Genomic DNA, 70,200 nt, shown 5'->3' on the forward strand with positions numbered 1-70,200 from the left:
TAAAGATGACCATTTTTGGAAATTAATGGAGACTGAAAAAATAATTATTATAAGAATATTTCTTTAAATTTGGAATGTCACAGGCTGTAAAAATATTTGTGCAATCTCATAAAATTATTATGACAACAATTATAGGTTTACGTCTTGTATAATTATTTTCCTTTGTTTTGAATGATTGCTATTGCTGAAATAAATTTCATTTTAAACACTGAAATAACAAGTCTAGTAATAAAAACAGTTAATTTAGCATATTGTTAATAAATTATTTTTCCTTGTGTATAATAAGTAAAAATATTCAGATACTATTTCTGTTACATTCGAACACATAATAAAGAATTAGGCTAATATTTAAATGTCATAAGTTTATAGCCAATGTTTTGGAAAGATACATACATCTTTGTTAATATTTGTAGATATAATATATGTGTATAAGTAATAATATATATTATATATATCGTTAGTGTACCTGTACATTTGTCTAAAATGTCTTTCTGTACTGCATTATATTGTTATGGGCCGGTGGCCAGTATCAAATAAACATTTTGTCATTGTCATTGTCATTGTCATTGTAAAATCTTCCTTTTTCTATAGGTAATTTATGATTCATACACCTGAATTTACATAGTGTAACAGCAAGATCATTTTGCAGAAGTTTGAAATATTTTTCAAATACATGTTCTTGTTTATACATTCTGTAATTCAAACCTTTACTTGAATTATTAACAATACTATTCCAGTTTTGTATAAATTGGTCGTTAAACCTGAAGTTAACAATCCTTTTAAATGAGCTAAAACGGCAAAGTTTTCTGTTCAAACCAATAATTGGACATACCCAGATTATTCAAATTATCTCGAACAAAGGAGATCCAACTAAATTTAATATTTAATCTTTCATGCAGAAAAAGTGATTTCTATAAATGATATTGCAAATTTTATCTTCCTTGGAATTCACAAGCTTACACTAATAATATAATACTCTACTTTTGATACGATTAGAAAGTGGTGTAATACCAAATTCGACATATAACATACAGTTAGATGTGCTCTGCTTCAGATTCAAAATATATTTAAGATATTTCAATTGAAATTTATCAATAATATCAATATTTTCAATTCCCCATACTTCCGAGCTATATAAAAGAATAGATGCGACCAAGGTGTCAAATAGTTGCAATTGCATATCAATAGGCAAGTGTAATTTTCTAGACTTTTCTAGACATGGCTTTGCGGGCTTGATCCGTCGAATAGGTTTCCCATAAATTTCCCATTAAAAGAAAAAATAACATCCAAATAAGAAAAATGGTCGACAATATCTAAAACGTTTTCTTCAAAACGAAAGACAGGAAGATTACGGATACCCCTCTTATTTTTCCAAAACATTACTACTTTAGTTTTCGAAGCATGGACTTTAAGGCCCCATAAATTACAATATTCTGACATAGCATTCAAAGCTGTCCGGAGTTCAAGAGCACTTTCTGCTAGAATAACTGTATCATCAGCATACAATAATAAAAATAGTCTGAGAAAGACCTCTAAATCATTATCACTTAACATCTGGTTAACATTTTCAGACAAAAGTTGCAAACCTGTGTATTTAGTGGACATAAAGTCATTCAAATCATTTAAAAATAATGAAAACAGTACAGGCGATAAATTTTCAACTTGTCTAACACCAGTCTGACTAGCAAAAAAAATCAGACAAAGTACAATTTGACTTTACACATGAAGGATTTTGAAACATTTTCCATCAACATTATGATTTAAAATTTTACGCCATAAAGCAGTTTAGGAAAAGCGCGTCCCTAGTGGACAGGTGCTCACAGGAAATGCTTTGTTGGCAGTGAATACAGAACTTCATTTGATTGCTGAATATTATCCATCACTCAAAAATAATGCAAGAAAGATTTCCAGTTGGTAGAAAAAATATTATTTTCTTTTAAAAGATCAAGCATTGACCAGAAAATGGGATTAAATGTCATTAATAAGCATAAAGCCAAAAGAACGCGGCAAACAGGTAATGGCGTCACCGTGACAGTGACACCGGCTTTCTATAAATTTTGCAACGTATGATATTCGCTGTTACAGGTATGATGACACTAAATTTTTGTTTCTTTTCAAGTGAATAGTTCTCGCGAATTATTTTAAGCAGTGAATAGTTTCTTTGTCGTTTAAGCTACGCTCACTCAGAGGCTTTGCCTTTTTCATATTATGTAACTGTGCAAAGATGAGACTCAAACAAATAAATAAATAGATATAAATGTTGTGCTCTTTATGGTCTGACTCCAGACGAGTTGAGTACATTGCTGTGCCCTATTTATGAGTCTGCTATTTTGTCAGTAATGTTAGAATTTATCTCATCCGGGAATTACTATATATACGTGTATCTATACTGTCTTATGAAAGATGTGGTAAGTTTGAGGATAGCATCCCGTAATTGCGTTTAAACAACCCGTTTTCCTTTATGTAGTAATTGACCATGCCACTATTTTCAACTTGTTTTTTTTTTTTTTTTGTCCGTTTCATCTGTTGCATTTTATATATGTTATGCATCTTGTCTTGTTAGGGATGTTACTTCTCTACTACCACACCCCTTTTCATGTCCCCCACCGTTATATGCCTAACCGTTCATGCCCCTATCCCTTTTCTCATGCCATTTTCCACTCTTCAATCTATTTCATTCCATCCTTTATATAATCAAAATGCACTTATTGATGAGTATTTAAAGTAACCCATCAACTTTGTCTTCTACCACAGTTTCTATTTGTGGTTGACCTACTTTCTGATGTGTGACTAAGGCTATGTTTGCTCTGCGAAATGCTTCCAAGGAGACTACTCTAACATTTTACATTTTGGCGGGTTTGTATCTATCAAGCAATTTACCGAATGAAAACAATGGATACTGTCGGTATCATCTGTGATAAGATTCATCCCCAGGTCATGTGTCTTAATACTTTAAAAGCTGACATTTCAATAAATCAATATCTCAAGCACCTATCTCTTTCAAATAAATATAATACAATTAATGTTGCAACTTTATCCTCACATCAACTGCTGTAGCATTCCAAACAAAAATCTTTCACTACTTTCACATTAAATTATTATTATTGTAGTATAAACAACATCTCTAGCATATATCCATTTCAAATACGAATAATACATATGTGCAGTGTTATCTCCCTGTAAATTTATCCTCAATCCCAGTATTGTGCCATTTCCAATGCAACCTGTCATTATTTTCACATTTAAGCATCTGTAGAGTATGTTTTTTATTGGTTAACCCAAGGCAAAGATGAGTTTCAGGATTATATAACCATCCATTCTGTAAAAAAAAAAGATCAAAGTAGAATCTACAACTAAAAAAATGAAAACATAGACTGCAATTTAATGATTATATTGTTTGGGTTACCGTTAAGCACGTTATGATCCGAATACAACATCCATTTCAATATTATTTGTAAAAATGCTGACGAAAAATGATTAATCCTTACATTGTGCCTTATGACGACGTGACCACTTGTTCAAGATTATGTTACTGTCTTAAATCATTCCTCTATGGTGGACAATGATTAAATACTACTATAGGTTGAGGCTCAATGTATGTTTGTTCCTTAAATGACATGCTTTATCAGAATATACTCTTTGTAATCGCTTTACTCACGTATGAAAATGCCTTTCGGGAATATTGAAGAACACACTTTATTTATTTGTAACAATTGCTAATCCCATGTCTTAATGCAAACCACTACAAGAGCTCTTATGGAATTTTACATTATTGGACAATATCATAAGAATAACACATTCTAAAGAAACCTCTTTTAATAGCTCTAGCAGCATTTTACATAATTATATTGGAAATGGTTATAGACATAATATATCTTAAAGTAACCCACTCAAAGAGCTCTTGCAGCGTGTCACGAATAGGGAAAACGGTCATAAACACGGTATATCTTAGAGTATCTACCCTAATAACTCTTACAGCATGTCACATATACGGACAACGGCCATAAACTACAACATGTCACTTATACTGACAATAGTTATAAACTGAAGTAGGTCGCGTTTACGAAAATTTGTTTGTTTGATTTTGGTTAAACACCGTTTTTCAACAGTATTTAAGTTATGTTACGACAGGCAGTTAACCAAGCCATTGTTCTTGTATTCTGTACGATTACAAACCTGTTCTCCTCAATCAGCTGCCAACTTCCCCACATGAATCAGATATGGAGGACGAGTGATGTCAGACACAATGTCTTCTATCAAAACGTCACGGAGAACAAACACCCCGCCAAGGGATTGACATTTATGATCGTTGAACTACAGCATGTCAAAAATGCGGACAATGGTCTTAAAAAACAGTGTGCCAAATATACGGACAACGATCATAAACTACAGCATGCCACAAAATACGGACAATGGTCATAAACTAGCGTGTCAAACATACGAGCAACAATAAGTTACAGCATGTCACGAATTATGGCCAATGTTCATAAGCTATAGTGTATTTCATATATGGACAGCGGTCATAAACTAAAGCAAGTCACAAAATAAGGACAATGGCCATAAACTACTGTGTCTCACATATACGAACAATGGTCATAAACTAAAGCAAGTCACAAAATAAGGACAATGGCCATAAACTACTGTGTCTCACGTATACGGACAACGGTCATAAACTAAAGCAAGTCACAAAATAAGGACAATGGCCATAAACTACTGTGTCTCACATATACGGACAACGGTCATAAACTACAGCAAGTCACAAAATAAGGACAGTGGCCATAAACTACTGTGTCTCACATATACGGACAACGGTCATAAACTAAAGCAAGTCACAAAATAAGGACAATGGCCATAAACTACTGTGTCTCACATATACGAACAGCGATCATAAATTAAAGCAAGCCACAAAATAAGGACAATGGCCATAACCTACTGTGTCTCACATATACGGACAACGACCATAAACTAAAGCAAGTCACAAAATAAGGACAGTGGCCATAAACTACTGTGTCTCACATATACGGACAACGGTCATAAACTAAAGTAAGTCACAAAATAAGGATAATGGCCATAAACTACTGTGTCTCACATATACGAACAACGATCATAAACTAAAGCAAGCCACAAAATAAGGACAATGGCCATAAACTACTGTGTCTCACATATACGGACAACGGTCATAAACTACAGCACGTCAAATAATACGGATACCGATCATTATGTACAAAATGTCACATATACGAGCAACGATAATTAAATTACAGCATGTCACATATACGGACAACATTCATAAACTTCAGCATGCCACATATATGGACAACCGTCATACAATTCAGTTTGTCACATAATACTGACAACAGTCATAAACTTCAGCATGTCACATATACGGAAAAAGGTCATTAATTAACTTCACCATGTACCAGATACGAACAACGATCATACACTACAGTGTATTACACATATTGATAACGATTTTTATCATAAGTGTCTTACAGTAATTCATATACTAGGGTAAAATCTATCACAGAAAAGTTATACCTTAGTATATACCCAGTGCTGCTTAGGTCCTCCACCATCACACCTCTCTAAAGTTGGTCTTGGATCATCTTTGATGTTCTCAGGATATTCAATACAGCCGATCTCCCTTTGCAGAGCATTAAGTTTTGACAGGTGCCAGAACTAAATAATGAAAACTTTGACTTTTTGTAGTATGCAAACTACGGACTAACAAGACTCTCCTATAATAAATGTAATGTACTAAAATGAACTAACTGATCAGCGAATGTCGGATGGAGATTATGAAGTAACGACTACATGTTAGAATACGGAATAACCTTATTGAGAATGTAAACGCTATCAGTGTGTTTTATTATTATGAAACGCGTTAAAACACCGGTTGAAAACGACACTAACAAATGTTTTATTCTAGGATGAAAGTTGAAACACATTTACCTGAGTTGTTTTATTACTACATCTCGACGCACCTATATGAGCCGATATAATGTTGATACCACTGTCTATACATACATCATACGCAGGGTTCCTGATCTTAAATTGTACATTACATTTGCATTTCATGAAATTTCAATATAATTAAGATAATTTTATGCGAATGTCCAATACTTATTTATTTAAACACTGATGATAACTTAATATATTATTATATAGTCAAATTGGGTGCAAAGAAAGACAGGAATTATAAATATATATTCTACTACCGTTAATACCAACACGTCAATCATTGTCTTGCCCCAACTGACATTACATTTAACTGCACAATAAAATCGTTTGTCTTGCAACTATATAATATCAGTACGACCTCGTTCTGGTTACAAAACCGTCCGTTTAACGAGTCATTAGCTCATTGTTGCCACGTTTAACTGAAATTCACATTATTTTGTAAATCGTGTTCGAAGTTATTACAATCATAGAATTAAACTAGCGTCATAAGTGCATACATTACCTCCCCTAGAAGCAGCGCTCGTCCTGGAACATAAAGCCCCGGATACACGTTATCTATATACCATTGGAACGACATACACTTTAATTGTCTCCGTAGTTCAGTTCTTTCCGAAATGTTCCCTACATCAATCTACAATAAAATTATAACTGTGACAAACTTAGGTAATATGTACTGGTAGAAAAACCCAGCAGCATTTGGGACTGATAGTAAATGGCAACCAAAATTCAAATGTACACTTCTGGTTCGAACTGCTGTGCAGACCATGCTCTGACACTTGGTTTGGACTAAGATTACTAGTTTCTGAAATTCAATGAAGCACAGAAACCGAGGGATGCCGATATGTTTTTATCAGGGTTTACGTCACACCGACACGATTGTAAGTTAAACGGCGAATTTAAAGCCATTTCATGGTGGAAAAAGATCCCAGGTGCTCCTCCGAGCATGAATTCAGTCACTCAGGTAGAGCCAGCAGCCATCCTCAATCCAACTGGATGGCTTCCTAACATGATTTTTTTACACCCGAAGCAAGGGTTCGAACGCACAGCCGTTATAGATAAGTGTTTCGAACTTAAATACTAGGCCATGGAGGCTCCAGTCATTTGTGTAGGTGGATTTGATTAGATATCTCGCTTTCTAGTAACATGCATGTTCAGGCGCTGCGTTATTAGATCATATTTTACCAGCAGTAAAACTTTCTCTGCAGTCGATTTGTCCGCGCGCTTTGCTCAATAGGGGGAGCAAATATCGTAAGTTAAACTTTTCCGTGACGATCAATAAAAGACACGGTGACTGAAATCATTCCTCTTCCACCTCTGATTCATGTTGGGAAGTTGGCAGTTACTTGCGGAGAACAGGTTAGTACTGGTAAGGTTAACTGTCCACCATAATATAACTGAAATACTGTTGAAAAACGGCACTGAACCCACAGCAAACAAACAAACGTAACGATGGCGTGGAGCGAATGCATGTACCAGTGCACAGTAACGATGGCGTGGAGCGAATGCATGTACCAGTGCACAGTAACGATGGCGTGGAGCGAATGCATGTACCAGTGCACAGTAGCGATGGCGTGGAGCGAATGCATGTACCAGTGCACAGTTACGATGGCGTGGAGCGAATGCATGTACCAGTGCACAGTAACGATGGCGTGGAGCGAATGCATGTACCAGTGCACAGTAACGATGGCGTGGAGCGAATGCATGTACCAGTGCACAGTACCAGTTCACATAGTCATTGTAAGTAAAGAAGAATTCAGTGGTTACATATATTTTACATTTAAGCGTAGGACTAACTCAAGATGCATCTTTTTTATCAGAACTATGACATGTTTTTATCATTTTCTATGCGCATAAGAATAATACAAAAATAATGATCCGAGACTTAATGCGGTATTTTACCTCTTCCATTCCCTTCTCTACATAAAATTTCTTAAAATTATCCATCCATACGCTGGCCGTTCTGAGATTGTTCCTTACTGAAGCCTTGTCAACTTCTGTTTTCATGGTAACCTCCAATGGATTTGTCTGTCTGAATAAATGAGCCACGTTTGAACAAGGGTGAATTTCAACCGAGCCTCCACACATCCATACCTACATACAAAATATATACATATATGGACAACCTTATACAATAGCAGCAAAACGGTGAAACATTTGTTCTTTTAGTTTTATGTCTATAAAATCTACAAGAAGCTCCTTTTGCAGCACAGAACGCCACCAGACAAAATTATAGCAGGCTCGTTCACGACAAGTAATATAGGTGCCCCAAAGCAGCGGCTTAAACGGAATTCTGTTATTATAGAACTGAATATGATCAAAGATACTAAATGAGCAGAAAATTTACCAACAACGACTTACTTGTTGTTTTTAAACATTTGTTGTTTGGTATATGAAAAGTGTATTTAAAACGGTTGTAATTTATTTCACAAGGGCATTTCATTGACACTGAGGAAATCAACGACTGTCACGGGTTTGTTTCCAGTTTCGTGCTGTTAAAGGCATAACACGCTAAATATCGCGCCGACTTAATTCTATACAAAATTAATTAACTCCTCTGGTCATCATTAACATTTATTTTTATACAGACTCAGTATAAAATAACAAATAACCAAACATTTTGAAGAATATGTATTGCAAGAAAATTCATTTCTGTCACACAAATACAATGAAAATTCTATATTTTAGTTCAGCAAGAAGTTCATGGAATGTATATGAACTTGTCTTAACCAGGATTTATCTTCTGAAATAATGTTCCTTCAATTTTCTAGAAGCTTTAGTGTTGAATATCTTAAACCTTTTTTCTTTTGAAAGACATGTATTCTGTAATTTTTTATTTCAATTTTGTAACTAACCGTACAGACGAAAATGTTACTTGTAAGGTCTCGCCAAGGAACGCGCATGAGTAAAATATTTGTTATAACAGCACGAGACTTCCTCGTTAAAACACCTCCACCAACAGAAAACGATAGCAACGGCAGTTTTATGATACAGTGTACTAAACTGCTTTCTTTACTCGGACATGAATCTTCAGAAGATCGTTTTTAGGGATGTGTTCTTCTGCACAGGTTTGGTTATCTTACCCTGAATGATAGTTCGAGATTTTCACCGCCCCATAGGTTCATGTCCTTATCATAAGCTCCTATTTTGTAGAAATAACTCTTGTATATTGAAAACATTCCACCTGAAAATACTGGGGACCTACAAAAGAATCACAGATATTGTTAAATTAGCGACATCGTTTAATCATCGACATGTCGTATTGTCGTGCGTCTTGTCCTGCGTCTTTCCGTGTTGTTGACCGTCGTATTGTATATCGTGCGTCGACCTAGAAGAGTAGACGGTCGACACACAACACGACTTGCGACAATACGACAAGATATCGCGACATTAATGCCGGGCGTCGTGTCACATTTTCGTTCATCGTGTTGCATGTCACATTGTATTGTCGAGTGTCGTGTTATATGTCATGTCGCGCGTCGTGAATAGACCTTAAACACGACGGGCGACACACGACACGAGGTAAACAGAATTGCGTAGACAAAGACTTCGACTAAAATTGTGATTTATAACTTACAGTCTAAAACTTCAATTAATAACCATCACAACAAACCAGGCAAAGCAAATAAGAGATCTCCTTGACCGAGTGGTTAATGTCGTTAACTTCTAATCACCTTCCCCTCACCGCTGTAATTCCGAAACTCTACAAGGGAACCTGTAATGAAGCCATCAAGCTGGCTGTACCCTTGTGACAAAGTATCATCTCTATCTTTCCTATAATGGCCAATGCTTCCCTTTCATTTTCATTCAGTCTCGTTTTAAATATACTTTACTTTTTATTATAATTGTAAAGTGGTACCTAGCTGTGTCTGTATCTGATGATCTCAGATGTTGATCATTATACTGGACCGGGATCCAATCAAATACTAAATCTGATAGCTGAAAAGTCCCGACATACACTTTATCTTGAATGGCTATCTGAAATATAAACAGCACATTGATTCTACGCATCTATGTCGTCGAATACAATTTGATTTCCTTTCTTTTCCAGATAATCCACTAAACTTTATGTCATAATGAAGAAGCATAACATCACAATACTTTTAATATTTTGTAAGTAGACATTTTGTACTAACTATCACTATATGGTTTCATATCACTGAAATGTTTAAAAGTACTGTAAATGATGCCTGTAGATGTAATCGTTTATATGAAATAAAGAAAGAAATTAATGAATATTATGCAACCTACTAACCTCGTTCTGAAACCCCTACTGTTTCATCCAAAAAATCCGTAAAAATATTTTTCATGAATATTCCGGTCATTGTTTGCATTGATCCAGAAGATATTCATAGAGAAATCCTATAAGTTATATATTATCAAATATAGTTGCCCATACCGATACATTCAAGTAATTGAACTGATTGGTGGAAAATATCTAAAATCGTTTCATTTCATATGGAACATGTGCAGGTAATTGTTTGAAAATACGTTACTTTTGTTCAATTAAAACTTACAGTAGAGATGGAAGCGCATATCAAATTTTAAAGGTGAAAAACAATCTAACGCTCGACATTAGAAAGAGATGTAAATTTAGAATAAGAGTGAAAACCTTATTTTTGAAAATGTGGAAATATTTTTTCTAAAATTAAGGTAAATCAGATCCAATGGTTCACTTTTTAACTTGATACTGATATACATAGAAAACATATAACTTCATATAAAAGGCTAAATTCTCACTGGATTTTTCCCAAATTTTATTTATCGTTCGAATCTTGTCACAGTCTTCATAAAGAAATACTGGATATCTGCATTGTGATATTTTCAATGTTATATCAAAACTTCTGTCCCTAAATATTTTATCAAAACAAAAAACTGACATTGATCCTATTGGATTTATCAAAAAAGATTAGCCATTGTATCTCATTTCACTTTTTTTCTTAAACAAGAAGAGAGAGAATAGTTTAAAGTAATAAATTCGCATAAAACAACTATCAAAAACTATATCGGAAGCAGTTTCAAATGGAACATAATTTATTTCCAAAAGCCTTAACTTTTTAGGGGGCCTCTCAAAATCAAACACGATTTAAAAAATAAAAACATCCTTATAGTTTCTAGGGGTACCCGAGTGGTAAAGATCGCCGACTTCAAGTCCCTTGCCCCGCACCGCTGTGTAGGGGTGCCGGAGTGGTAAAGATCGCCGACTTCAAGTCCCTTGCCCCGCACCGCTGTGGGTTCTAGGGGTACCCGCATGGTAAAGGTCGCCGACTTCAAGTCCGTTGCCCCGCACCGCTGTGAGTTTGAAACCTCTCCTGTGTGTAGAATACTTTCATGAGAGAAAGACATCCAGCTGACTTGCGAAAGATTGTTGGTTCTACCCAGGTGCCCGCCCCGTGCCTGAAATAAGTCTCGCAGGGTTACATAGGGTCTTCCTTCACCACGAAAATCTGAAAAGTCGCCATATGACCTGTAACTGTGAACCCAACAAATACAAACTTATTTAGTTTTTAATCTGCTGTTACCTTAAACGTTTTTCCTGATATTGTTTGAAGTTGCGGGCATACAACAGTATCTGATTTCTCCACTAATCGTTCAAGCAATGGTTCCAGCCATCCTGAAAATAAAGGCTATTTTATATAGGTACTAAATTATTATTAAAGTGCCGCAAACAGTTTTTTCATGTGTGCATGGGATCATGGAATAACAACAGCAGTCCTCATCAACAAGTTTCTATTTTTTTCTGCCTTGATGGTAATAGGACACGTCTGGCATTATGTTCTAGATTTCTTGAACGAAAGTTCAAATACATACTTAAAATCTGCAAACGGTGTCTCATCACTAACTACATCTAATATGAGAATAGGCGCTACCTGTCTTACGGGAACATCCACTACAGAATCAAAAATGTTAGCGTCACACAATAGACGGATAGACGTCTGAATCTCGGTTGTAAAGGCTGAACCACTAAATCTAGGTATTCTTTATATCATATAAAAGCCACTTACATGAAAACGTTTCTTCGGCATTTTCTAGCATACAAGATATTAAGAGACTATATTCTCGCAAAGAATTATATCGCAACTATAGAAAAAGACAAAAAAAGCTTTTATATAGGAAAGCTACCATTCGTTAAATATCCACACCCCCCCCCCCCCCCCCCTCCACCACACACACACACACACACACACACACACACACACACACTTAGAAGTTCCTACGCCTCCATTTTTATCTGCCATTCGCTGGGCTACATATGCTACATATGCATACTGAAACGCAGTAATATAAAAGAAAACACAATGCTTGTCGGAGAACAGGCACGAGGAAATGAAGAAAGATTAGGCGTATATTTATATTATGACTACTTGTGACTACAGAAGTGTAGGTTTACATTTGATTTGGTAGTGATCAGCCTAAAGAGTCAATCAATATTGTATGAGGCTCATGGCAAAGCAGGTAGAAACATCTGTAAATTCATTACACGCGAGTATATCACAGACATTTTACCAGTCTGTAACCACATGCCTGCGGAAACACGTGAAAATTTGTTTTGAAAGTTCACGTGAGTATCTAGAAACATGGAGTAATTACCTTTAAAACATTCAACGTGAGCATCTAGAAACGTCAGTACTGGCGCTGTCGCATTCCTGGTACCAATTAAGCGAGCTCTGATAAGTCCTTCATGTTTTATTGTTCTTAACAGACGAACTTTCCGAATCCTAGAAATAGCTAAAGCAAGGGGCTGCTTCATTTCATCTGTAAAAGGAAAAATCAAATGAACTCAGAGTGTCTTTATATGTTTTCATTTCGGCCAATCAAAAGCGTTGTACGGTTTGCTTTATTGTTTACAAAACAGACCTTTTAACTAAGTACTTTCAGCTCAACATGTTTGGTTTTTTTTTCTAGATTTTATTTAAATAAGAATGAATTTTACATCGTATATATGTTTTAATATTATATATTTTATTTTTTATCTTTTTTTTTTCAAGCGTTTATTTTTGTGTAGGAACACAGTCTTAGCCAAATCCAAAAAAATTCTGAGTAATCGTTGCATGGAAAGCTTGCCAACAGATGTGATATCTCACACTGGCATTTAAATATTTAACTATTACAAAAAAAACAAAAACAATCATCTTATCTTTTCAATTAAACAAAGTTATTTTTTTTAATTTACCTAACGTCGAAAAGTCGTCAACGAGAATTATTTCTTTGAGTAAGAAATCGGGAGTCCTTCTGATCACAGAAAATATTGTGCGCATTAATACAGACAGCGCCTCGTTGTGAAAAACAATGATGACACTGGTTTGGGGAAGATCCGTCGTTTCGGGGTTGACGTCATAGTTTATCTTCTTGCAACTGAAAACAAGCAAATGTTAAATGAACTATATGAGGAGGCCTAACAAACTGTATACTTCGAAGTGAATAACGATATAAACTTGTAAATGTGAATAACTCTAAGTCAGTTATTTTATGGACCTTAATTTCACTGCTTCTACCACGCGGCTTTTTGTGAGGACATAAATTCGTGGAAAATTTTTGATAGGCACAGTCTCAAAATCCATGAAAATTAATGAAGCAGGGATAAAATCTGCCGTGCCCTTTTACTTTACATGTGGTAACAAATAGCATTATGTGAAATCATTTAAATTCATGGGCAAAACATTTCGTGGTTTCCTCCATAAATGCCGTTTCTAGGGGGGCTCGAATTCTATAGCATTTAATGTATTGTGTTGCTACAAATCTGTATAACATGTTTAATGCAATAACTATATCAAATTGAATTGGACGGAATTCAATTGACTTCGTGTTTTTAAACCGTAAAGAGAACATATAATGGAATTTCATATGTTTGTTCCTATTTAATTTCGTGATTTGACCGAACCGGGAAATCAACCAAAAATAGTCGCCACGAATATTGATGATTTCACAATAATGTAAAGTAACTTGTTTTCAAGTAGGGAAATTGATTACTTACTTTTCGCTGCGGATATCAGGCAGTGTTCTGTTGAAGGGAATCATGTCACTTATATAGGCATTGAAACCATGGAGTATGTATAACTGCTGCATTTTATGTGTCTCTTGTGCGGACATTTTGTCATAATCAAGGACGACTCCTGCACCCATTTCTCCTGTAAATAGGAAGCGTGTAATGACAATTACTCAATTATGTATTCAGCGTACACGTTTCGGCACACCTCGGTTTTGTGCAGAAAATACGAGATGTACTCGGTGGGCTAGATTTACTTCGTAACAATGCCAGAATAGCAACGAGAGTACATAGTCACACGGAAATTGCCGACTGTTATTCCGGTTCACTACCTTAACCCTTACCCTGCTAAATTTCTATAATGAACTTGTCAATCTTTCAATTTGGACAGTACCATTAACTGTTAAAAGGGATGCTTACCAAAACGATACTGACTGAATAGCGAACAGTGCAGACCATGATCAGACTGCACGGATGTGCAGGCTGATCTTGGTCTGCACTGGTCGCAAACCACGATCAGACTGCACGGATGTGCAGGCTGATCTTGATCTGCACTAGTCGCAAAGGCATACTCACTTGCCGCCAGCAGTCTATAGGTGAAACAGTAGCATTCAGTAGGTGATATTTGTATTTGCATTTGTATGTTACAGTTAATTCTTTCGAAAACTGAGCACTGCATTATTTTAATCTGTGAAAACTAAACTAAAATTTTTGCAATGTGAAAGAAAATGCTCTACTTTGTCCATTTATCAAATGATTTTAAGACTGAGCTTCTTTCGACAAATGACGATTTCTAGCACATGTTACTGTGAAATTATTTATATTTGCTGAAGACTGATTTTCGTGAATCAGACCATGGAATGAACTCTCGATGAACAAATTGTAAGTGCCACATAGTTTTCAACAATTGTTTATTTTTATTTCGTTACAAATGGCATTCCTTTTAAAAAGGGGACAACTTTTTTTTATATATATTATCAAGTCGTACGGGACAAAACAGTAGAACATGTAATGGACAGGTAGAGTGTTGGTATTTGTTGTTTGTTTACCAATTATTTCTGTGTTTTGATGATATACTCTTAAACCTTAATCTACAAACGTAAGTTTCAATTTCTTAAAATTACCCAACATATTTAGTTTTGAAACTTCAAGATGGTATTATCCAAGCACTTTTTATTAAGATTACGCAGTTAGCTTACCAATACCAGAAGTGTTCGTGCGTTTTTCTCCATCATTTTCATTTATTCTTTGTATTCGAATAGTGTCTTTTGCATGAATTTTCCCATTTAACATATTTTGTTTATCATTCTGTTTTAACGAATCATTTATTCCGTATCTAAGCTCCAACTTTTCTCTTTCTTTTTCCTTCAAACCAGTCACAAATCGTTGTTTAGGACCGTCTGGTTTAAGTGTCTTTCCTAACATATTGATTTCTAAATGTTTAACTGGAAATATATCTTTTTCTTGCTTCATTTGATTCGACTTAGCTACATTATCAGTTTCGTTGGCTCGATCATAATTCTTGATTTCTTCTTCGTTTGCTGGGTCGATCCCATCGTCTTCCGACTGTTTATGTACCACTTTACCATTGTTTTGTCCAAATTTATTAAATATTGCAAATGGTTGACCTCCATGGTTAATGTGTTCATTGCCTTTTCTAACATTTAACAATTTATTCTTTGCAGGTGATTTTGTAATTGTTTCAACCTTTGGAAATTTCTGTATTTTCTGTACTATGTCATCCACTCCATTGTCATTTTGTACAAATGCTTTATTGAGACCATTATAACCGTTGGATTTTTTGTTAGCATTCTTGGGCTGTAAGCCAATTTTAGTAGGACCTTGTATGGCAATATTTTCTTGAGGATTTTTATGAAAGAAATCATTCGATTTCTGATTAGATTCATCGTACTTGTCTATTGATATCTCATTGTTTTCAATATCATCACCGTTTCCGTCTTCAGATTCAACATTGTCATCTTCTCCGTCGTCTAAAACATACGCATGCGCATTATAGACATCGTTGAAATTTCTATACTTAGCTGCTCTGTCAGTTTCGACTTCTTCCGAATCTTCGATCATATTTTTGTTACCACGTACTGTATCCCTTTCAGCAGGTTCGACAACTTCCTCTTCAAGGATTTCATCATTGTTCATTACCAGATTTTTTTTCGCCTTTCTTACAGATAACGCATCTTGTAGTTTGGAATCTTCATCGTTAATTTTCTGTAAATTAGCATTATTCTTATTTTGCCAACGATTCCATTTGAGAATATCATTGTCTTCTACAGAAACAGAAATATTCAAATATTTGTCACCTGCACCAGCATTTGCACCAAAATTCTTATTCTTATTTTCATTATATTTTTCGTTACTCTTTACAGAAATATTTGAACGAAGTATTAATTTATCACCTTTTTTAACTTCATCAATTATCCTTCTCGTGTCATTCTTTTGCAAATGCCTATTGTTGATTGCAGTAGCTTCTTCTTCCTCTTCTTCTTCCTCCTCTTTACTTTCTTCTATTTCTTCTTCTTCTTCTTCTTTTTCTTCTTCTTCTTCAGTTTGATCTTTCTCTTGTTTGTTGTTCTCTTTTAAAGAATTATTTCGCAACATCATATTTTTAAGTTCCAGTGAGTCTTTCGCAAGAATTGGTATTTCCCCTTGTTTGATATTCCTATGTGAAGGATCCTTGTTTTGGTTATTTTCCCATTTCAAATCACTGCGGTATTTTTGTTCTTGAACGGTTCTACCAGTGTCACCGTCTTTGGTGTCCTGTCTAAACGGTGTATACATGTTTTCCTCAGCTCTTTTATCTTCCGTTCCGTTCTTTATCACAAGAAATGTTATACTTATCCATGTACACATACATACTGCGGTAACAATAAAGAACATTTGTCTTGACAATCGGAAATGCACCATTTTATTACAAATCAAAATATCACACAATTTATTTGAGCTTCTTCTTCTAAATGTTTTGAAATAATTTCTACGAACGGTATGATATTTTCCTGTTACTAGGAAAGTAAAACTATTTCTCATGTTTCTTGTCGCCCGGTAAAGATTTCACCTGGTCAAGATTAGGACCAAACATAGTTTATATTTTTGTACAAAAATACAATATACCATTATCCTAGTTTTCTCCAAAATTTTGAAAAAAAAAAAGATTGTATTGCTCTATTATATTAATTGCAACATTATAATGCATTAACGATTTTTCACAAACTTCTATTATGGTTGGTTGGCCTTATTTTGAACAGATGCTGCTGTGCTAATCCGCAAAACGGTTTATCCCTACTAAACATTGAATATATTGAACAGCTGTGTTAATTAAGTTTATCTGCATTGCAGTTGGGTGTTATAGGGTTTAGATAACAGCTTGTTTTCCTTTTATGGGCCCTTTTAAACGTTATCGAATAAAACAGTAATAGTCGCTGTCCAGTTGAATCCTAAAATACTTTGATATAATGGGATTGTTGATCAGGAAACTGGTATAGTGTCGCGTAAGTCGATCTACATATTTTCGTCGACGGGATCTCGCAATGAAATATTTCACGAAATGTTAGGTTTGCTCTTACAAGAACAAAAGTCTCTTTATTATTAATGTTGAAGGATATTTCTTAGCATTTTGAGTCTTGAATATTGCTATTTTTTAACTTAAAACATATAAACTTGTACATATATGTATCATATCTGTTTCTGATCATAATGTAACGTGTTTAACTTTAGTCCTATACCTATAAAGAAAACGTACGACTGCAAAGGAGGCAGCATGCTATTGATCTTCTAATGTTTCATTTACGAATTTTCGAATGTGTTTCTGAATCGACTTTGGCCATGTGGTTAATGTCACTGACTTCAGTCATTTGCGCCTTCGAAAATATGTTGTGTATATTACTTTCATTTCTTTAAGTATCAAGATGTCCATTTGCGGTAGGGCAGTGATTTTCACGAAAGTGCACGTCCGTTCCTGAGATAGTGTAGGGTCTACAAAAGTCGCTAACCTGATTTGTGATTGAGTGACTTGCAATAAAGCAATAAAAATGATCAAATATCTGGCTTTAGGGAATCCTTTGATGATATAAAAGCATTATAAATAGGACCCTCGATCAAAATACACAAGGGGCACACACGTTATTGCCATTATGAATCTTGTTCCCTATTCGCAAGTTACAACATAATAATAGTTTTATCATTTACTCCATACTACAACTTGCCGGTCATTTTGTTGTTTTGTACTTCTCACGTTCAAGTTTAATGTCTGAGGCTGACACCTCTTACTGTAGGCCTACCCTGAATGTGATCAGCATTGTGACTGAATTTTCTATTGTGTGTTTTAATTCTGTAACACATATACGATGTATCATTTAAGTATACTTGAATTTATATTGAATTTATACCATTTGTTAACCCATTATCATATAAGAAAAAAAATGTGAGAGTTATAAAGGTCTGACTTATAAGGGAGTTCATCGGTTCTAAGACAAAGGTGAATGTACCAAGTAATATAGCAAAAAATAGATGCAGAAAACTATGAAAATAAGCGCAGAACATACCAGACCTAATAGGAAATTGTAGGTTCTAGTACTTCGCACTAATGAGAAACGAGGCAAAGATGCTCTCAGAGATCTCTATGACATGAGATGATATATCAACAAAATTATTCTTCCTAGATTAAGTAAATGCGAAATGAAACATAACACCAAGATCAAAATAAAATCTGATGTAAGTCAAGAAAGTCTTCAGCAAACAAACGCACAAAAATATTAAAATATTAAAAAAATTGTTTCAATGTAATATATGAACAAACGGACCGGTGCGAGGGAATGGTTATAGCAAACTATGCTACAATAATAATATAATCCATCCAAGCGATTGACTGAGCTAACCAGCAAACTGAAAACAGGGGGGATTTACATGTCTGTTTCAACATAACCCATGTGTTAAAGGTTTGTAGCAAAGTGATCCACAAATTATAAAAATATGTACGGACCTACACGTACATATAACAAATGCAACTTTCGACTGATCACTAATAATCGTATGGCCGATAAGTTGAACAACCCTGTTTATATAAGACACAGTCAATCCATGAACCAGGTGAATGGCCGACCACATGGTACAAGGCCCCTCTAACGGTTAAAGAGCGCGCCGCCCAATAACACCAATAATAAGAGATGACCAACCGAGCGCGAGGTTTGCAGATACGAGAAGGTCACTAGACAAGTGAGCTTTTATTTGATACTGGCCGTAGTATACAAGAATAAATTTTTGTGGATCACTAAATGTTGCTCACAACACGGACAAAAATTAAAATGAAATTAGAATTGACTTGAGCCAAACATTTTAATAAAGAAGACTTCTTTACTGTACCCCGAATAAAGATTACAATTTGTAAGCGCCATTTAAGTCACGACAATAAAATAATTCTAAATTGATGAAATCAGATCAATGCAAATAATGTATGTTTACTAATAAAATCAAGTTTATATACGCATACACGCCTTATTTCTTTCCTTTACTATATAACCAACACCAAACAAACAACTTAAACTGGTTTCAAATATGATGGTTAACTACTGTTCATATAACAATCAATATCCCAATGACACAATGCATCAATAGAACGCCTTCGAAATATATATAGACAGAAATATCATAATTCTTTCCAAATATGCATGTACTTAAGCAATCAACATGCCGAAAGAAACATAAAAATATACCGGACTATTTATGAACAATGCAGTAAGACAGAATACAAATGGACAATTCATATGTAAATTGACAAATACTTGTCATGCTATCTTAATCTTTACGCATTATTATTATTATAATTATTATTTTTTGTTTTAATTTCATCTAAAAACTACCCAGAAAGACAGGTTAATCGTATGCTGCGAGCCGGCTGCCCCAAACCCTAACTCTTTTCTATTTTTTAGATATTTTATATAAGAGAGGGGGAGGTAAGGAGAATCCGAGGCTCTGACCAGCGAAAAGGCTCTTTCCACCCCTTGCTTTCCGAGTATTTACTATCATCAATGTTTCTAGTAGATAAAATTAATGTGCCAAACAGAACAAAAACAACACGAAAAACTGGGTAATGTTCATGAGCTGTCATTGAATTATAAATCGATGTACAAAACGATGTCCTACAAAAATATTTCAATTATGTTTGTTTGGTTTTTTTACAGAATAAATGACATTAAGACCATATTTCTGCAAATACAATGCCAGAATTTGGCGAACCTGTATGCTATCGCTTTGTGTAGTAAACCCGCTCTAATTCATGATATCTTCGTGCTTAAATTCAAACCAAATTTAACAAAAAAACAACAAACAAAGTACCCAAAAAGAAAAAGATAGTAACATTCGGAATGTTTATAAATGAATACATGCAGTTAAAAATCAAGCTGTTTTCATTCAACCGTATTGTTCCATGATGATTAAATGTACCAACAGAAGCATACTAGCAAAATTGAGTTTATACACACACACTGTAAAGAGTTTGTTCTCTAATATACCATAGATTACAGAAGCGGCGTGACATGTTTGGTTCAGCAGTACATTTTGTGGCAGGGTTCAGCAGTATGATTCAACATTGTGACCCTGAAACAGATTAAACTTGACGGCAGAAATATGTTAAAAAACAACAAAGTTACTGTAATGGGAAGGGTGGGAGGGAATTTTTGTAAACGATCTGTCCTCTACGATTTCCGATAAAGAATGTACTTGTCACTGCACTAAATTTGTCCATGAAAATCCCGTGGGATTAAAACTTGTCAGACTAGTATTTGAACTGATACGACTATAAATATAATACAGGTGCGGATTAGCAGTGAGGCGTTATGTTAGACAAGACGATACCCACCAAAATTAAAACAATTTAATTCATAATAGAACATAAATTTACTTTTACTTTACTTTATATATATATATATATATATATATATATATATATATATATATATATATATATATATAGTCAAACCCGGCTGCAGAACCTCCCTTGGGGACTGAAAAATGCCGGTATTTGTGAAAACATATATTTTCTCAAGACAGGTGACGTGTGACAATAGTAAGCAGGTTATATTTTTTGGAGGCTGTCTACAGTACGGGTCTGACTGCATAAGGGAGTTCATCGGTTCTAAGACAAAGGTGAATGTACCAAGTAATATAGCAAAAACAAAACAAAATTATGTGGGATAAGGCCGTGACTTATTGTAAATTTTCAAATGAAAATTATGGCATATTGTAAATATATAGCATGGTATATATGAAAATGATGAGAAAATATGAAAGACAAAGCTCCAGCTAAAATGCCTGGAAGCAACATAGCAGCGCGAAGATGCAGAAAACTATGAAAATAAGCGCAGAACATACCAGACCTAATAGGAAATTGTAGGTTCTAGTACTTCGCACTAATGAAAACGAGGCAAAGATGCTCTCACCGATCTTATGATATAAGATGATAAACTATAGATTTCAACGAATGTAATGCATTTTAGATTTTAGTACTATAAGATTTACAATATGCCATACCGTGTATTGAGGGCCACTCAAACATTTTATGAAAATAAAATTCGCCAAAACGAGGTATGCAGTGAATACACGTTTACTCAATAGGTACAGCAGGTCATTGACAAACAGTTAAAGTCTAGAGCTAGAAATTACCTTTTGCTATGTACCTTAAACTCGCTGCATATTTTACATATTGTATATCTTTAAATGTTACAATGTCATTCAGGTACATGTACATATTATCCAATAGTTCGATTACTATAAGCCAGGGTCATCATGAAACCTTTTGCTGAGGTTTCAGTCAAAATGTATTATCTATTTATTTTGAACGAACATCAGACGAACGGACGGACGGGCGGACGAATAGGAAACCAACAGCCATAAGACTTTCAATTAGAAGAGTCTTACTGCCACTGACTTGTTACGTCATAAACAGAATATGCTTGAACAGTTTCCTGTGACGTCTTCTTTGCATTCATATTATTGAAATTATTATTCATATCATTATTCTTATTATAATTATTATTATTATTATTATTAACATTATTCTCATAATTGATTCAATTCTGTTTTACACCTATTTTCGATATTTCTTGATTATTTTGGTTTTCCATATCAATGCATTTTTATAACTTATTCTTTTACATGCAGACAGTTAAGTAATGCCTGCAACGGACCTAGATAAATCGGATCTAATAAATTAACCAGGTACAGCAGTTACCTTTCAACACAAGGTGCCCCAATAGCTGCCGATCCCGACCATGCCACGCCGCTCCTATAGCTAAACTGTTAAAAGACATTAGAATAGCCGGTTGACGACATTAGTTTTCTGCAGCCCCTTATACCAGAGATTGACCGTGTTAATGCTGGTGTTACAGTTGCTGACGTAATGGATTATCCGCATCAAAGAGTACAGGCTAGTACTGCGTCTATAAATAATGTGTATGCATTTCATTAGCGTGTAACAAAATTGATAACCCAAATCCATATTTTAGTCATTTAGAAATACATTTAAAGCTGAATATTGTTCAAATATAACAATAATCTGTATTAATTTATATAAGTCCTTGTATATGATAATCTTCTGCAGAACGGAACCATGCAAAGTATTAGCAGATTCGGTTCGATTAACTTGGTTCATGGGAAATCACTCGTGGCACTCCCAAGTATAGTGTGGCTTATTCCATTTAGCTCAGAATGTTTGTGTTTTTATTTCTATAGAAGCGTTCTCCATATGTTTCGTTGTTTTGCTAGATTTTATTCTTATGTGAAATACTCTCAGAAACAGTAACCAGACTTAAGTATGAAAAGCACATCTTACCTTACTTCGAACATGTCCGCATTATATTGTTTAACAGTTCTGAAAGAGCTTTGTAATTTCATTACAATGAATTAATAATATATCTATAAATCCGTGAATTATTGATTTAAACATGACGCTTTCGTGCTTTAAGAAATATTTCTACGACTTAGAATTGAGACAGTGTGTTATTAATTTTCATAAGCAACACTTACCATTTACTGTTATACATTACAACAGTTGAGATCTAGGTTACCCTGCTGATGTATAAAATGAAAATATATTTTACATTCCTTTCGATATCTAACAAACAGCAGCTAACCAATATGTTACATTATGAAAACATCCAATATACACATATCTTTCTTGTTAGCTGTTAATGTTTCATGCCATGGTACGAACCCAACTGGAACGCTCTCTTGCCAGTATAGCTAATCAAGTTAATATAGCTTATGCTCTAATTCGTTACTCTCAAACGAGCATAAATCATTTACACTCTTTGAACATACACTTTAAAAACAACATAACACAAGATTGAATTAGGCTAGAGGGATCGTTAGCAAACCGTCCCAATCAACCGTTTATTAACCCAACCAACAAAAAGATATACTGTCAGAATCCATACTGTCAAAATATTACACATCTTCTCGTTCACCAACAAAATTTTTAATGAAATTTCTAATTAATAAAATATCTTTATAAAAACATATTTGTAAATTTCTGAAAAAGCCAAAGTCAGGTGTGCTGCGAGCGGGATACCTAATCCTACTCCGTCGTGGGAGGGGGAGGTATTTAATGAAGGGGTCCAAGGCTCAAGACCAGCGGCTCCTTCCTTTTCCTGCCTGACATATATACCCAATTTTGAAGCAAAATAAAACGTTTTTGTAGTTTTGACGCAAAAAACATGACTGAAAATATAAGAGGAATTTTCCTGAAATATAAATTCAATTTTTACATTACGTATAATAACGTCTTTAGGCACAAAACAATGTACATGTATAATTGCATGTGAAAAACCAAACTTATTTCATGTGACGAAAAAAGAGTCCATAATATGTTTCACAATTGTTACACTTCCATTTAATCGCCTGCCGAACTGTAAATCTGAAATTAAAATTAAATACTGTGAGTCATGTGAAATGGTATGACAAAATAATTGTTGACATTTTTTATATAATAATATATAATTTAATTTTATTATATTTTTTTATTTTTTTTTATAACTAAAATTCACTTCAGACTGATTCAGTCAGTGATTGAATAAAACCAAATAACCAATATCTTGCTGATTGTACGATGAACACGTGTCTCCATTACTTTCCAGAGGACATATTCAAATGCCGTATAAACAGAAAGTTCAGCAATCAAAATTATAAGCGCAGACATCTAAAGAAAATATATAATGTATACTCATCTCAATTGTGAATTCTCAAAACAGTAGCGCTGCAGTTTTCCGTCGTAATCTTCTTTAAATTTTTGTAAACGATCTGTCCTCTACGGATTTCCGATAAAGAATGTACTTGTCACTGCACTAAATTTGCCCATGAAAATCCCGTGGAATTAAAACTTGTCAGACTAGTATTTGAACTGATACGACTATAAATATAAATACAGGTGCGGATTAGCAGTGAGGCGTTATGTTAGACAAGACGATACCCACCAAAATTAAAACAATTTATTTCATAAGAGAACATAAATTTACATATTTTCACAAATGGCACAGCCACGAGTGAAAATGTTAATTATGGTGTTCACGAGTGAAATATATTTTGATCTTACACTGAAACAAATACATTTTTTATTTATTTTATGCGCTTTTCAAAGTTTTAACCAAATTATATCGTTTGTCCGCACAACGTCATGTGCATGGCATCATGACGTCATAATGTCGCGACGTCATGATATCTTTGTAGAAAAACTGTAAATAGTTCTACGTTACCTGATTTTTTTTGTAAAATATTTATTAATGATATAACGTATATATTTATAATTCTGTTAGTATTTTTATACATCTAGTCTATATCTTTACTGAAGTATATTTTGCAAGAAAGTCTATTATTTATAGTTCATATTATTTCGCATTGAAGTGTAGAGCTAGATCCGTACCAGTGAAAAATAAAAATGATATTGAAACAGTGAAAATATCAATTTTATTTCACTGATGAATTTCAGTATTTCACTGAAGAGCATAAAATAAATAGAGGATATTACATGAGTGTCTTTTCATATTGGATTTATTAAACGAGTTGAATAAAATGATAAAATGCGAGGCTCTGCCGAGTATTTTATCAATTTTATTCAACGAGTTTAATAAATTCAATGTGGAAAGTCACAAATGTAATATTCTTTTTATCACATGTAAGCCTTTCTTGTCGAAACATCAAAAAATCGACTTTCTTTTACTATATAAACAAGACAATTTGACCGACGTCGCCTATACTATAAATGACGTCGACGTCAAAGCTTTATTACACTAGTGTATTATCATTTTTATTTAATGGCTTTATTACACTCCCGCGACGTCAAACATGTGATAAATTTGGATATCATGTCCATGGTCATGTCTTTTACTGTTTGTTTGTTTATTTGCGTTGGGTTTAACGCCGTTTTTTCAACAGTTACTGTATTTCCTTTACTGAGAGGTATAGCGGTAATGCGGTTTATTAAGGGGTAAATCTATATCCATCGTCTTGTGGTTTATTGAGGGGTATATACATGATAATGTAGTTTATTGAGAGGTATGTACATGATCATGTGGTTTATTGAGGGGTATATACAAGGTGATGTGGCTTATTAAAAAGAATTAGCATGGTCATGTGGTTTATTGAGAGGTATAAATATTGTGATGTGACTTATTGCCAGGTAATTGCACGGCGATTTAATTTATTGAGAGAGATATGTACATGCCTAATTCATTGACAGGTATATACAAGGATATGTGATCTTTTGAGCGGTATATATATATGAATATATGATCTATTGAGAAATATAGATATGGTAATGTTATCATTTAATTGGAGGTATACACATGGTCATGTGATGAATTGGGTGGTATATGCTTAAATATGAGATTTTGACAGTATATACACGGCAATGTGATCTATTGAAAGGTATACACATGGTCATGTGATTTATTATAAGCAAGACTCTACTAAAACTCTGCGGAGCGGTACAGCTCACCTGTACTCAGGCGAAACAAGAAATATCTTTAAAAATGATGGTCGGCGAATTGTAATAAGGAAAGAAGTTTATGAATTTTTCATCTAACATTCATCTTTCATCTAACATTTTGCAAAACTAAACACCGCACTTTAACAATTTAAATGGTTCTCTTTTAATTTTTCGCAAAGGTTTCGTAGGGTTGCAATTTTGTTTCGTTTATCCTTAGATTACAGCAGTAGTTTGATGAAGATTCATGAAGCAGTTCATGAGAAGAGGTCATTAAATGTGTTTATATTTTTAGCTAAATTGGTTCCTATCCCCATTTGTAACAAAATAGCAAGAGACCTTACGATATTGTTACACATCGAGTTTGATAAAAATCCATTACATTTTAGTGGTTAATGCGAAGAAAGGCATATCTACTTTTAGCTATAGTGGTCCCTAATAGGGCCCAAGTTCCTGTATAAATAAATTTGGAAGAGGACCTTATAATGATGCTCCAGACCAAGTATGACAAAGATCCACCAAGCTGTTCATGAGACGCTGTATAAAGACATTTCTAGTTTTAGCTCTAACAGCCCCTAAAAGGGGTTAAATGTCCCAGCTGAACAAAGTTGGCTGCGGGCCTCATAAAGATGCTACAAATCAAGTTTGATTAGAATACATGAGAAAAAATCAATTAAAGGATTTTTTTATTTATTACTTTTATTTATTTCTAAAATAGGCCAACTGATCCCGCTTTAACAAATGCATATTCGCTATTCATGAATCTTTGGACAATGACGTCACACCTATAAAAAAGTGAAGGTCAAGCAAAACATACAATTGTAATTATTTCAATATTTCTGTTTCATAAGCAAAGTTTGACCGTAGTCATATCACATAGATAAACTGTATGCAGCGTACCTTCATTTCAGTGTAATGAGATTCAGTCATTATATAGCATATATATAATAAATCAGATTTCAACTGAGTTCAATATTTGTATACCATACTAAAGAAAGATATTCATATATAATAAATCAGTTAAATAATTAATAACAAATATATCAAAGCAAACAAGTACTCATTTTAATATGCAATCTGAATAAGTCACAAAAGCAAGAAACCTTTTCATATACAGACGACAATTGTAACAAGGAAAATCTTTTAAAAAGCACTTCTCTACATAAAAGACTCTTATCACACCCTTATTCATGTGATACGCAGACCGTATTCAGCTCTTTCTTTAATTTGATATATGTTGGTATTTGAACAGGTTTTTATCATATTTATTAAACTTACTTATCATTTTGAGATATATCAATATTCTTGCTAAATATACTGAGCCAAAGTTAGCTTTAAAACTGTGAACAGCGTCGTTTAGGATAAACGCTTTGTCTACATTTCACTCAGCGTAGCACAATCAACAGAGTGAAAGAAATTGACACTCTCGTCCAATCAGGCAGAGTGTTGCATAAATCTTCCATTTTGATAAATTATCTATAATGCGTTATCAAGTAGTTTGATTTGCTAACTGAAGTCACGTGGCATAGGTAACGAAAACGAATTTAGACGGCGTCGCCGAAAAAGCTGCACAATAGTCAACAGTCGGCCCCAAACAGACGTACGAACGATAATGTCAGCTTCATTTCATGAGGTTGACGTGAACACATAATAATTATACAATTTACTTATTTATATAAAAAAAAAACACCCTTACATCGATATAGAAGTTGCGGACACATAGGTAGAGCTTTTCACTTCCTTTGAATACGCTGTCGGTCAGAGCATCCTGAATTAAAGCAAAATTTGTGCGATTACCTCCCTTAGTTTAATTATGACGTCAGTCAAAGTACACGATCTCATCTGACAATAGTCCCAGTCAGAATTATCTATTAGGATGAGCAAAAGAGGTAGTGAAGTGAATTCACTTGTAAGTTCAATATTCACCAAGACACTACATGTAGTGTCAGAGAACATGTTAGTACTTGCACGGAACTGGCCGCTGCATATACATGTATACGTTAAAATAAACACACAGCATAATGTTGAGACAGGGATGTAATCTAAGCCCAATCCTATGTATCTCTTTTTATAAATGAATTTACAACTTGTGTTTGCTGATGGTGTATCTCTAACCTCAGATACTGTTAACGGTTTACAGAGAGAACTTGATATACTATATACTTCTTTTAATTATGAAAGTGATCTTGACGTGTTAGATTTTAACAAATTAAGATAGCATTGGGTTGCATTTAGGACATCGTTAAATACATTAATGGGTGATGAATGACATCCAGAAAAACAACTGACACTGATCGAATCATCATTGAAACTGTCAATAAGCAACAAAACAACTTAGACTCTTTATGAGGGACAATAAGACCAGGTCTTAGTGCACATGGCTCCTCAGTGCCTCAACCGACACTCAAAAATAAAAGTAAACCACGTTTACAATTCACTGTGATCAGATGTGTGGAAATTTCATGGAATCCATTTATAACTGTGGAAGTACGTTGAGCAAACACTTCCTTGCGCAACGGATACAATATTCACAATTCGTCTCAGTTCAAAGTTAAGAGTTTTTCATCAAAGGTCAGCTTTTCTTTTTAATGTAAACTAAGAACTACATGTAAAGTCTCGATATGTTCTATACATTTTACTGTAATAGCTCCTTAATACCTCCTTGTAATTTCCAGTTATATGGTATTTTCATAACTTAGATGAATTGTATTTCTTTGTTAGTATTCGTTTTTTTTTCTTAACAATCTTGATATTGTAATTATTAAGCAAAGATAATTTTTTCTCTACATTTCATCACCAAACGCCCTCACTTCTTCGTTATGTAGGAGAAATTACTGTAGATTTGGTAAATTTCACAATGTTTATTTTCGCTCATGTATTTGAATCCCGATTTTTAAACAGAAGAAAATGGAATGTTAACCAGCACAACATCCAGTAATATATTATACGGAGATACTAGCCCTGCACATTTAACGCAAAATAAACTTTTGCAAAAAAATCAGTTAACTTTATTTACTATCAAATCCATTACCAGTATGGTATGTCAATAACTTCATTGACAAACTGGAAGGGCAACACATACTTTTTTAAAACTGAACTGCTAATGCCTATATACATAGAGACGTAAGATACATATTCAGTGCTAGAATGTTACCGTTTCCGTCGACGGGTGAGAATTCACAACTGCACTTCGGGCATGTGACACGTGACATTGTCCCCCTGAAATTTGTAATACTGGAAGTCTTTCCACACCTACAACATGTGAACTTCGCAACTTGCAATGCTTTAAGCGACTTCATCAGATCCTTAGCTACGTGAGAACCGTGCTTAGAATAATATTTTTTTTCTCGTTCGGACAAGTCATTTAACGTCCAGAAAACGTCAATAAAGTCAAGATCAAGAACCTCTGCATTTTCAATTCTAAAGAAACCCATATCTGCCCAGCAGTCTCCCCATGAATTCATTAAGCGAAGACATTCGCTGTTGTAGCTTGTCAATACAACTGCATGCCCTCCAGTCTCTGCATCAGGTGCCCGTCTTTTTATGTCAAGGTCACGTTGTTTTAAAATACCGTAACGGTTTTTCTTGAAAAAGGTTCCGAATGTTTCCCATTCTTCATCTGTGAGACGGAATCTTGCTACAACTGGGCGTTTTGCTGCTATAGCGTCCATTGCTCCGTCTGTATCAACTTGTTGACACTGCAAACGATAGAGTGGACAGACTTCTTTCAAGACACTGAACGTATTCGCTCCTTCCGTTCCATGACGGCGAATCAAATCTTTTCGTACAAATTCAAAATCGGGGTAACCGTCTTCTCGGCCTAAAATTCTGTGCATGGCTAAATGTAAAACTGCCGCCGACGCGTTTGCATAACAGGTTCCACCAACTTGTCTGTGGGCTTTGATGTTCGTGTTTTTATCATTGATGTAAATATCAAGCGAGACAGAAACAAGCAAATCTGAAAGTGCATCTTGGGAGCAAATTGCGTTTTTGGCTATGTTGCAAGCATCACTTAAATGGTTGGGGTCATTGACATGTAGAAATAATTTTGTCTCGTTGTTTGTTACATCAATCGCCCAGCCATACTTGAGGAAAATCGCTCTTGTTATCAAACTACTGGGGATGTTTGAGCTCAGGTTGAACAGAAACTTTGCACCATCCTCCCATTTTTGATCAGAACTGCTGTACAATCTTCTCGGTTCAACGTAAGAATAGTCCGAAACGTAGCATCCGAAAACTGTGACATTTGCAGTTCTAAACTGTGTCTGGATATCTTCCATATGCCCTTCGTCTGTTGGAAAACCGTCGGAGACGATACACAACACTTTCCGATGGTTTGGGAACGTATTCAGTGATCTCAAAAATACTCCTGATGTCTCATTCAGCGCGGAATATAAAGGAGTTCTACCATAAATGAAAGGCTCTATTATCTTTAGCAATAAATTCAGTCTGGCCTCCGTAAGACTACTTCTGCCGATGCATCCACGGAAAACATGAGCTGCATCTTTGACGCTGAATATTGACTGATCACCGAAGTCTTTCAAAAGAGCCTTCCCAATTACCGTTTGGATATCTTCTGGTGTCGCCCTACGAAATTTTGTCGCAACATCGGCAACTTTGCGCTGAAAAAAAGCACCAAAAGGAGCTGTGTCCCAGCTTCTACATGCTAAGGGTAAATCCTCACGTACAAATTTCCTTGTAAATGTTTTATCAGTTGTAAGTTTTCTCAAAATAAGCTGTGCTAAATATTCCGAAAATGAAATTTCTACAACACGTTTATCTGCCCATTTTCTTATCGAACGTGCTCCATTTGATTCAAGGACTTTAAATATATTATCTGTGGTTTCCCCTGTTGCAGGCGTGTTAACGTATTCCACATTAATTTCTCCGTTTTCATTCTGGCACTCACGAATTGTCCTGACAACATCGATTATCTCTGCATCATTTTTTGCACCGACACCGACGACAAATATTTGATTCGATTTTGAAACGTCGTATCTAATTAGATCGGAAGCAAATGACAAAAGAGAATAAGCCCATGTGTCAGTTTCTCCTTCAAAACCAACACCTGACTGCATGGTGCTAGATACATCAAGGAGAAGTCCAATGAGTGTAACCATGTTGCCAAAACCTGGAAATAAAAGATATTTGCGTGATGTTTGAATTTGGTCTGACAAAGTACAAACCAGGGTAGTAGTGGTTCAGCTGAATACATAGCAGCCGCCCATTTCGTTATTAACAGTTTCAAAACGCACTGGGCTAGCAATCTCGCCCACTCATATTACAGATGTGATGTCATCTCCTTAAAGTTAACTCGAAACTCAAAAAATATTCATAGAAACTTCTATCTTTCTTCGGTTTTTAACAATATTGTATTGATGTTATTTCTTATTATGCTACAAAAGTATACGTACCTTTCTTATCACGTGTATCTTATGTTCTAGCCGTTCGACTGAAAATCGATGGGTTTATTATAACGAACTATTTTAAGATTTACCTGTTTGTTATCGCACAAGAGGACTAAAACGCCCTATGCTACTCGCCTGAAAACCTGATTTTTCCTAAAAAATTATTAACTTTTTTCAAAGCCATGCAAGCTTGCTGCCTAAGGGTCTTTAATTTGTCAGCAGAACTAAATCTCGAATACATATTTCAGCGAATTAATGAAATATTGTCATTGAAAAATATCTGGTTATTTACGGAACTACCAGTTGGATGACGTTGGAGAATTAAATGATTAGAAAATTTGTTTGTTTAACATGGAAACAAGATCTTACAACTTTCGCTCACGTTTATCCCGCATGGGAAAACATTGCATATGCTGCTCACCTGGTGATCTTACACTTTAATAAAAGATGCCCTGTATATTAACTTTTGTTGAAGGACACCTAATTAAAACATGAATCATCGTATTACAGAGTTTTATGTTGAAGGTAACACGTTACTACCCTGTTGCCTCTTTTGGCGAAATCTTATAGAAATTCGACAAATGTAATTTAGTCATATCTTGAAAAAAGGCACGGCCAATGCAGTTGTGGGTGTCCTTTTTTATAGAATTTAGGTATTTCAGTGAAGGAGTGAGTTTCGGCGACACTTATCTAATTTTAATCCCTCGTTATTGTGACGAAACTTTTCAAAATTATCTATACTGCCATACGGAGAAGCTGGCCACGCACACCTCCTTCTTCAAAAGTGTCAAAATAAATCAGTAATAAAAATTAGAAATTAAGTGCCGCCGTAATAACGACAGACGCTCATACTGGCTCAGGTTAGCAAAACACCTTGTAAGTATTCTTCCTTGAGGTATTTAGTCTATGTTCAAACAATATAGATAAAGAAAATTTATTATTTTATTTGATGTCAGTATTATATAGATTAGACTGCAAACATCCCGTTGGAGTTATTGATTTTGAAAAATTAGATAAGAATTTGGGTAAGTATGTAGCTGTACAATCTTAATGATATGAAATACCGTACTTTATCAACTTTATCTTTTTCTTCTGTTACAACTCGAATAAAATCGTTTTCACACGTTACTGCATTGTATATGATCATTTATTTCCTGATATAATTTTTCTAAAGCATGCCTGGCGGGAGAGTGTGCGATGAAGTGGGGGATACGGTATACCCCTGCATTAGGCTATACTTTCATTTAAGGGTATTCCGGTTCCAAACAATTGTTAAAGAAATGGACAGGATTGAGATAACAGCATACCCTAGATAATAATAAAATTATATTAAATATTCAAACTATTGATTTTATCACCCTTGAAGTTTCAAATTGGAGAATTTATTCAATTTATCTGTAGATTTGTATAAAAAGATATCAGTGCAAATCGGCATGTTCAGTCATTTACGTTGCAGACACTATTTTAGCATAATCTGAAATACTTTCAGTTTCTTTATTTTGTTTATGCTGACTAACAGATGTTGTATGGTTTCACTAAAATACCTTACACGCTTTTCAAGCTATCGCAAGATCCAGATGATGGAGACGGACAGCTTTTGTAATATTCTAAATTTATTTGCCGACATAGCAACCACATTTTTTCACACAAGAGAAAAATAACAGGACAGACAGAATCTTCTTATGTTTTTTACCCCATCTTCAACATTGTTCAAGTTATCGCAGGATCCAGATTTTGGCAGAGGAACGGGCAGGCGGAAGGACGGAAAACCTTTAGTCTCCTCGAATCTGTACATTCATCCTACTTTTTCCATTACTTAGTATTATAATTCAGAGGTGTATACAAATTTCACTAGCCGATAATTTAGGTTACATCAAGGCAATAAAATTCCGATTACAGCTCCCTCTTGGACCATCGATGACGGCTTTATAATGATCAATGTATAGCCTTGCTGTTCAAATCAAGCAGATATGTATTGGATGTTTACCGATGATCTATACAAATTCATCAAATGCATTTTAAGGCATCATAATTTTATGTAAAATAAAATCAAACGAAATGTCCAGATTATGTAGAATACTATGCCATTAAAACAGAACGATTCTTCATTATGAGTCTACTAATAATTCATGCGTTAATGCATTATTTTCGCAAGATTATAGAAAATAACTAAATGAAAGTATCATTTGAGATTTGATTTACGCATACTATTTGCTCAATGCAATATAATGGTTTATCTAAAAAGTTAACAACATTATAAGGTGTTGCTCACGATTTGTAAATAAAATCTGAAAAGTAGATCTCTCGAAAGCACAGAGAACAAGGCAAACAGTGAAAATTGCAGACTCGGTTTGATTGAGTCTGTTTCCTTCGTGATGATATGAAACAGGAGCAGAAATTTTGTACATAATTTTTGATAAGAGATGTATATAAAATGTCAATGTATTGCTGACACGACTTGTACTATGACCTCGACCTAGAGATAACACACGTACACTTACGTCTCGTTACTCTTGTACGAGAACAGAAGGAAGATGAGCATTTTTGGCAGTATATTCTTTTTCATATTTAAGCAGTTGGTTGCGGGCCTAAGCCTTAAAAACTACACTGATTATGGTAAGATAATCTATAGTTATGGCTTGTATTTTAGCGCTATTGAACCGTATTTTTTCTGCTTGTATTTTAGCGCTATTGATTCGTATTTTTTCTGCCTGTATTTTAGCGCTATTGAACCGAACTTTTTCTGCATCTTGATAAAGAAAATGCGGCTGTATTTTATGCATTATTGAGAACTCGACACCTAGCACTTGATTAGCACTTATGTATGGTGACTCATTTCTTTCATGTCGTATTGGCGCCCTAGCCAGAACCACAACGACAGCATTGCAAATATATTGTGTTGGCGCAACCGTCAGCACAACACTAGGACATGACAAAAATAGGGCGACATTTTATGTCGTATTGTACGCTCTACAGTGAAACATGTAGTAATCTGCCAACCAATCTGGCTGCATAAGATAGGAGTATATAAGAAGTGGATTTTAGATATTTTGATGTTTTGACTGATAAGATTATTGTGTTGTTAATGATAAATGAAGTAAGTGTAAATGTATGTTTATAATCCAGAGATTCTGCTACAGTTAATCTAGATTTAGCATTAGATATGTGTTTTATCCCTTGCACTTTAAAGATCTAACCCTTACTTCTGGAGTTTGCACTATCCTCCAACTACCATTGCTTACAGTCTTCTGCAGAAGCCACCCGTACGTGTTACCGGTGGCGACACTTTAGAATAAAGTAAATAGAACTTTTATACTTTAATAATATAGAATAAAGGGTAAGGGTAGATTTCCCGGAAGCGCAGAGCACTCCAAACACAGCGACGACCTAGTAATGGTAACAATGTATAATTCCAGGATCATTGTCAACGATACATGAGGTAGCGGATATAAACTGTTACCAGGAACCCTGTCGCTTTACTGCAGGACATAATTACACTGGGTACATGACGTTCACTCCAAGTAAGCAAACCTGTAGGTAATCCTGAGAGACAATAAATGTTCAAACTTTGTCAAAAATGAAGAAAAACACCTTCTAAATGATAACATAAAACTAAAACATGTATCAACATGTGAAAGGGCCCACCCACGTCCACGGTCATACCCTAGACGTGGTCATCACCAGAGACATAGATAAAACAGTATCGGCAGTAGTAGTGACTGATCCTGGGTTATCAGACAGCTCTGGAAAAATAGCCAAGGACCATTTCGCGGTAATGTTTAATGCACTTGCCGCGAAACCCCCTCCGGTAAAGAGAACTGTGACATACAGGAAACTCCGTTCGATTGACATTGATACTTTCAAAGCTGATATTCTATCATCCGATCTTTTGAATTTGTCACAGAGTACATCAGATGCAGAAACTCTCGTCTCATTATACAACAGTGAACTTTCAGCTTTAATTGACAATCATGCGCCTTTGTGTTCAAAAACCATCACATTAAGACCATCTTGTCCCTGGTTCTCGGAGGAGCTCCACGACGCCAAACATTTGAAACGTAAACTAGAACGTAAATGGCAGACTTCAGGACTCTCCGTTTACCACTTAATGTATAGGAACCAATGCGCAATAGTAAACAAAATGTTAAAAAAGGCAAGAACTGATTAAGGGTTATGACGTTCTATGTGTGTGTTTTTCACAAGACTTGAGTTTCACTTGAAATGTGTGATATTTCTATCTAAAACAGTACATGATGGCACCATTTACCGGGAGGTTGAACCACTATATGCAGCCCGTCTGGGCGTACCAGATGTTTAAAGCACTGGTATTGGCAATAGGGGTAAAACGACCTCAGGGGTAGGGGGTGCGGTCATGGCTGTTTGTTACAATAAGGCTGTAAATATTATCATTGTTCATTTATGATAGTGTTGTTATTTTTTATTATTATGTACAACGCCATTGAAAATATCATTTATAAAAAAGGCGTTTAACCAAATTGTTCAGTTTCAGTTTTGTGATTGCATATGTCATGTTTTGTTATTTTCCTACATATCTGCGATGTGTCACATGTTTAATTGTAAAGCGCCTTTGAACGTATATTACATATGAAAAGGGCGCTCAACAAATCTGGTATAATAATAATAATAAAACAATAATGGGGGTAAATGTTTGCCTGTATAGTTATTGCTTTTATGCTGCCCTTGAACAATTTTCACCAAAGACTACGAAGCTTTTGACAATGTTCGAACATGTATTTTCTCAAACTCTTTATAAGGGTCATTAAATGAAATAATTTGACGTCTCGAATCTTGCATCCGTCCAATTTTATTATTATTATTATTATTATTGCATTTCATACTTTTCGTACGTTCTCTGGTTTCTAATTTATTATTTTGTTCTTATTTTCGTATAAAATCGGCAGAATCTTTAAATTCATAAATACTGAATACTGAGATTTCTGCTACGCCCTCGTGAAATTATTCCGCAAACCTATAACCTCATCGTATGCTACGCAGAAATCTATAATTTCTATTCTAGTAAAGCCCAGCTCCACGGCTATTCAAATTATATTGTGTGTATGCAACCCATTATTACAATAGGTAACAGTTAACGGCTACGCGCCAGTTAATAAACAGGATTTTCATTCTTTTCCAGTGACGATTTAGGGTTAAAAGGTAGGACTGGAGCAGGTCTTTAAATGTAATGTACATACAAAATGTAAACAAATACGGCGGTCAACGGCCAGTGTTCAACTTAATTAAACAGTGGTACAAAGAAATCTTACAAATACATAAAAACGCAACCATATATCAAATATTCATATAGGTCTTAGGATCACACAATGATTTATAATGCATTACCTGTAATTGTAAATAAGTAGAATTTAATTTTCAATAATAAATATGAACGTTTACACTTCTCAGATGTAATGGCGATTTTCTATTATCAATAGCCAATCGGCGTACACCAAAGACCTGAAACTAATTTGCATAATAATAGGGGACAGATATAGAGCGTAAAGGTCACACTACAGTAAATATTATCCCCTATATATTCTATACAAAACTAGCTAGACACATTTCAGAGAACCAATCCTTTTCTCATTTTAAAGAGTTATGATAAAACTGACATAAAATGAAGAGAAAATAGGGGTCACGTATCTTCTAAGAGAACGTTTTGTTTTATTAAATTTAACACCTGTAACAGTTATGCTAAATATTATTTCGATTCTAATATGTCTTTTATGTAAACAAGAAGAATGTGTAATTAAGTATAACGCCATTCCGTTATATAATTTCCATTCTATAAACGTTTTTTATATAAAAAAAATATCACTCATTTTCGGCGCCTGTATGACGCCAAATAATACATCATCGTGACGTCAAATTTCCGTATATTAACAAAAAATCAGCTTGGATTTTTCATATTAGAATTCTGTTTCAATAAGTAAAAATGTTTGAACTATATTAACTAGAGATTTTTTCTCGTTTCATCTTAAAGATAAAATAAGAAATTGGATATGATTTTAATAATTAAACATTTTTCGGATCTGGGGATCGAACTCACGACTTAAAACTCCGAAACGGAGAGCTTTACCATCAGACTATATGGTTCGTAAACGTTGCACGTGAGCCAGTTATCTAGCAGGCTTACAGAAGGTCGGTGTTCTACCCAGGCGCCCGCTCGTGATAAATAATGCAAGGAGTCACACCTAGGGTCTTCCCACCGCTATCCAAGCTTGAAAGTCGCCATATGACGTGTGACGTTAAACCCAACAAAACAAATGAAATAGATTTATGTAATTCTTTTCTTAATTTTCATTGCAAAAACGCCATAATACCTTGCGATACCTATAACTAAGTACATCAAGAAATGTGCGTACCGTTAAAAATATTCAATAAAATATTTAGATAGTTAACACCCATGCTCTGCTCTCCTAAATGGTGCTATCTAATGTTGTTGTTTTTTAAAGAAAATCATACACAATTGCCATCTCAAACTAAATATAATACAATTATAGACCACGCTTCGTTTCTGCAGTGCAAGATATGTATTTAACTGTTTGTTTTTTTAAACTGAAAAACAAATCGCATATAAAGTTCCGAAAACACAATATCTCAGGGCCTTAAACTGTACCTTGTGGGGAAAATGTTGGTGAATAGATTGGGTCTTTATAACGGTTGATAAGAAGTGATGCATCAAATTATTCTTTGCTACATTATCATAATGACCAATGGAAGTCAGCTGGCAAGACATTTTAAAGCGCATCGTTGATGAAAATTACCACAGTAATCATACACAACTGGAACAATTTGAGGTTAATAAATACAAGCGCTTTTCTTTCCTACGCTGCAGAGAAAGACAAGTGTTTTTCAGGTAGGATATCACCTTATCTCCTCGCCTACAAACACGTGTTCAAGTAGTGGTATCATGTTTTAGAATATAGAGAAAAATCTTGTGTGGCCACTCTTGCCACTCTTGTGTGGCCACTCTTGCCACACTATTAGTCTGATTTGCTTCAAACATTCACAGCTGAACAAACTTGAAGTGCAGATGACCAAAAAGAATTTTTTTTCCTGTGACTATTTTACCATTTGATAGCTATTTCTATATTTTACCACAGTTACGGCCATTTGACAGTTTTTGCTATATGCACTATAAAGAAAAATCTTATGTGTCCAACTCATGCCACACTATTAGTCTGATCCGCATTAAACTTTCACAGCTGAACAAGCTTGATGTGCCGATGACCAAAAAAGGAAGACATTTTTCAGTGCCTATTATACCACAGTTATGGCCATTTGATAGTTTTTGCTATATGGAATATAGAGAAAATTGTTCATACACTATTAGCCTGATTTGCTTCAAACTTTCAAAAATCAACATGCTTGATGTGTAGATGACCATATAGGAAGTATTTTTCTGTGGTTACTTTACCACAGTTATAGCCATTGATAGTTTTTGCTATATAGAATATAGAGAAAAAAATTATGTGTCCAACTCTTGCCATACTATTAGCCCGATTCGCTTAAGCCAAGAATATAGAGAAAAAAATATGTGTCCAACTCTTACCACACTATTAGTCTGATTTGCATTAAACTTTCACAGTTTAACATGGTTGATGTGCTGATGACCAAAAAAGGAAGACATTTTTTCTGTGCCTATTTTACCACAGTTATGGCCATTTGATAGTTTTTGCTATATGGACTATAAAGAAAAATCTTGTGCGTCCACCTCATGCCACACTATTAGTCTGATTTGCTTATTAAGACTTTCACACCTGAACAAGCTTGATGTGCAGATGACCAAAAAGGAAGAATGTTTTTCTGTGCCTATTTTACCACAGTTATGGCCGTTTAATAGTTTTATGTCCCCCGAAGGTGGGCATATCAAAATCGCACAGTCCGTCCGTGCGTGCCTGCGTGCGTGAGTCAGTGCTTCCGTGCGTCCGGTAAATTCTTGTCCGGGCTGTAACTCTTCCATCCATAAAGGGATTTTAAAATAACTTGGCATAAATGTTCACCATAATGAGACGACGTGTCATGCGCAAGACCCAGACCCCTAGCTCTAAGGTCAAGGTCACGCTTAGAGGTCAAAGGTTAACATGGTCTGTTTCGTGTCCGGTCCATAACTTTGCCATCCATGAAGGGATTTTGAAACAACTTGGCATAAATGTTTACCATAATGAGACGACGTGTCATGAACAAGACTCAGACCCCTAGCTCAAAGGTCAAGGTCACACTTGCAAGACAAAGGTTAACAGGGTATGTTTCGTGTCCGGTCCATTACTCTTCCATTCATTAAGGGATAATGAAATTACTTGCATAAACGGTAAACATGTTTTAAATATCTGTATCCAGGGCCCAGAAATAAACAACGCTATCAAAAGCACATCCTGAAGGTTTTTAAAAGATTTTTTTATCTCTCGTTATAACAAACATAAAATTACCAATAATTGTTCATATCACTTCACAATTTGGTGGATTCGAGCACAATTTCAAGAATAATAACTTTACATTTGATTTAAATTGAGTATGGACACAGTTGGAGTACAGATGAGTACGAACGTAGTGTCAAGCTTCCAAGCTGTTTATATCAATTCTTTTAGAAATTAGATAAAAACATACCGACTGATACTTACCAAAATCATAAATATGATTCCTAAAAACAAAGAATCGCACAGGTTACATGCGATTCTTTAACATTCACGGTTGTCTACAAAATCTGAATCGACGCCGAGTTCTAAAAGGGGACTAAAAAAGGGAAGAAACGAGTACGAACATTATTCGGGGCAGCGCATTTGGCGTTAGTTACTGATACAGCAAACATTTTATGGTTTAGATTGCATCTTTTATGCTTCAAGAAGAGGTTTTTATGAAAGAAACAAGACGCAGATACCAGAGGCAAATCTGCGCAGAAATACATATACGTCCCTGGGAAAGCATTTCAAAAATATAAATCGGGTATTAACTGCATGTTAATTGCCTTGTTTGAACACGATTTTTCTCCCGTTAATACTTCGGCGGATCCAGTGAAAAAAAGTAGTTTTATATGCAAGAATTGGCATAACTGTTCCCCATAATGAGACGATGTGTCACTAGCAAGACCCAGATCCCTAGCTCCAATGTCAAGGTCAAACTTTGAGGTCAAAGGTTAACATGGTCTGTTTTTTGCCCGGTCCATAACTCATTGATGAGGGATTTTGAAATTACTTGGCATAAATGTTCCCTATAATGAGATGAGGTGCCATTTGTAAGACTCATACCCCTAGTTCCAAGGTCTAGGTCACACTTAGAAGTCAAATGTGTTTCTTGTCTGGTCCATAACTCTGCCATTTATCAAGGGATTTGAAAATAATTTTACACAGATGTTAACCATATTGAGAAGATGTATCACACTTATGACCGAGGCCTCTTAGATCAAGGTCACAAAATGATATGTGATCTTGCGCATAAAACTGTGGCATTCTTGGGCCTGCTTCGGGGGCATATGTTACCAATAGTGACAGTTCTTGTTGCTATATGGAATATAGAGAAAAATGTTGATACACTATTAGCCTGATTTGCTTCAAACTTTCAAAAATCAACATGCTTGATGTGTAGATGACCATAAAGGAAGGATTTTTTTCTGTGGTTACTTTACCACAGTTATAGCCATTTGATAGTTTTTGCTATATAGAATGTAGATAAAAAATTTATGTGTCCAACTCTTGCCACACTATTAGCCCGATTCGCTTAAGCCAAGAATATAGAGAAACATTTTATGTGTCCAACTCTTATCACACTGTTAGTCTGATACGCATTAAACTTTCACGGTTTAACAATGTTGATGTGCTAATGACCAAAAAAGGAAGACAGTTTTTCTGTGCCTATTTTACCACCGTTATGGCCATTTGATAGTTTTTGCTATATGGAATATAGAGAACAATCTTGTGTGTCCAAATTATCCCACTCTATTAGCTGATTTGCTTTAAATTTTCACAGATGAACAATCTTGATGTGCAGATGACCATAAATAAGGATTTTTTCTTTGAATATTTTCTGCAGTTATGGCCCTTTAATAGTTTTTGCTATATAGAGAATGACATAGTATGTGGGAGCGTCCGTGTCCTATGGACACACTTTGTAGTTTAAAAGTGTTAGACAAAAAATGATCTAACATGTTTCCTCGTATAAAACAATCTGTGAAAAGATCATTTGGAAGCATAAAACGCAACCAGGCAACATAATAGCAGACTCAGTTTGATCTAGTGTATATATCTAACAACTATGATCATATACCCAACACTGATACGAAACATTACAATTGCAACGAAAATGATGTCTGTCGTTGAAATGTGTTTTGATGACGGTTACCTGTTACCTTGGTTTCTTTGTATGTTGTTAGAGGTCAACCACGCTGTTGCTAACCTTCATCTGTATATCATATTGAATGGCCAGTCGAGTGAGTTTGAAAATGGTGTTAATCAGTGTGGACACGGTCTTGAGTGCCCCATCCATGCGGGTGAAAAAACATCTTGGATAATGACCCAATCGATTCCATTGGTGATTATCTTTATTTACCTATTTAAAATGCATACGAAATAAGCAAATAAGTAAATATAACAGTATGCGTGTAGAATACAGCTATGTTTAAATAAAAAGTACTACTGAGTCAGTCGTTATTTTATGAAATATTAAATTGAACAACTAAAATGGATAGTTTTGAATAGCATGTATACCTCCACATGTGATACTCTATCTACCCAAATACATTGTGCGTCATGCGTATCGTTCGATTTTCAGATGTTGAATGATGTGTTCAAAGGGCTGCACACTCAACAGGTATGTTTCTTCATTTGTATATCTGATTCATTGGTTCAGCCAAGCATTTGCATGATTTAAGGATCATACAATGTAGTGTTTAATTTCCCTTCAAATTTTCAAATTATTATACATCTATCTATTTGTTTATTACTGTCTAATCTATGTAAATACAACAAGAATTAAAAGGTAAGGGTAGCTTTCTCAGAAGCACAGAGCACAGCAAACACAGAGAGTACTGTGTATTATAGCAAAGTAGACCCGCAACAAACAGAAACTTTAATGGAAAGGTATAGCAGAAGGGTTGCTTGAAAGATGCAACTGCATGTACATTTTAACTATATGCAAGACGCAAAAATAAGGATATAATATAACAAGCATACTTCGTCAACAAAACGCAGCATTGTACATATAGAGCTATTCTTAAAATAAAACTGTCGCGGATAAATGATCGAACATGTGTAAAAGTTATTTATTATATGATTTTCGAAACTCTGTTACTAATTCTTTTCTAGACGAGCTTTGAAGAGATTGATCTGTTACAAATCTAAACTCGAAGCACAATTCAACTGACATATCATGAATTTCTTTATGTTTCCTGTGAAATAATATATAATTATATGCTGGCTACCATCCACAAGTATTATATATACACATTCTTAACTCTTGTTTGTGCAATATCTACAGGATTATAAATACGAACATTTAAGCTAATCGCTACTCAGTCTGCTTAGAATATCGTTAAAACAATACTGATAAACAGTAAAGATTCTTGTGAGAAGTGCACTGACTATACACACAAAAGGTTGTTTTATTCATTTTTTTCAGTGTATATCACCCTTAATCAAACAAAAAGTGAACCAGTTAGCAGAGGTACGCCGTAATCACTGTTTACAGAGTTAGCTTTCCAAATAACACCATTCTTCGACATATGTATGTCATTTTTACAACACATGTAGAGCTAATTCAGATTCTATAGCGTTTAAAGTCCTTTTTCATTCTGGCAAATTTTCATAACGCCCAGTTTAGTTTTCAGCCTTAATTGTGTTACTCCGCATTAAAATGTATCAAGAGCTAATCAACGTGGAAATGATAGAGTGAGTTACAATGATGCCAAACGGATAAAAATCTTCAAAATAAAATTGTAATACATGTATCATGATTTCTAAATTTGTTGCGTCCATTTCCATTTACAGCAGTGACCCCTATCAGATCATTATTCCATTTAGGCATGTGGTCAAATTCTGTATGTACTCTAAAACAAATTTCTATTACATATTCCCGGTATATTTGGTTTGGATGCTTCTTAATATTGGTAATTAACTATTATTTGATAATTGATAATTGATATGGTAGGTTGTTAGCTGCATAGTCACTTTTCAGAATATGTAGAGTATCTGAGCTTTGCTATTGTTTACAAAGAGCCAATTTTTGATAGTTACATCATCAATAAGATGTTGTGTACATTGCAAATTCCAGAAAATCTAAATTGTTTGTATGAAACTTGATATTAAGCTTGCTTGATATTAAGTCAACAGTCACCAGTATAAAAGAATGCATACAAATTAGGACTGTAACGAATACACTAAGGGGCGAATATGATACATATCACGAATACAGGGTGACGAATGCGAATATATATTCATGAATATGAGTTCTATACTAAAAGCTCACTGAACTTTATGTGGCTTTTGCCGACAATAGTCACAGTCTGCTGACAAGATTATAGTACTTACCTGGTACTCAAAACACTGCGATTGTGAAAAAATACTGTTCAAAAGTAAAATAAAAACAACACACTCAGCATGTAAGCTTATAGACATTTGGATTCAAATGACTTAAACTGTCAATTGTTTGATAAAAACTGACGATGTGTATTTGGCAGGAGGATCCCCTATTTCAACGGTTTAAATTACTCGTTGCTCTCGAAACATGTTGTTTATGTAGACAGTTTTTGGATGTCGTGAAATGGGAATTCCCACATGTTGAAATCAAATATTTTAAAATTATGTAAAATTATTAATTCAATCTCATTTCAAACCCAGAAAATCATTTATAGTATAATATTAATGGTAAACCAACAACAAATATCGGCCTACGAGACTTACCAAATCATTGTCGTGAAAATATTTGTCTACTGTTGTGGATGGAGTATTACGAAGAAAACGAATAATTAATGCGAAATGCGCCATGAAATGGAGCATTTTCGGTAGCTTTCTTGTGATTTAGGTAAATTCAAGTAATTTTAGTTTGGATTATGCAGTTTTTATTTATATTCGTAAATATCCGGTTGAAGACATGGCGAATAACGTATACAATTCGGACAAAACTGTATTCGACTAAATCGAATATTCGAATGTATCGTTACAGTCCTAATACAAATACAATTTATGCTTTGAGTGACGTATTGCCTTTGCAAAAAGTAAAATAAAATATCTTTTCAAAATAATATTATACCATGCATAGGAACATCTCACAAACATTTAAATGTTATTACTTAATATATAATAGATACTTTCGTCAAGAGTTAAAATATCATGAGGACATACAGTTTTGCTATTGTCGTTACCTTGGTTTACTGGCAATAATTCAAAAATATTATAACAACATTCAATGTATGCTTGATAGCAGATTGTACATGATGATAACTGCTCAACATACATACATTTTTATTATCTACATCTTAACAACTTAAATATCTCATATAGATATTAATTTTATCTAGACATTACAAGACTAATAAGGAGTAACGTAAATAACTGATTTGAAATATGTAGTTTCCTTTCATATCTTCAATTTCTTAAATATACATGAGTTGAAAATATCTAACAAGAATATTGCTTCTTGTGCTGAGGTAGTACTGTTTATTCAATTAAAATACAATAATATAGGTAACGTACATATTCATTTTATCAAAAATTCTTTCATTTACGCAATTCAGTTATTTTGTAGCAAACTATACAGGTAAAAGGTGTTCAGTGTAATTTAACGTCCGACTTTAAATACTTATCTGCACTATTCAGTTCATGTTTAAACAAGAACATAAAATAGTGTTACGTCTTAAGGTAACAATTGCTTGTTACTTAAAATATCAAAGGTAGCAGAAAAACAAACCAGCAACTATTACACTTGAAAAGTAACAATTCAGATACCTTGCAAGTGTTACCTGGCCATAAAGTTTAATTCTAATAGGCAAGAATAGTCCAAATCCTGCCCTGATCAAACTGAAATTCAATCAGTAATAATTCGAATTATTTCACACAGAATCAAAACTGAATCTGGTATATCCAAAGAATATAAATCCTCTCTTTTAAGAAGTCTTTTAATCCACAGTTTTCATATAAATCCATCAAATGGTAAATTCCAAACTGGTAATAATTTATTATTAAGAAAAAGAGGAACGTTTTTCAATAAGATCTTACTTAGGTTCTTTTTTGTCCTCAGACAGCTTCCTATTTAAAGCATCATGGGAGATTCCAGTACTTTCATGTATTACCAAAAGTAACAAGAAAAAATAACAGAAAAAGTTTTGTTATTACGGATGATGTCTATGCATGATCTCCGGAACTGCTATATTTTTAATAGTAATCTGTAATACCCTAAATTATCTCCTTATAAAGACTTAATGTATTTCCAATTAAATAAAAAAGTACATTGTACTTTACAGTGAAATCTTATCACGTAATACTATGAGAATGCTACAAACAAACCCAATTTGGTGTGATTCTGACCAGTAATTTACGAGCAGTAGAAGTTCAAGTGAAAATGAAAAACTGTTGCGTAGCAAATTCTTAATTTCATCTGAAATAGGTATGTTTTTGTCCAGTCCACATCATTTTTAAAGTAAGATACTCTCCACTGGGACTTGAACTAAGATTTCTTCCTACATGATGTAAGAAGCATTCTTACATTGAACTATGGAGAGAAAAGCAGCTAAATGCTGAAAAACTGGAAAATACATCTTTATGGAATATTGATCTGTAATCAGTATAAATATGTATACATTATAATGACATAGTGGAAATGTGTGTTTATGCCTATGTTTCTTCAACTATTTTATTTCAAGAAATTGAGCATCTTGAAATTCGGGTATTGACTTGTAAAGTGAATATGTTATAAGACACACTTTTCTGTATCACTTAACATATTACACGTAGATATCTTAGACAATGTCAAAGACGATGATGGTCGTTTAATTATGACCCATTGCGTTGGAAAATTTATTACATGATTGAGCAAAATGAGCATATCATGAGAACTTCTTAAAATTATACATACTGGAAAGAGGTCATGGTACATCAATTTTGATATTTCTTGATTAAAAAAGATATAACGTCTTGATTTTCAATAACTATAACGTCTTCTTTTCAACAATAATTTCAAACCAAATGTACTGGGTATGTGTAATAGGACGAGCCATTAACATTTAGCCCTTAACCTAATTGTACAATCTGCATGTTCATAACATCTGTTACGGTAGCTTACACATGGCCGATACGTTTAAGCCAATTTCAGATACCTGCGTCAGGGAGTCGACTCTTTGACTCCGTGTTTAGGGCATTGGACTACCACCCGAACGACCTGGGTTCGAATACCGCCAGTGGCAGATGGAATTTTCCGTCATTAAATGCTACTAAAGGCTATTAAATGTCCACTGTTGATTTAAAGTTCAAATATAGGTCAGATAAACGTTGTTAGGGAATTCATGATTTACGTTTTTTATACATCGGCTGCTTTTCTTTTGTAAATGGAAGAGAATTCTATCATTCAATTCCAAGATATATTTCATTCGTGCTTTATTCCACCAATGCAGAGTGTAGCGGCAGCGCCCGCACGCAATGTCACCGAGCAATAAGATGTAGGGAAACAACAATGTAGCCTCTAGTTCTACTGAGGATCTTTATTATACGTTTACTATTATGCAAAGTTTTGAACTGGAGCTTGTGAACTATTAAGTCAAGATCCACGTCGAACTACAATCAAAGCGCTGACAGCACAGAAAGGTTGAAACCCGCATTTCATGTGCAATAGACCACTCCGCTGTAACAGTTCAAGTTACTTCCATGGAACAGTATAACATTCAAACCATTTGCATCCACGTTACATTATATACTATAAATTCTGCTCAGACTAAAACCATCAAGTGTCTTGAAACACACTGACGAGCTGGGTAAGGCAACCTTAAATCGACTTAATTAAAATTTACTATAATGATACCAATAGACCTGTTTCATGAAAACACAAATATTCACAAAGAGAATATAGATAACAGAAATATTAGATCCATTATTTTTTATTCAAATTATAATTTAATATTTAACAGTTTGAAAGATATAAACGTTACGCTAAAAATCTATAGAAAATGATATATTTAAACTGTCAGTGTGTCATAGTTTCTCTTTCGATATTCTAAAGTTATACACCATTAGAAAGCTTGCGATCTGAGCTTTTTATAGATGTATAATTTGATATATTTTTTTTATCATGTGCATTGAAATAACCAGGAACTTTTACATAGATGTCATTATTGAATTCTTGCAGTAGTAGTAGTATGTGAGTTTATTTATACTCGCTGCAGGTTACACCATATGAGCGAGACTATCTGCGCCTTCATCTCCGATCTTTGAGCCGAGACGGTCGTCTTGTCATGCCGCTGTCGTAGTCCAAGTGGAGTACCAAATTCTGCGTTCGATGAAAATGACAATAGTAAAGTCGAGTAAACGTCCCTTCTTACGGCCACAGTCCCCGTCCTTTGTTACGACTCCACCGGCTGTCCTCAATATAGTTATGATCACTTCCGGTGGAGCCGCATGCCTACTCCGAGACGTGAGCTCAGGAGTACGAATTCTTGCAGTATCCAGAATACGGTTATTTAGAACCGCTTCGCGGTTTCAACCTAATAAAAACAAATACAATTTCTTAGCACACATCAAAAGTGTAAATATTGAAAACAAATTTACAACTAAGACTCAGATTTTAGACTATAATGGCAATTCTTACTTAAACAATATCCGAAACAATCTATCCGGTATTGGTACTTTATAATTTCGTAAAAGACATTTAGGACTTACATTTTAAGCATTTCAAATTGTACAGAATATGATAGGAAAACAGTTTTTACTAGTCAAAATTGTATTACCTTTTTGAGCTTTTCCGCAAATACGCAAGGATATTGAACGCAAACCCTAAGTTACACTGAATCAGCGCATGGCTTGAAAACGTTAGCCCGACGTAGTACAAAGGTGTAAAATGCTAAGGGGAAAACTTTTACGAACAACAAATGGCATTTTAAGCAAAGGGAAGTAACCCTTAAATGGTCCGCAGTTACAGCAGAGTGTGCAACAACCGTATTAGAGTTAGCCATATTTCATCAAGAAAATACATGCCATTACCGTTTATCAAATTTCTGAACTTTTTGCTTTATATGCAGTTACAGTTTTTATGAAATAAAGTTGAATAAAGAGACAGAAAACATGTAAGATAGTTTATCCCCATTTCATTACCTTTCAGTTACACAAGTACGTGAACACACGGGGATAGAAGTGTATTGTCATTTTTTTCGCTTTTTGCTCATTAATAGAATCATGTTTTCAGTTCTCATGATTGTTATTATCATTATTATTATTATCATCATCATCATTATCATCATCATGATCATTATTATAACTGGTGTGACTCCAACATACCAATATGTTATATAATAAATCTTTTTTCATTTTGCAGTATAATGTTGCCATCAAATACGAACTACGAGATCAAGCCGAAAATATCATTGTTTGTATTGTTGTCCCTATTATCTTATTCTAATACCTGTAAGGAAGCTGTAATAAAATTGTTCGACGAAAAGGGCGCATGAATGTGCTGTTACCTATCTAAATAAATGTTTAAGGGAACATGAAAAATTGCACTTTCATAGTTGTTTATTATTAGCCTACAGATATTATTTAAATCAAGTGTGACATTCAAATAAGGTTAACAGGTTATTCTGCTTGTCCAAAATGTATAAGTGATATATTGTTTATTACCGAAATGTTAACCCTTATCATGCTGGACATATGTGCACATCTGTGCAGTCTGATCATGATCTGCACTGTTCTCCATTCAGTCAGCATCTTCTTGGTTCGCACCCATTTTAAAAGTTAATAATACTGTCAAAATTGAAAGACGGACAAGAAATAGAAATTTAGCACGGTATGGGTTAATGTCATCGCGGATAAGCTAGACAGTTAAGACCCTATTTACAGCTTGGACTTAAGCCCTATAGGGAGAAACAGTATACGAGGGGTGTTCCAAAAGTAATGTCACTTGCATTGATTCTCCAATACTGCAAATGTTCTGATCATTTTAACTTGCTCTGCCCTTCAAAATACTCTCCGTCAGCCTGAATACACCTTTTGAGCCGGTCATTCCTCTTTGGGAAGCATTGTTCATACTCTTCTATGGGAACACCCATCAGATACTGATAAACAGCAGATCCAAGGGCATTTAACGATTTGTATCTCTTTCCAGACTGATGATATTTAAGTTTGGGAAACAGAAAATAGTCGCAGAGGGCCAGGTCTGGCGAAAACGGAGGGTGTGGAAGGACAGTAACCTTCTCTGACTCCAAAAACTCGGTCACAATGCTTGCCTTGTGAGCGGGTGCATTATCATGCAAAAGTCGGAGGTACTTAAGTCCTGTTTTGGGGCGTCCACTTTTGTAGTAGTTCTTCAATTTTCTTAGTACAACTTTTTATAAATTTTTCCTGTGACCGTACTGCCTTTTGGTACCGGAATTTGAATGATTGGACTCTTGTGAGTGAAAAAAATACATACAAAACCTTCTTCACCGTTCGTATTCGTTAGGCAATACTTAGACGTCTCGCATTTTTGGTGACCCAAATTCGGTTGGAATACTTCCGCTTTGGTTCAAAATAATAAACCCAGGTTTCATCACCAGTAACAATATTATCAAAAACCTTTTTGCTGTATTTTGGGTACATGTTCAGAAGATTTTTGCCATTGTTACACGGGTCCTCTTTTGTTCATCTGTTAACAAATGGGGTATCCACCTTGCATTTATTTTTCTAAGTTTTAGGTGTTTCTTCAAAATTCCATGAACTCGTGCTAACGACAAGTTTGTCATTCGGGCCAATTGCCTTACGGTGAATCGGGCATCCTTTTTTAGCAAATTGAGGATTTTTTCGATGTTACCTTTCGACGTAGTTGTTGCAGGACGATCTGTGCGAGCAGCATCTTTGAGTTGCTGCTGTCCGGCCCTAAATTTAGATACCCACCTACAAATAGTCCTGTGAGACATTTGCCCCTCCCCATAAATGTTGCACACCTCACGGTGAATATCTACAAGCTTCATGCCGAGTTGCGACCTACCGTTTATGTAGGCCCTAATTTCAAGCACATTTTCAGCTCTTTTCCCAGTCATTTTGTTTAAAGTGTAATGAATACGCTATAAAGCAATGTATATTGTACCAAGGACAGTGAACGTGTGAGCGAGATATTTACCTATGTTACGATTCAGTGATCATTCTATCGACACGAGGTGGTTTTGTGTACACATGACACGATTTCCGCGAAATAAAACGCAAATGACATTATTTTTGGAACACCCCTCGTAAGGGAAACGGGTCTCGCTTTATTGCAACGTCGTTGTTCCTCAATGGTAGTCTCGGTCTGTTTTTCGTTAAAGGTCAAGCAGAATAATTTTAAATTATATGGAATTCATAAGATTGTCTTTTGCGTGAAAGACTTTCAAAATTTCATATTCAGACATAAGGGAAAGATCACGTGATAGGTCATGATGAATGTCATAAGCTTTTAAATGATAATATGATTTCGCTGATTCAAGAAACGACCCGTGCTCTTAAGCTGTATAGCTACTGTCTAAGCTGTGGTGGAATCCGTTAAAAACTAATATGCAACGATATCCACAACAAAAGTTTGCGAAGCTGACAGTGATATGGGAAGTCATGACTGGTTCAAATGTGTACCTTAAAGACACAGACTGTCTATTTACAAAGAACTAAGCTAACTAGCCGGACATGTCTGTATCTAAAAGGATTTCTCCCCCCCCCCCCCACCCCCATACCATCTCTCTCTCTCTCTCTCTCTCTCTCTGTAGATGTGTGCGTGCCTGCCTGCGTGTGTGTTCTCGGGGCTTTCTCTCGCCCTGTCCTTCAGACCGCTCAATACTGGCAGAGAATGAATTAGGCATCCTCGGTATGTAAAGCGCCTTTAAATACATTTGTAAAGAAAAGGGCCCTATATAAATCTGATATAATATAAATATGAAATACGCATTCTTCTTTGAGGCAAGATAACATTAGAGAGAGGGGAATTCAAACGGACTTATAACTCAGTTGAAAAGTGCAATATTTATAGGCAAAAGCAGCCTAAGTAGGTGACTTTCCGCAGCCATTTATGCCAAATGACGCATGCTAACGTTGCTCGGTTTAATTGATGGTTAAACAAAGGAGAAGATCAAGCTCTATATATTTAAGAAATAATATATCTCATTTTGTGATTTGTTGTTGAATGAAATTCAGATGCGAAGGAATTATATCAGCCCTCGTTATACAATAATACAGATCTGAACGACAATGATTTTATTAGAGAGCAAATCGCCAAATGAGATATATAAGTTCGATTTTAACACGTTACCGAGGTACATCCTTGACGGCATACATCAAATATTTGCCTGTTTTCTTTTGGTTTCTTTTTCAGCGCGCCGCTAACTTTATTTTAATGAACCCAACGTTCGACCCCATGTAATAGGAAAATGATTCGAGTCGTGTTAGAATCTGCTATAAACAATGGTTGACGTTTGGATCGGTAATTATGACGTCAAATTGTCACAAGACGTCCGGGACATTACTCCTTAGGTAAATGAACTGAACTCTTAACCATGATAAAGTAGACTATAAGCCACTCGAAGGCCTTGATTATTTGTTAAATAGAATGCAATCTCTTTCTAATGTAACCGTTATAATATTGGGGTTACGGACGCAACTGGGATAAAACCTGCAGAATCCAAGGAGCAAGTCAGTCATGTAACTGCATAAATGTGACTTTATTGTATACAAAACAACAAGAATACAAAGCATAATAGTATTCAGTGAACTAGTATATGAAAAATATGAATGCTAAATGAAAGGTATTTATTTGTCATAAATTACCTATAAACGTGAGGCAAACATGAAAAATGCTGACTATATAACGAGCAAACAAGAAGTATGATACTTTTAAAATATAGATACCGTCTAATAATAAACAGTTAATCTATCATTACAATATTCTTTCAAAATAATTAGTAAGAAATTCATTACACTTAAACTACCTTTTTTGCGCAGATTACCCTAATATAACTTCAATTATAAATAAATGAATATTCAAAATACAGTGTCTGGAAAGAAATGACTGAATATATGTGAATAAGAAATTATAGACACAAAATACACGTAATACATTTCTTTATATCAACTGAACACTTCATTTACCGAATTATGAATATGAACTATCATTACATTACAACGAATCATTCAAATATCTAGTAATACTTAACCGCAATATACAAGATACTAAAGTATATAAAATGATAGTAATTTTCTCAAAATAAATATAACAAAACATCTTACCTGCAGAATCCAAGGAGCAAGTCAGTCATGTAACTGCATAAATGTGACTTGTCCTTCAGTTCTGGGATTCTGCTTATATAGGCAAGATGCAGACGGGCAGATGTTGTTGTTTTAATAATGTATTCCTAGGTGGTAATAGAATTCTAATCGGACAATGGAAGTTATGTCACCATAAGCACAATTTTGTGTAATAGTATCATTGTTACTAACAGTTTGATGAATACTGTTATCTATTTATAAGAGAAAATGTACAGTATTAATAAATGTCAGCTAGAACAATCAACAATATTTACTATTTTCAATAGTTGAATTATCTCTTGTTATTAGGAAAATTAACATCACTATTGTAACCTGTCCAGGCAACATCTGGTATATTGATATTCATTAGTGTCCACTTATCAACAACAAAAACTGTTACTACATCACACCCCTCTTAAAAGATGAAGCCTCCGGCTTTATCTTAAGACAACAGTTTAATACGTTACACATTGAAACTAAACTATCTTAAAATATAAACATGAGATAATAAACATATGTGTATACATGAGAAAGATGCAATAAAATACTCGAGACACTAAGAAATGTCTAAGGTCTAAGGAACCATCCAAAATCTAGGAACTGTATGCAACAGTAAGTGTCTGTGGAGTTCCCACTTTTTCTATTTCATTCGTAGAACTATTCGAATGCGACATGACGTCTGTGAATACACTGTACAAATAACTCGTATAGTCATGTTGAAGAAATGTTGAATACACAATCCACGGATTTTACTGACGAAGAAAAGCAACTCGTATATGAAGTTTATCTCAATAAATAGATGCATTCTCGCTGTAATATTGTGAATGTCCAACTATTGCAGCTATTTGAACAGAGTCAATAATCTATAAGCATAACGATTCTTTTCGTTAGTAGTGCATTTAATGTTCGCACATATCCAAGATAATATAGCATCTGTCCACGATCTTGGAAGGCTGGAATACAGCGTCAATACGAAGTTGGTTGGTATATCTATTTGACACTCGACTACGGGTCTTCGTGACAGTAACCTCGTTGTGACATACATTTATTCCGCATTAACATAAGAGGCAAGATCATGGTTGGAAAAGAGAACATTGGACAATGAAGAACTTGGGATAATGTGGGATAAAGTGGTTGTCTCTCAGAATCACCACTTACCATGTTGGAGGGTGGGTGTTGTGAACAAATTGGTACTGCGATGCATAAGTCATAATGGGACACATAGAGCTGACTAGTATATGCTCTCTTGTTTTCCAGGATCTTACGCATGGAATAAGCAGCCACTGGGTTTAACGTGATTGACTTGGGAAGGGAGGGTATATCATCAAAATTGGGAATGACCATGTACATTTTCGCCCGATTAATGTTCAGTCTAGAGAACATTCCGAATGAGTCCAATGAAAGTTCAATTTTAGAAGTATCCCCTACGGACTTGCAATTCTGAATACACCTAGGTAAAGACATGATTGGACAGATTGCACAATGTTTGAAGTTGGAAATCTCCATGTACAATCGCGGGCATTTGTATGATCTGAACTTGCGAATTGTACAGAAAGCAATCGCTATGATAACCAGTATAACAATGATGTATTCGTTGAAATCCATAAAATGTGAGTAATAATGTTCTATTGGAGATGTTGCAGTTGCTGTAGGAATTGCAGGTTGCATTGTATAATGTGTATAATGGAATGACGGTAATTTGGTGGAATGCTTTCACTTAGTGCAAGTGTGGCCAAACGTTTACCATATTTGCAATACATGACCACTACTACCAAACCGAGACCTACTGAAATAGTGAGTGAAAGTGAGGATAATACAATTACAACAGGATGAATGTCCGCATTATCCTTTGATACATTTACCAAAAATGGTTCGGCCAAATTGCTGTAAATTACATTGTCCTCTTTAGCAGACGCTATCATTTTTTGAAAGTTTAAAGCAATGGCGTCATTGTTTGCAACAGTCTACCGATTGAAATTTATGTTCATATAAGTGAAAATGTTTAACGGTGATGTTTAATGGTTCAGGGTATGTAGTATTTGGTTTAATATCAGCTAAAGCAACTTCGTTAAAGAAATGTTGCAACATTATCAAATGGACTGGATGCAACATTGTGAAACCTTGATTAAGGTGACAGTCTATATATCTTTCGGGAATAATAAAATCATCCGTTTTAACACTACAGTTGCAGGGGATTTGAACTAAACAAAAGTTACATTTTGCTAGGGAGTATGAGTGTTCTCCACAAGTAACAAGTGTGTGAGAGTTATTATTATTATTATTATTATTATTATTATTATTATACCAGATTTATATAGCGCCCTTTTCATGATCAATTTCACGTTAAAAGGCGCTTTACATAGTTCACATGCAGCCACACACGGCACATAATTCATCCTCTACTAGTACAGACACAAAGCGATCTGACCAGAGGGACAGAGTGAGACAAATCCCCCACGATAGAGAGAAAGAGATCAGAAATCAGATACAGGCTTGTCCGGCTAACTAAGCCTAGCTCGTTGCGAATAGACAGCCTGGTTCTTTAACGTGCCCAGTTCATAGCACTGATACACACAAGGATTGCCTGGGTTCCTGACCAGTACACCTCTAGTTGGGTGGGAAACACTGAAACGCGTTTCTGAAAAGTCCCGAGTAGCTGCCGGGGATCGAACCCCGACCTCAAGATTGGAAGGCCAGTGTGCAAACCACTGAGCTATCCGACCACCACAAGTTGTTGGCAGCTAGAAAATGTGTTTGATTAAGCTGTCTGAAAGTTGTTTTCAAAGCATTAGGAATGTATTTGAAATGACATTCAGTTTTCGTGGCTGTTTTGTTTGAAGTGAAAAGGGACATTGCACAGTCCAGTATTATAATTAATAATATTATAATAGGTTTTACTGGAAAATTTATGTAGCAGTTTATGAAAGCTTTACTTTTATCACAGTTTGCAATTACTTCTCGTGGCAATGTCACATAAAAATCCTTATTGAATGCTCTGTATGAAGGCAAGCCTTCAATCGCTGTAGCATGGTTGACAGAGTTATTGATGGGGACTGGATAATGAATAACTTCGTTTACATTGAAGGGTTGTGACAATGACGAAATTGGAAATTTAACAGTGATAAGAAGTGTATGCTCGCTGCTATGATTTGAAAAATCAGAAAGATCATAGTAAAAAGATGGATTTTGGTGCAACAATTTAATATTTGGTCTATTTTTGAGAAGAGCATATTTGATGAGTTCTAAAGCTTTCCTTAATTGTAGATTTTTGTAGTTTTCTCTAATGAAGTTATAGTTGTACGATTGATATATAATTTTAGCAAACAACCAAGATTGAACAGCCAAAGTTTCTGCGAATGTTTCAAAATTTTGCTTCATTTCTATTATCAGTTCATGACTATCTTTAATGCCTTGGAAAGCGTTCGTCAATCTTTCATTTGAGGTTGCCATGAATGAAGACAATTTATCAAGTTCATGTTTGCAAGTTTTTGAACGCTAGAAGTTGTAGCTAACCCAAAAAGACCAGAAGCTATTTTTCCTACAAAAGGCAGTAAGGCTTTCGTGTTTGTAACTGATGTGCGGGTGGGACCATACTCAGTATACTATTTGTACATGTATGCTTCATTATGGACTGAACTTAAATGTTTAATTGTGGAAACTTTTTCAGGACATTGACAGTTAGGCAAATCGTCACGCACAAAATATTGTAGCTTTAGATCTATGATAAAGGTATGTCTCTAATATTCAGAAGTACTGTATAGATTTGGCATGGGACGGAAAACAGTACCGTAATTCAGACGATCTTCTATTATGCTACCATCTATCCCTTGGAAGAGCAAGATCATCAGCACCAGAGCATGGCGTAAAAGGAAGAAAAAAATAATGTCGCACTGTTAGGGAACAAATTGATAAAAATCCACCCTAAAAGGATTGCGCAATTCTTTATAAAGTAACAACATTTTGAAACTTTGTTCCGTAACCATTGATTTAGATAACATTAAGGTGCTAGGTGTGAGATTTGTTGCTTCCTAATATGGGTATGGTAATTATATAGAGACTCAATTAATTATTCTTAAAATATTTCATATTATTTCTGTTCTTTTTGCGTTTACCTTGCTTTGTGTAATGTTTACGGTAATCCTTGCATAAATAGTCAGGGACAAGATCAGACAGTTCCCAAACAGGTTTGTCTTGACCTAATAGTTTGACTTTGTACTGATGAACACCTTTTTTCACTGTGGAAGTAATTTTCTTTTCAAACACCTTTGCTTGCTCTTCTGGGACTTCCTTATCTGATGACCGTAACTGTCTATCATGGTATAGTTTAAGCCTATTTGCATTAACATAGGAAGGCTGTACACCATTCGTACTAAGGTCCACTAGCAAATATGTAAACGGCGGTCCTATCTGTACAATTTGAAAAGGACCTTTGTATTTAGGTGAAAGTTTCTTAGATTTTCCTATTTCTTGTGCATTGTTTTGAAGAAGTACTTTATCTCCTAACTTAAATGTTGGTTCTTATGCCTTACTATCATATGTATGCTTTTGTTTCTCTTGCCTATTTTGAAGATTTTGTTTTGCAATTTCATGAGTTATTTTTAGAGATTTCTGAACATATGTAATGTGTTCTTTGGCGGATTTAGAAATGAAGTCTTTTGGAAGTAAGTTAATGGGATGTCTCATAACCCTTCCAAAAAGCATTTGGTAAGGAGAATACTGTGAAGAAGAATTGGCAGACATACGCAAACCCATGAGAACACCGGGTAAATGTTTATTCCAGTCTTCTTGATGATCCTTAAAATATGCACGGAGACATTTGGCAATACCGGAGTTCATGACTTAGACACGACCGTTTGCCATTGGATGAAATGCTGTGGTTTTATTTCTTTTAACCCAAAAAAGTTCACACAATGCCTGTACCAAATGTGACATGAAATTTGACCCTTGATCACTAACTATGAGTAGGGGGCTTCCATATCTGCAAAATATTTCTTGATACAACAATCTTGCAACCGTTTCAGCTCGCATATTTGACATCGGAATTCACTCAATCCACCCTGAGAAACTGTCAACTACTGAAAGATTATGTTTTAGGCCCTCTGGTGTCTCGGGCAAAGGAACCAAAATATCCATATGTACTCTCATAAAAGGCTCGGTAATCCTCATTGGCTGTAAAGGAGCTCTATGCTTAGCATAATTCCTTGAAGCCTTTTGACAAGAATCACATGAATTTATGTACGACTGAATGTCAGACCACATCCTGGGCCAGAAATACTTCATGCGAATAGATGCAAAACATTTATCAAAGGCCAAATGTGGCCCTCATGGACCGTCATGGTGACATTCTAAAAGATCCTTCCTAAACTCAGTTGGAACTACAAGTTGACGAACAAGTTGAAAACCAGGAAGTACAGTTTTAGCCTTGACAGAGAAGAAGTGATACAAAACATCATTATCTAGAATGTAGTTGTCAGATTCTGCAACCAATTTGGTTGCTTTAATTTGATCTGTAGGAACAATTTCATCTCGCACATACTCAAGAATAGAACGCAAGTCTGCTGACTGCCATTGATAATGTGAAATAACATTGTGAGATTCTTTACCTACCTGAAGTAATTTAGCTGGCAACTAAAAATCACCGTTGTCTTCATGATGTGGCAATTTATCATTTATGAGACAGATGGCACATCACCTATATATGTTTGTTCAAATTCAATTTCACAGTAAATTTGTTTACCTGGAATGGTGTATGTAGGTTTATCATAACTCTGGTCTTTGTCATGAATTTCTTTAACATTTGTAGAGGAAGGAAATAGAATGTAAAATATGATCAGACTTACCTGTGGCATCTTCCTGTTTGTCTTGGTCGTCATATCTACGTCTACTCAAAGCATCCGCTACGTGATTTGTAGATCCACTTTCGTAAACTATTTGAAAATTATATGGATATAGTTTCATACTCAACCTGTGTAATCTACCATGGTGATCCTTAACATTTTTCAACCACTGCAGCCCTCTGTGATCTGAAAATACCTTGAACTCACTTCCCGCAATGCAAGGGTGGTATTCTTCAACACTTTCAATTATTGCTAGGGCCTCGAGCTCGGTCACTGCCCAGTGTTTCTCGTGTTTACGTAAGCTTCTAACCCCATAAGAAATAACTTTTTCCTTACCTTGGTCATCCAACTGAGGTAAGTAAAACCCGATTCCAGTTTTGGAAGCATCTGTAGTAATTCGAAAAGGCTTTGTCATATCAGGCAGCGCCAGTACAGGAGCCGATGTAAGCTCATCTTTAAGTGTTGAAAATGCTTTCTCGCAAGATTCTGACCATACAAACTTTGCGTCATGTTTTAGTAAAGCATGTAATGGATGAGCTATTTTACTGATTTGAAATATGAACTTCCTCACAAACGTAGCCAATCCAAGGAAAGAACGTACCTGTTTAACCGATGTAGGCCTTGGAAAGGTCTTTATAGCATTAATAGTTTTCGGACATATTTGAATTCCATCTCGACTCAGGAAGTGCCCCAAATACTCTACTTCAAATGTGTATCAAAGTCGGGTGAAAAAAACAGAGTAAATCGTCAATATAGAGCAAAACTATTTTGTAATTCAAACCTGCCATTGCTTTTGTCATGACGCATTGAAAAGCCATAGGTGCATTCATAAGACCGTACGGAACGCGCTTAAACTGATAGCAGTTACCTCCTGTTGAGAATCCTGTTTGATACGCTGTTTCCGAATCGAGGGGTATCTGCCAGAATGAAGATCTTAAGTCTAATACTTGCCTTGCTATCTGCAACACAATCCTTTACCTTTGTCAATGTCGGAATCGGAAAGAACATGGGCGTAGAAACTCTATTCACGGCTCTGAAGTCAATCGCGAAACGGTATGTGTTGTTTGATTTATGAACTAAGATTACAGGCGATCACCACAAGGAGTTACTTTCCTCTATAATGTCATCTTTTAAAATCTGTTCAATGAGCTTTTCGGTCTCAATTCTAGCTTGCGGTGACTGTCTATATGGTCTCTGCCTAACAGGGGGTGCTCGCCAGTTTCTATTTTATGAAAATGCAAGTCTGTGCACACCAACGATGAATTATCTTTAGCAAATATATCTTACCTAAATTACCTTTCTTATCTATATTCTTACCTAAAATATCAGCAGTTGACGCTTTTGCTCATGTGTTAGATTTGCTTGATCCACGCTCACTCCCAAATCTTTAGCTTTGTTCAAAAATACTTTCTCATTTTCAGCAGAGATATTTGAAATATGTGGTTGCTTACCTGCAGCTTTCGTTTGGTTGCTTGGCTCTGTATTTGCGATGCCATCGGCTTGAAACAGCTTGCCAAGTACCTGTGACTTCTGTATTTGAATTTCACAATCAAATGGGTTAAACAATAAAAAATTCGACTTACCTCCCATTGATTTCACAAGACATTTTGATCCCATTCCATGCAATGACGGAATTGGCTCAATCAAAGCCACAGAATTGTTCGGAAATTTGGACAAACACACAGGAATGACCGTTTGACCATTTGGTGTCAAAGTAACATCAGCACAAGCACGTGCTAAACCCAAGCAGTAAGAACTTTCAGGAGAGACAAGCGCTATCAGAGTGTTATTAATTCTCAACCGATTATCACTAAAGTCAAGACTACATTTATATTTCTGAAGAAAGTCTAGACCCAAAATACAGTCGTTGTGCAGTCTTTTAAAAATATGATATACTTGCGAAAACTGTGAACCACCTGTATGAAAAGTTACATTCGCATAACCAAGCACCTGTAGGATTTCACCACCTACGCCATACACCTGTGAAAATTCAGATTTTCCGATTCTGCTACAACAATTGGAAGAAGATGTAATTTTGTTGTACAGGGACAAAGATAGATAAGAAATATGAGCACCCGAATCGATTAATGATAGTATATTGTATGAATCTATATACACTGAAATTTTGTTTGATGTGAATTGTTCTGAAAAGTTAACAGAAGAAATATGTTTGGGTGAATAATTTCTACCTTTATGCCTTTTCAATGATGTCCCTGTTTCCCAGAATGGCGAAAAATCCTATTTTTATTTATTCTGTTTCATGCAGACTTTTTAATGTGACCTTCAGTTTGGCAATTGTGGCAGACTGCCTGCCTGAAATGGCATTCAGAGCGTTTGTGTGAATTTGACCCACATGAGTAACATTTGTATGTGTTTTGTGTGCGATTTTGTCAGTAATTTGAATGCGAGTCTGAATGTCTTATATTGTGGAACTTTTGTGTAGAGGTTGTGTTTTGATGCTTAGTAATGGCGGCAACGTTTGCGTCTAATTTCTTTTCTAATGTGTCAGAATATGTGTGTAGTTCCTCGCGAATTGCCCCTAAAATTGAACTTATATCAGCACCACTTGGTTCTGTGTGACTGAGTGAAACAGTGAGATTTTGAGATCAGACAATTAATGAGAAATTGTTCATCTACTTTATGAATTTGTAATTGCAACTGCATTTCAGCAATGAACTACTGTACTGTTTCAGAGTGTAACTGTTTTCTGTTTTGAAAATTCGCAAGCATCCTATACCTATGTGTATCGCTTTCTACAAAATGGTCTAGAAAGGCTGTTTTCAACTGGTCATAATTTGCTTTCTGTGTAGCACTTAACCCAGAAAACCACCTAATGGGCAGCCCTTTCCCTAGAAAGAGGCCAAACCAGTTTGGTTTGTCTTCCCCACTTATTTTATGGAGTCGGGCATAGTTCTCCCAGCTTTCCAACCATGAAAATGGCTCCATGCCAACACAAAACTTGGGTAATAACGAAATGTTACCTGCCCTGACTTGTCTGAACTGGTTCTGTGACGTCCTTGAAGATCGTGATGACTCTCGTTTGGCGGCCTGATCTCTATCAAGCGACCTTGATGATAGACTCAATCTGTTCATACAGAGAGAGAGATACCAAGATTGGATCGTTGGATTCTTCACCAAATGTAACCGTTATAATATTAGGGTTACAGAAGCCACTGGGATAAAACCTGCAGAATCCAAGAAGCAAGTCAGTCATGTAACTGCATAAATGTGACTTTAGAAATTCCCCCTTTTTTAATTCCAGTTTGTTTAGTTCTGCCCACTGTTTTCTCGTTTGGGGCAAACCCTTTACTTAATCAGGGGACCAAACGCCGCTCTTCATGGAATTACATGCCTCAACACGCGTATAATTGAAGGTTCCACGTTCACCACCGTTTGAATACCTCTGCGGATGTCTCTAAATTGCTTTTTGTACTTTGAGCATGTGTAAATGTTGAGTTCTGCTCAACCCGGGGCTAGAGGGCGTGGACGGTAGCATGCATTTCCACTACCGTTCATGAACAGGCTCAATCAAACCGAGTCTGCAACATTTTCGTTTTTGTCGTGTTGTGCGACCTGTGAAGTTTCAACTTTTCTATTTTATTCTATTATACAAAACAACAAGAATACAAAGTATAATAGTATTCAGTGAACTAGTATATGAAAAATATGAATGCTTAATGAAAGGTATTTATTTGTCATAAAGTACCTATAAACGTGAGGCAAACATGAAAAATGCTGAATATATAACGATCAAACAAGAAGTATGATACTCTTAAAATATAGATACCGTCTCATAATAAACAGTTAATCTATCATTACAATATTCTTTCAAAATAATTAGTAAGAAATTCATTACACTTAAACTACCTTTTTTACGCAGATTACCCTAATATAACTTCAATTATAAATAAATGAATATTCAAAATACAGTGTCTGGAAAGAAATGACTGAATGTATGTGAATAAGAAATTATAGACACAAAATACACGTAATACATTTCTTTATAGCAACTGAACACTTCATTTACCGAATTATGAATATGAGTTATCATTACATTACAACGAATCATTCAAATATCTAACAATACTTAACCGCAATATACAAGATACTAAAGTATATAAAATGATAGTAATTTTCTCAAAAAAATATAACAAAATATCTTACCTGCAGAATCCAAGGAGCAAGTCAGTCATGTAACTGCATAAATGTGACTTGTCCTTCAGTAACTATGTATTCCTAGGTGGCAATAGAAATCTAATCGGACAATGGAAGTTATGTCACCATTAGCACAATTTTGTGTAATAGTATCATTGTTACTAACAGTTTGATGAATACTGTTATCTATTTATAAGAGAAAATGTACAGTATTAATAAATGTCAGCTAGAACAATCAACAATATTTACTATTTTCAATAGTTAAATTATCTCTTGTTATTAGGAAAATTAACATCACTATTGTAACCTGTCCAGGCAACATCTGGTATATTGATATTCATTAATGTCCACTTATCAACAACAAAAACTGTTACTACACTAAGCATGTAAATTATTGATGAGTATACACGTGTACTTTCTGTTTGTTATGACTTGAAGAGCTTACAAGGCTGTGTATTGTTCATAAATTATACCCCGCTAATGCAAAGACATCCTTAATTAATCAGAAAGAAGGCAATATATGAAAGTAGATTACTGTACTTAAACTCATTAGGATTGACTTTGAAAAGAAATGAAACCTCATAGGTTGTATACATTACAAAAGAAAAGGAGAAGTATTTGCGATTACCTAAATTGTATGTACTAGATGAGGTTACATTAAATGTCAAAGTGAGTTTAAGACCTTCTTGATATACTACATGTATTTATATGATAAACTGCGAACAAGAGGTAATTTAGAATTTGTATATCAATGTTGCATCATTCTCGTCAGTCGTGTCAGTGCGAAACTAAAGAATATATTTCGTTTCTGCAACCTTTTACATTTCATGTGTATGCGTATCTCCACCTGTAAAAAGATTCTTTGGAAGCGAATGCAACCAAGCAGAATGATAGCACGCTCAGTTTAAACTTACGGTTAAATCTATCCTCTAGCATAGGAAGTTTCAGTGTCTGCTGCGTATTATTACTTCTCATGCGAAAAACGGAGGGATATAGTGTTAGCTTTGTCCGTGTGTCCGTCCGTCCTTCAGTTCATCCGTCCGTTCTTCCACAATTAGTTATTGAGTTAAAATTTGGTTATTGAGCTTGTATTTCTGCATATTTAGATACTTTTAGGAAAAATCAAATTAGTATTTATGCTTATCAGTTAATTTATGTTAATGGTTCGAGTTGATATTTTGTGTGCCAATTTGAGTTGACACTTGTGAGCATGTTTTATATTCACTAATAGCTTCTACTCAGTTTTTTAATCAAATGAATATGACAAGAGTTCTTGCTCCTTCTATAATTCAAAAAATGTAACTTTTGTTCTTCCGCAGTCATATTTTGTTAACTGCTAGTCACATTGAGCTGATATTTAATATCAACATCTTTTCTCCGACATGCATTTTGAAAATATTTTTATAACCAGAGTTATTGCATTGCCATTGATTAATCAAACTCTTCAGTAGCCGTATCAGTAACTCTGCAGACGTATCTTACTTACGGTTAGTCACATTGAGTTGATATGTGGTGTCACTGATGATGTATAGTCATAGCTGCTTCTCCGCAAATATTGTTAAAATCAACCATATGTTATCCGAGTTACAGCCCCTGATTTGGTTGAAATGATCATGTTTGCTGGTATCTTTTTCATAGTATATGGGCTTCAGTAGATATTTTTCGTAAATGCTTGTAAACTGGGGAATAAACTTGGGTATGCCTCTGGGAATCTCCACATTGACACCTGAATTAATTAGAACTTGCAATTTATGGCCACCGAAATGCCAAGTTCGATGATTTTATATACTTGTAAATATCTGGCAGCAGACGACTTCTCACTTGTCCTATTTATATGACAGTCATAACCCCTATATGTATTGAATATATTTCGGTGCAGCCTTATTAAGCTTGCCTTTATGTGGAAGTCGACAAGCTCTCGTCAGCATTGATGGTGAAAATACGATGCCACAATGGTACGATGATGAAAGTGCGATGGTACGATTGTGAAAACGCGATTGTACGATGATGAAAACGCGATTTTAAATCAACATTTCACCATCGTACCGTTGCGGTTTCATCATGGTGCAATCGTGTTTTCACCATTGAATCATAGCGTGTATACAATCGTTCATCGCGTAATCATCATCATGCCATCGCGGTATCACTATCGAAAATCGTATAAGAAGATAATACCTTCTTCCATTTTGTTTACTTGTTCAATAGCATCAAGCAATGTTCTAGATTCGTTAAAATAACTTGTAAAACACTACCGACAAACCACCAGTGCCAGTTTTTCATAGTATCATTTCTTTCGGTTCAAGGCAACATTCATATTATTGTTGTAACTGTAACATGAATGCCAAAACAGTTTCTTATCTAATTTTGCATTCGTCGGTGCAAACTGCAAGTACTACCAGCGTTCCAAAACACTATTTATAAAATACGTAATTTATAGGCAAGTTTTATTTAACCAGAACTATGTTAAGTTACACTCTTACACTTTAAAAAAGATGTTTAATTATGTTATGTATCTGTATATGTATATGATAATGTTTTACGTACAAATAAAAATAAAACGTTTGTTCTGTACTGTTCTGTTCTACTCATATTCATTGATTTGACCTTCGCAAGAAGTAGACAATTCTACTTTTAAAACTCGGTTATTAATTAAAGTAAAGATTGGTTTCTTGGAGATTTGAGGCGTACATTTCAGTGTTGATAATTGTTTTGTTCAGCAGATATTTTGGTTACGATTCATTTGAGTTTTAGAGGTGTATGAATTTATCTTCTGCAGTTGGTTTTGAATTTTTTTATGCATATTTTATATAAAGGTTTTAGACTGATTGGTTTGTTTTGAATGGTTCTTGGTTAAAGAGTATAAGTACTGAAATACGACGAAGTGCTGAAAATTAAGATTTGTTTTATGGAAAGAATGTGTGTTGTGTATGCTTGATTTACGTGTAAATAGAACGTCATTGTGTTTAAGTATATAATGTATATACAGTGAAAATATACTTAAAAACTTAAAAAAAAAACACATAAAAAGTCTCACTTTCAAAGGTAATTATATTTATTATTGCATATGTAGATTTTCAAAGTAAAGTACAATCGTAATGATAAGAAATAACGTTCATGTCTGTTTCATCCGCAACTTGATTAATAATGATTTTTATTTACAGATAATTTTTTCAACAGCACGCCCGACGCCATGGAATGTAGCAGGGTGGGAGTATTGGGATAATTATGGTGTGTGAGTTTGTTAACGTATTATAATTAAAGAGTATTCCGAAAAGTGTCAAGGTTTGTTCAAGGCAAGCATACCAAATAATACAACTGTTAAATATTTTGTTTGTTTTGTTGTGTTTAACGTCGCACAGACACAATTCACATGGCGGCTTTCCGCCTTTTGATGGTGGAAGAAGACCCCAGGTGCCCCATCGTGCATTATTTCATCATAAGCAGACACTTTGGTAGAACCACCAACCTTCCGAACGTCAGCTAGATAACAATTGTTAAAGAATCAAATTGGGAAGGAATAAATAACTTACACTAGATGTATTAAATATATCTTCAAACAATTGATTCTGCCACTTGCATTTAGCTTTCAGTTTTGATTTTCATTGGATGAGTTTCAAACTGGAGGATTGCACTGTAGACTTGTAAAGTAAATTTGCATATTTTAGTCTTTTACATTTTTTTATTATCTTTTTACATTATAGCTATTATTTGTCATGAAATAATATAACTTCAGTTATCTATCTTACGTTATTCTACTTCAAAAACAAAATTTTATAAACGGCGAATTTTTGGACACAAGAACTTATTTTGCATAAAACAAAGTTAAAAAAACGGTAAAATCTTCTTATGGTCCTTTATAACATACCACGTTTCCTTTAAAATATCTTACATACTGTTCGAGTATTCGCTTGATCCATATTTGCAGAATCCAGGATTTAGAAAAGGACAGACAAACAGATGGACACAGGGAAAACCTTAAGTTTCCCCGGAGTCTATTCATACAGCCCTATCCCATCTCTCCCCGCCCCCATCACTAATAATCATACCTTAACATGAACGCTTCAAAAATAACAACACTAATTCCGAGTAAGCGGGAATATTCTACGACCGCCACTCGGTACTGTATCTGGACTGCTTTAGTGATAGTTAATAAAATGTATAAGAAAATCCTTTAAAGCATGGATCGCAACAATGTGAAATAAAAGAAAGCTATGGATAAAAGGGTGAGATACATGAATACTGCTTATCACATATGGACACCAGGTTAAAATTGTAAATTAAGTTTGGTTTTATCTACATACAACTAATAACTTAACTGTGTCTATTTACCATTTTTGAACGAACCCATTGTTTCTAAATTTGAGCAATTTGATTTGTTCATAATTGATAGGCATGTTTCAGGGTTGCGTTATGGCTCAATCACACAGCACTGGGTTAAATTTTATTATAAGCCTTAACTTTTTATTAATTTTTGAACGAAACATCATTTTCTTGGTTAGATGATTTCCTGTTTGCCGACCATGGTTCTGATGCACAATTTGATAAAAAAAAAAGTCTAATCTCGCGAGTAAAAACATTGAACGTTGCTTCTTTCAGTTAAACCTTGCATTATGAGGTTAAGCCCATTCTATAATAAGTGGAAGTGATGTATTTATAAAATAAACGGGCCTTAATAAGTGGAAGTGCAGTCTTCACAAAATTATTGAAAATGTATATTCTCTGCTGTCTAGAACAAAAGTCAATAGTAACTTATCAATGTTTCGGCCAGTCTCATAACAACTTTATGAATTTATCCAACTTCTTCTTCTTCTTCTTCTTATTGGCATTCATCGAAAATGTATCCAACGAGATTTATAAAATACAGTCCATAATGACACAAAAGTAATATTCTTTTTATGAAATATCAGCTTTATTCTGAAAAAGACAGAATTTCTTCTCTTTTTTACTAGACCTTGTGAGCAGGGTTAGAGTTAGGGTCGCATGCTGCATGGCGTCTTAATGAGGTTAACAAATGGTGCTAGTTTTATAGAAAATCCTTCCAATACTTAATGAGATATGGAGCGGAAACCAATTTGAGCTATTTGATATTTGACCTCCAAGTATTAACCTTGGAGATACTGACCAGGGATGTACGCACTGAACTTCGTCTTGATGAGGTATATATTTGATGCAAATTTTATGAAATCTTCCAAGCGAGAAAGAAGATATGGAGCGGACACGAATACGAACCGATGGACGAACAATTGGACATTTCGTGACTCCAATTTAGCCCGTATACATTGTATCTGGGGGTTACTCCATGGCACGCGAAAGATTCGGTAATTTCGTTGTTTTCAAACAAAATCCTACGCTGAAACGGACCGGAACAAGACAAACGTTTTTTTTTTTAAAGCCAGAGTGAATCTCGACTGGTACTCGGTGTAAGATGAAAAACAGAAATGGAAATAAAATCTGTAAGATCCTTTGGAAGCATATATTGCATAAAAACAAAATAATAACAAACGGGTCTGTTCATGCGCGGTAATGACCAACACCTCTCACATCCTCGCACCTGCTTAAAGGTCCAATACTAAGGAAATGAACATTTTAATTTCTTTTAAAAAGCATAGAAACTATTTCATTTTATTGGAAAATGAAAGTTGGTGTGTAGAAATTCGAAATAAATCGCAGTATATGTACAATTATTTTTCTATGAACCATGAAGAAAGTTAAAAAGACCTTGGGGGGGGGGGGGTCATTCTGTCGATTCATTGAAATTTCAACATAATACACATACATTTCTTTGAGTTCCAAAGACCTTCTGTAAATTTTGACCTGCCAATCTTCATTATTTAGTGTCTTGCAGAAGTCTATGCACTGGCTATGAAAAAAATTGCCAACTCACTTTCCCTTATTAATGGACCTTTAAGCAGAACTCTGTTATATTAAAGCTGAATGTACTCCACGATTTTAAACACCATAAAACATGACGTCTAATTTTAAGTAAAGGGAGACTTTTTACAGCCGCCAAAAGGAAGCCATTCCGCCTCATTGAATGTTGTTGTTTTTTTTTTTTTAGTTTTTCGTTTCCGCGCCATTGAACACGATGATGCGTATTATGGAAGAAAATATCTGCATTCAAAGGCTAGTTTCAGTTGCTTAATGTTACAAGGCAATGACTGAAGTAAAACGGAAGAAAGAAAACAATCCCATTATTATTAAATATTTATTCTGTAAACTGTAGAACTCCGTTGATAAATGAGCATGATATGAAGAGCTTCCGCAAACATGTGGTTAAAGTCGCTGACTCCGAATCTCTAGTCACTTACCGATGTTGGTTTGAAACTTCGCTAGGGTGTTGAAGGAAGCCATCCTACTGGAAAGTCGATGGTTTTATCCCAATAACTGCCTGTGTATGAAATAATGTCCGTAGGACGCCTGTCGTCTTCCTCCACCACCAAAAGCCGGAGAGTCACTATATGACTGGTAACTGCTTTGATGTGGCACTAAACAAATAAAAAGATGGGCGTCATGTGATGTCAACATTACAAGTAAACTTACTTAAACTAAACTTACAGTTAACTGTGTTGTTTGTGCCGTGTGGCGGCCGTAAAAAATCTGCCCGTACATTCAATCAATGTTGTTATATTTTCATCCTTCAGGGATTGTTATTCGTGTATTGGGGAGGCTGCGATTTTGGTACGTGGCATTCCCTGTTTGATATTTGTCTTTGTTTTTTTTACGATATCTGACGGTAGACGATGATCACGGTACGATTATAATGGCTCATGTTGTTTTTTGTTGTTGTTTTTTTTTGTTTTGTTGTTTAACCGCGTTTAAGGCCCGTTTATTCCATAAATACATCACGGCTCATGTTAGCAATGAACTTCTTTGTGCATACTCTTACTTCTACGAGAATACTCCAAAATCAACTTCTTCAAAGGTTGAGAGGGAACAGTCACTGTTCAAACATGTAACAAGATAAAGCATTTTCACAAAGATTAGACCAAAGATGGTACTTTAAAAAGGGAGTACTTGATATTGAAAATTATGATAAACACACGCTTAAATATCTCCTTCGAAAACTCGAGATCTGGTAAGAGCTCACTTAACTATGCTGACTTGCAAATATTAATGATATGAGATGCCGTACTTGATAAGGTTTAATTTAGCCTTCTTTAATCAAAATCATTCTCCACCGCTTCTTAAAAAAGCATTTGATATATAAGGGATAATAGAACGCAACCAAGAAAAATAATTGCAGTGTCGCTTTGAATCTGTTCATAAGAGACTGAAACGAGAAACACCGGACATATCGCCTAGCATCGGTTTATTTCAAATTTTGGCCGCGTAAGGAATTATTTTCCTTTGAACCAAAGCTTGTTTATTTCAGCGGCCGAAACCTGTTAATACATTGCCTGAAGTTATCACAGTACAA

General features: G+C 35.0%; 4 protein-coding genes across 4 annotated transcripts; 1 reads left to right on the forward strand and 3 right to left on the reverse strand.

Moving 5' to 3' along the window:
- Positions 1–2,694: 2,694 nt before the first annotated feature.
- Positions 2,695–14,077, reverse strand: LOC123533000 (polypeptide N-acetylgalactosaminyltransferase 5-like). Its single transcript, XM_045314640.2, has 11 exons — positions 13,934–14,077; positions 13,133–13,314; positions 12,550–12,714; positions 11,481–11,572; positions 9,818–9,936; positions 9,042–9,159; positions 7,861–8,052; positions 6,464–6,592; positions 5,953–6,048; positions 5,539–5,679; positions 2,695–3,319 (listed from the first exon to the last, which is right to left on the reverse strand). The coding sequence occupies exons 1-11, from the start codon at positions 14,047–14,049 to the stop codon at positions 3,170–3,172; spliced, it is 1,500 nt and encodes a 499-aa protein (XP_045170575.1). The 5' UTR covers positions 14,050–14,077; the 3' UTR covers positions 2,695–3,169.
- A 1,014-nt stretch (positions 14,078–15,091) lies between these two features.
- On the reverse strand, positions 15,092–16,894 carry LOC123532985 (DNA ligase 1-like). The gene has a single exon (XM_045314627.2). The coding sequence runs from the start codon at positions 16,865–16,867 to the stop codon at positions 15,128–15,130; it is 1,740 nt and encodes a 579-aa protein (XP_045170562.2). The 5' UTR covers positions 16,868–16,894; the 3' UTR covers positions 15,092–15,127.
- Positions 16,895–26,604: 9,710 nt separating this feature from the next.
- LOC123531864 (uncharacterized) lies at positions 26,605–31,384 on the reverse strand. Its single transcript, XM_045313155.2, has 2 exons — positions 31,346–31,384; positions 26,605–31,062 (listed from the first exon to the last, which is right to left on the reverse strand). Exon 2 carries the CDS (start codon positions 31,049–31,051, stop codon positions 29,039–29,041), a length of 2,013 nt encoding a protein of 670 aa, XP_045169090.2. The 5' UTR covers positions 31,052–31,062; positions 31,346–31,384; the 3' UTR covers positions 26,605–29,038.
- Positions 31,385–33,820: 2,436 nt separating this feature from the next.
- LOC123531721 (uncharacterized) lies at positions 33,821–47,687 on the forward strand. Its single transcript, XM_045312937.2, has 5 exons — positions 33,821–33,955; positions 34,756–34,860; positions 41,727–41,884; positions 42,125–42,163; positions 42,971–47,687. The coding sequence occupies exons 1-5, from the start codon at positions 33,874–33,876 to the stop codon at positions 43,043–43,045; spliced, it is 459 nt and encodes a 152-aa protein (XP_045168872.2). The 5' UTR covers positions 33,821–33,873; the 3' UTR covers positions 43,046–47,687.
- The last annotated feature ends 22,513 nt before the right edge of the window (positions 47,688–70,200 follow it).

The sequence above is a fragment of the Mercenaria mercenaria genome, chromosome 11 (assembly GCF_021730395.1).
Source record: "Mercenaria mercenaria strain notata chromosome 11, MADL_Memer_1, whole genome shotgun sequence".
NCBI classification, from domain to species: Eukaryota; Metazoa; Mollusca; class Bivalvia; order Venerida; family Veneridae; genus Mercenaria; species Mercenaria mercenaria.

Excerpts from the sequence above, each read along its gene's own strand:
- LOC123531721 (XM_045312937.2), top strand. The coding sequence starts at position 33,874 with ATGAGCATTTTTGGCAGTATATTCTTTTTCATATTTAAGCAGTTGGTT. Across the intron at positions 34,861-41,726 it reads GTACATGACGTTCACTCCAA|AGGTCAACCACGCTGTTGCT; the intron begins GTAAGCAAACCT and ends GTATGTTGTTAG. Across the intron at positions 42,164-42,970 it reads AAGGGCTGCACACTCAACAG|TGTATATCACCCTTAATCAA; the intron begins GTATGTTTCTTC and ends CATTTTTTTCAG.
- LOC123531864 (XM_045313155.2), bottom strand. The coding sequence starts at position 31,051 with ATGGTTACACTCATTGGACTTCTCCTTGATGTATCTAGCACCATGCAG.
- LOC123532985 (XM_045314627.2), bottom strand. The coding sequence starts at position 16,867 with ATGGTGCATTTCCGATTGTCAAGACAAATGTTCTTTATTGTTACCGCA.
- LOC123533000 (XM_045314640.2), bottom strand. The coding sequence starts at position 14,049 with ATGTCCGCACAAGAGACACATAAAATGCAGCAGTTATACATACTCCAT. Across the intron at positions 9,937-11,480 it reads TATCAGGAAAAACGTTTAAG|ATAGCCATTCAAGATAAAGT; the intron begins GTAACAGCAGAT and ends TTTATATTTCAG. Across the intron at positions 6,049-6,463 it reads GAGCGCTGCTTCTAGGGGAG|ATCAGGAACCCTGCGTATGA; the intron begins GTAATGTATGCA and ends GTACAATTTAAG.